The 72,089-nt window shown below is 37.0% G+C and overlaps 2 protein-coding genes across 3 annotated transcripts; one reads left to right on the top strand and one right to left on the bottom strand.

Annotated features, from left to right (window-relative positions):
- The first annotated feature begins 9,366 nt into the window (after positions 1 to 9,366).
- LOC129268548 (trace amine-associated receptor 1-like) lies at positions 9,367 to 10,857 on the top strand. The gene has a single exon (XM_054906089.2). It carries the CDS (start codon positions 9,413 to 9,415, stop codon positions 10,361 to 10,363), a length of 951 nt encoding a protein of 316 aa, XP_054762064.2. The 5' UTR covers positions 9,367 to 9,412; the 3' UTR covers positions 10,364 to 10,857.
- A 1,677-nt stretch (positions 10,858 to 12,534) lies between these two features.
- LOC129268655 (soluble guanylate cyclase gcy-31-like) lies at positions 12,535 to 44,713 on the bottom strand. Of its 2 annotated transcripts, none has more exons than XM_064104955.1 (11): positions 44,616 to 44,713; positions 35,531 to 35,756; positions 29,321 to 29,440; positions 23,259 to 23,358; positions 22,628 to 22,757; positions 21,531 to 21,677; positions 21,254 to 21,400; positions 20,503 to 20,662; positions 19,607 to 19,812; positions 18,823 to 18,965; positions 12,535 to 17,999 (listed from the first exon to the last, which is right to left on the bottom strand). In XM_064104955.1, the coding sequence occupies exons 1-11, from the start codon at positions 44,649 to 44,651 to the stop codon at positions 17,456 to 17,458; spliced, it is 1,959 nt and encodes a 652-aa protein (XP_063961025.1). In that variant the 5' UTR covers positions 44,652 to 44,713; the 3' UTR covers positions 12,535 to 17,455. The 2 variants fall into 2 exon arrangements, with proteins under 2 accessions (XP_063961025.1, XP_063961026.1); XM_064104956.1 differs by having other exon boundaries at positions 12,535 to 17,996.
- Positions 44,714 to 72,089: the final 27,376 nt, after the last annotated feature.

The raw sequence follows: 72,089 nt of genomic DNA, 5'->3' as shown, positions 1-72,089 counted from the left end.
GAAACTATGCGCAATCCGCGGCGCGTGCCAGCCTGTTGTCTTCCCATCGCTAACAATAGATGAGGAAAACCCAGTCGCGTGCTGTCAGTGATAGGGTAGTATTTTAACAAGCAGAGTGTGGCTAGTCTTCTCACTCAGACACCTTCACAATACTCCCAGTGTTCAAAACTTCTCAGTGGGTGAAAGGGAAACGAGAAAAGAGGTTACAGCGCTTAAATAGACTACGTAACTACATGGCTTTGTACCTGTTATGCATTTTATAATTTTACCGCTTACACTCGGAAGGATTAATGTCAAAATCTTATGAAAATACTGACCACATATTTAAAGGGGCTTTGGGCTTAGACTAGGAGGTCTGTAACGGAGTGCGAGGTACCCTTTTGAACAGGTGGTGTTAAATGATTTCAATTGAATTTAGTGTTATTGTACTGATCACAGCCACTGTATATGTCATTATTCTGAAATTATTACGTGCGTTTATTTCAAATTAGCGGAGAGGGACTATGCTTAGTGACTGTAATCAAAAGGGCTGTTTACATTTGGCATGGTAAATCAGCAGAAATGAAAACATAAAGAAAAGCTTTCTAGGTTCCAAAGACATTTGCTCCGGCGACAATTGATTCGCTGTGAATTCCACACACTAATGGAATAACCAACTTCAACCCTAGATTTAAAACTAATACTAAACCTAGAACGAAACCCTATTGCAACCTCAACCCCAACCCAATGTCTTTAACGAAATAAAGCCTGGAGCAATTGTCGCCGGAGCAAATGTCGTATCACTGGCTCTCTACTAACTGCTTTGATTTCAATAATCTGGGTCCCTTAACACAAAGGTTAGCGACTGATCGTACGCTTGATTTTTACGATTGAGTGTACATTGTAGTCAATGCAATCAATCGTAGAAACATGCATGCTCTACGATCATTGCTAAGTTTTGTGTTACGGGCCCCTGGCCTTGTTTTTTTTAATTATTTTTATTGACATGTTGTGAAAGAAATGGGGACAGTTTATTAATGACAAGCGTAGCTTGATGTAAGCTACGCCTGCCATTATTTCCTTTCGTCCATGACGTCACGAAATTTTGGAATATAGAAAATAATGACGCAACTAGGATAAACAACCTTTACAATCACGATGAATATTAAGTACAGATGACACACATGCTACACGAATGAAGTACATAAAACGTAAATGTTGAGGAAAGGTTCCTTATTTATGCGAAAGTCCACCCAATAAAAATGTTGATTTGAATAGAGAAGAATGAAACTAGCATAACGCTGAAAATGTCATCAAATTGGGCGTAAAATAAGAAAGTGATGACATTTTAAATTTTCGATTTTTTCACAAAACACTGATATGCACAATTTAGATACATGCAAATGAGACAGTCGATGATGTCTTTCACTCACTATTTCTTTTGTTTTTTATTGTCTGAATTATACAATATTTCATTTTTTGTGCATATTTGACAATTAGGACCAACTTGACATGCTAATTCCGCATGTTGAGGGAGGAATTAATCATTGTTTCACTTGACAATGCGGAAAAAATAGAATATTTCATATTTTACATATATAATAAATTACAAAAGAAATAGTGAGTGGATGCCGTCATCAGTCTTCTCATTTGCATACCGACAAGGTAGTGAATATAACTGTTTAGTGAAATTAAGCAAAATTTTAAAATGTCTTAACTATCTTATTTAACATCCGATTTTGACGGAATTTTCAGTGTTAGGCTTGAACGAACATGTGTGTGTTAGTGGGTGTGTGTGTGGGGGGATAAGTGTGACACACTGTTAGAAATTTTTTTCTTTGTGAAACACCCCCTGTTCTGTTGAATTGCAGAACAAATTCTGTTTTATGAATTTACAGAATGATTCTGATATTGTATTGCTTTTTGCAAAATCTTCTTTCTTTTTTTTCTGTAAAATCTCGTGTTTTTTTAACAGTACATATGGCTGTAAACTGGTAAATGAAACGGACATAATTTTCTAAGTAGATTTATGGGGAGTGTTCATTAGGGTGGGAGTATGTGGGTGAGGGTGTGCGGGGGTGGGGTCACAGATTCGGATCAAACCATTCATGTCTTCGGCTCTTCTAAGTCAACATGTTTAACCGCGCATGGTATAGTGTTTACACTGCCAATACACACTTGTGTACATAGATCAATGGCTTGATTGATCTGCCAATGATATATTCTCCATACCTATTGTTGGTCATGTCTTAGTTCATTAATTAAGCCTTTATCATCCCTCGTAAAGAGGATAGAAATTCCCAACTTTTATTGCCAATTGAAACCTGATGTACTGAACATGAATAATGATGATAATGAAACAAACATCGCACAATTTGGAACTCGAAAGTACTATATGAATATTATCTATATTTCTTTTAATGTATAGACAGACACATACGAGAGATTAATGAATAACGTTATTTAAAGATAGATGGCTGCGGGTGCAATGCAATTCAATTCTATAGCTACTCTGAACTAAAAGATACAGGAATGAAGTTGGTAAGTGTAAACATGGTAAACGTTCAAAGCAGGGAGCTCTTTTGGGGGTCCCGTCTTTCAAAGTCCATAATTGATTGGTGGTGATTTTTTTTTTGATTGCTAAGAAAGCATGAATGCTTGTAAGCAAGCAACCAGAGGGCCAACGGTTTAATGTCCTCTCCGAGGGACCTGGTAATGCGGATCAATGCCTTAACAGAGGGCTCTAGCGCACTAAGCATGCTAAGTGGGAATCGAACCCGGGTCACCGGAATCCGAAACCCCCGCTCTACCGACTGAGCTATCGCGCCTCCTCATAAAAATAGGTCCATGTCATAATTAAGCCGTGATTAAACTAAAGTCTCATGTGAATATAACGGAGGAATAAAATGACAGGGGTTAACATTGCAGAGGTAAAAAAAGAGGCAGAAAAATAATGTCAGGGGGTAAACCTCTAGGGGGTAAAAAACATAGGTTAAACTTTTCCAATACCTCCCCTCTTCTTCTTTTTTAGGGGGGGGGGGGCAATTACGTCCTGAAACGATGAGTTTTCACACCGTTTTTTAATTGTTTGCCACGTTAATATATATTGCTATTCTACCCCAAATTGAGAGTGATCAAGTTTGCTTTGATTTTAATCAACCCGTTCACACTTTAAATCTAAACCTGAATATGCCTATTAAAAAAGAAGAAGATAGTTCCAGTAGAATAGAGGGTTTATTTTAAGTTGGTCTAATGCCAATTCGTCCAATTACCAACTCGTCTAGTATCATTTGGTCTACTATCAGTTCATCCATTATCCACATGGTCTAATTGCCATTTTGTCCACTCACCAATTCGTCTAATAGTCAGTTGGTCCAATACCCTTTTTTAGTCCATACACCATTTGGTATAATTGGACTTAGTGTTAATTGGGCGAAATGAATGAAAATAAAATGGATATTACACCAACTGGTAATGGGACAAAATAGTCATAGACGAACTGGTGATTAAACGAAGTGATAACCAAATGGTTATTAGAACAAATGGTTGCTAGACGAAATGTTGATGGACTGAATGGCATTAAACTAAATGAAGGTCGACCATGAGTTGAGTGGACGAGTTGGCAGTAGACGAACTGGCAATTTACCGAAAAGAGTACACCGTGTAAATCTCATTGATGGATCATCGATTTATTATTCGAGATATTGAAGGATCAATAAATGACAAAGAAAAGGTAACACACCGATGAAAACTATAATCAAGAAACAGGTGAAAATTGGAGCGGTAAACCTTTTCAGGAAAACATCTCCATTCGAAGCAGAGAGTTGTATGAAACCTGTTCGTACATCATATATCGCATTCAAATAAGTGACCTATTATATCGTCAATAATATGATATAAGCCTTTGATAAGCTGTAGCTTACAGTCATCATCGTCATAATGACAAATAATTCATGGTCTTCCATTCACTCTTTAGGATATCCACACATGGAGTATCCTTAGAGATGGTTGCAATTTGTCTATACAGTGCGTATCAAAATAAAGTTTACACTTTGAAAAAGCCCTGGGAATTAAAAAATATACATTACGTGGATAATTTTTTTCACATATAATCTTGGGTTTGGGTCTCATCTATCCATGAAAGTAAAAGTTTTGACAGAATGTTATACCTGAGTGAGTGCTGTCCATTTTTGTAAAGCTCGCATAAATCTGTTTGCGCAGAAATGCTCGTTTTTCACGCTGTGTCAAGGGGAAAGGGCGAAATCAAACTTACCCTGCGAAACATTTCTCATACATTTCCCTTGCACTTTTAGTCAATTGAAATTAAACGAATACATTCAAGCATTTTGTAATAATTTTGCCACCCAAATTAAAATTTCAACACTTAGTAAGCTCACCCTTTACCCTTTTTGTGCCAGCTGGATCTGAGGACATAACTAAATCCGAACAAAAGTTTATATCAAACATATCCAGCATTTTTTCACTAAGTTTTTATCATTTAAAGTGGGTTTACATTTCAGTTTTCATTTAATACTTGTTTCACCACTCTTTTTTTCAAGCTTGACAATGATTAATAAAATGAAAATCAAGCCTAAGCCATTTCATGTAAATCAGCTCAGTGTAAAGCAAATATCGTCACGATAGCCTCGGTGTGTGTGGGAGTGGGATGGGGCGTAATACACTCTTCGAAGTGTTTTGGGCAAGGAAACAAGTTTAAAAAGGTAAAAGATGTCTTCAAATCAATTTTACTAGCTAAATTCCACGTGTTCTTCATGATTAAGGTCTACTTTCATTCGCAAAACTATTTCAAAGTTCTGCAAAAATCATTTTTCACTAACTTTTAAAAAGTAAGTGGTGCTCACTCAAGCGGAAACTTTTTTTGACAGTTATATCGTCATTTGCTTAAATGGATCTGTACCAATGTTAAAATCTGGAAAAATCTTCAGGAAATTACAAATGTATAATTTTACAGGATTTTTTCTAAGTGTAAACTTTTTTTTGATACGCACTGTATAGATACACGAAAGCTTCAAAGTGTCACCGACTCGTCGAAATGGCATGATAATTCATCTCGTCAAGTCGACATACAAAACATTCTATGCCAGCAGGGCGAGAAACGTAATTATCTCGCTATGCTGACATACAAACTTTTCCATTTGTCGACTTGGCGAGACAACGAATATCGCCATGTTGACATAATAGCGTTATTATGTCGACTTAGCAAGATAATATAACTCGCAACATCGACATACAAAACGTTGTATATGTCAACAGGACGAAAAACGTATACCTTGCTATATTGACGTACAATATCTTTTTTTTATTAGTCAACTTGTCGAGATAACGTATCCCGACACGTTGACATAATAACGTTATTATGTCGAATTTGCGAGATAATTTATCTCGCTAAGTCGACATATAAAACATTGTTTGTCATCATGCCTTGGCGAGATAACGTATCTCGCTATGCTGCCGTACAACTTTTTCAGTTGTCGACACCATGTCGACATAGAACTTTCATTAAGTCAACTTGGCGAGAAAACGGATCTAACCATGTTGACATAATAACGTTAATAGTCGATATCGCCACTAGTCCATGTCACTTTAAAGCTTCCTTATGTTACACACGTACGCGCTTGAAGGTCAATTATCCTTTTGAAGGTCAGTTATTATCCTTGCACAATTCGCACGCTCTGTATAAAAACGCGAGGTGATCTTTTCAACGGAACTTGAATTTGACCTGTAAGCAAGCACAACCTCCGATGGCGCACCTCTCTAAAATCAGTAGCAGCTCGAGGATGCTCCAATCCCAGAGGCGATAACCTCCGATTGAATAGCCAGTTCATATCCTAGGAATTTGTGATGATCATAAACACTTTCCGAACAAGTAAATCACCTGAAATATCCCCTGTCAGGTAATTTCCCCGCGGGCTAGATTTTGACCGCGTCCAAGTTTAATTCCTATGGCTGTCGTCAGCGCACAACAAAGAAAGTTCTATTTTATTAATAACCTTACAACGACATGGGAAAATAGGACACTCTTTTAACCATACCCTCACTTGCAACCATTCCACAAAGTGGGGTATTACCATATTTATTCAAGATCACTTTATTTGGGAATACATCAGTCAGTGTATGTTCGACCTACATCAATGAGTTTGGCGTATTGCAAATCATGGACCTATTGAGAAAATCAAACGGTTTTGTCGATGTCAATTATTTCACAGTGATATTATGTTCCTAACTAAACGGACGGATAGTGTTTCAGTAATACTGATCGGAGAATACGCTTGCTCAACGGATCTTTGACATTTGCGCTGCCAAGAGAGAACATGATCTCGAACTCGAAGCCACGATTTTAGTCAATAACGAATGGATGAATACATTCATACGGGCCTACATTTGTTTCCATTGTGTAACGCCATTGGAAAGCTGCCGCATTCAGCGGAAACATGAAAGTGATAACAAAACAATGATGATACAAGTTCACTTTTCTTGCTTTGTGCCGTGCCCTTCACACAAGGAGTTTGATATGCGGATAATTACCACTGATTTAGCGTCAGGGGTGGTGCTCTGAACACTCAGAAATGTGATGTTCTCCGAGGTTAGATTTTGACTTAATCAACCATATTTGTATTTTCTGATTCATCCCCATGCCATTGATAGATGTCTTTTTACTATAGGCTTACATGACTGTGAGGATAGCGCGTGCGATATAAAGCTATCGCAATAAGCATTATCTAAAATGTTTAGAACGCAGCTCTGTGATTAAACAATCTATGAGAACCTACTTTTGCTGGCACATATTGAACGAAATGGAAGAACCCCATCTCCTGGAAAAGCAGACATGACACTCAAAACAAATAAAAATATTATTGAGGTTTTACTAGTGGCAATGACCGCAATTTTTAATATTCGGAACATATGTCTAATGTCCGACGCTTTGACGATTAAACGTTACCACCGCGCAATTATGACCATGGAATACCGCATCTGGAACGCTGAACGCCGTACGCTGAACGCTTAACTGCAGCCCCTGGGTCGAGCGCGGCGAATGATCTGTGGATAGTGAGTCGTCCAAAAGCAAGTATGTGTTGATGTTTCAACGAACTTTGACATTCTATGATTCAGAGGAACATGGTCATTGAAACCAAACGTCTACCACAGAGTCGTAACTTCTTTGATAATAGTGTTGCGCACGGAATCACGCGATCTTTACTTAATTGACGTATAAGAGCATGATGGCAGAATGGAGTACTTGGAAAATTCACATTTTCGTGTGACGTTGTCATGGTTGTGGAAACGTCCCATGTTAAAATGACAAGCAGTCTTAATCATCGATCGTTAATGGACGAATGTTACATGCATCACATGCGATACTTCAATCACATATAATGTCCTGCCAATCATGCCAATGAATTGTTAGTCAAGTTCGTATAATCATGTCCACGGTCATACATGCGTACGAAGACTGAGTAACCTTGTAATTCCCCCCTTTTAGGACAGGAGATGGGTGCGAGACGTCAGAAAATAACTCCTTCCATGCCTGGTGAACAACAAGAGGCCTTAATGAAAAGATATTTGCATGGTTTCGGTCGCAATTATGACAATTGATATCTGATACTGTCATATTTAATTCATAATCGGAACATTGGTAACGTAATTGAATTCACATCACTTCGTCTCCTTTGCCGTGTTTTCGAAGGCCATTCCATTTTTCATAATAAAAACCCTAATTGAAATATTGTTATTCATTTGACTATAATGTGTGGAGTATATGCGATTTACATTATTCACCATTCTACTGGTGAATGTGCATCTTTTCACAGAAACAGTGAAAATCACAACTATCATCAACCCATTGCGTTCAAGGTAGGTTGATATGGACATGACATGATGAACGCGTCAATATGCTAATTAGCTCTAAATCATCGAGCACGCTTTACATACATATTTTGGTCATAATATTCCCAACCAATTTAATTCATTGTCTGAATAGAGAGACAACGTTTGGCATTTCAACAACTGCGGTTTTGGTTTCCATACTCATAACGCATAATCATGATAATGACATCACCAAATACCTGATATTGGTTGTATAGCAGCAAATGGCCAATCCGCAACAGGTATCGCTGTATTCTTTTATGACACCCAACAGGGAAGTCGGAAGAAGGCATGATCGAAAACAAATGCTGGTGCATACAAGTTCAGAAACTCTGGGAATCAAATAGAGGATTAATACGTCGTCCATTTTTTTTTCATCATGGACATAGGCAATTGTCGATGTTTCTTTTGGAAAATTCCATGAAAAAGATATTTTAGACACCAGTTGCAAATCGTATAACTTTTGTATTTCGCCAGTGATGAATCAATTGTATTAGCGTTATACAACCCTGTAAGACCTAACGAACGTTATTAGTTGAACAACTGAACCGTTGAATTGCTGCAACTCAAAATGGAACATGGGATATTAAAATGACGATTATTTGCGCACAGTTCTACAATAATAAGCACGACAAGACTTCCGAATTCAATGTAATATCAAATACTTCAGAGATGTGACAGATCAGCCTCAATTTAATTGGAGGACAATTGATACCTCCTTCAACACGGGGAGATCATGTTAACATCTCTCATACAGCCTTTTAATGAATGGTGCAAAATGAGATGATCATTCCGCTAATTTTCACAAGTGTTGGAAAGGATTACTTCTCGTATATACTGTTCGATTTTGACTCTTAATCCTCATATCTTGGAAGCTACTTTCGCACTGCTTGGCGATCGAAAGCCACTTTGAAATTGCAAGGAAATTCAGATATATAATTCCCGAGGCGAATGGTGAATGCTTCTTGAGTTGTCACGCTAATTAGATCGGAGCAAATAGGAGCCTTCATAGCTTGAAGTCCCGAATCTTAGAACAGGCGAGATTACTATTTCTTTTCATTTAATCACGTCAAATAATACATCTGGATGACCATTCCACGGGCAGATTTTTAAGAATTAAGAGGGCTGGTATGATATTACCATTATTTGCTACTTCATATCTTAACCACACAACCAATCGTGATATAACATGACTATCACCGTGGTCACTGTAATGTAATCACAAAAGTGGAATGTATCTCGATTTTTTTTCATGGTATCGCTATTGAATTCAGAAATTATCGGTATAAATGATGCAACTTCACCCGCCCATCATTATTGCCCTACTATATATTGTATAAATATTGTGAGGTCGTAGCGGCTATCGTTATTCGAAATTAAAACACTGTGATGAGATGTTTCTAAATATTTCTCCTCATCATTAACTAATATTATGGAAGAAAGCTGGATTATTAATTGAATTTTAACACAAGCTTTACTTTTCAAACATAAAACAGACACGACAGAGTCATATATCTTCTGGTTTGTATGTGCATCGGGTGTCCACGTCATGACGTCACTCACGATGAATGGCTCCCTTGAGATCGATTTATCGGCCAACTATCGGATATTGGCGATAACTGCTTGTTTTCTTGGTATCGTCCTCTCCGCCTGCTTCAATATCTTCATCTTAATCGTCTTACCACGAACGCCGAATAAATTCGGAGAAAATACTCGTCTGTGTTTGCTCTCTTTAGCGGTGATCGATATTCTTGGAGGAGTTATATGTTTTGGTACTCGCATCATCTTTGAATTCGACCGCCCCCTTGTTTTGAACCACCGTGTAGCATGCACCGTCGTCGCCGCGTCATGCACGACATTCGTATCGCAATCGAACGTTCTTCTTGCGGTTATCAGCATTGATCGCTATATCGCTATCATGAAACCCATGCGCTACTGGTCTATGGTATCGAGGACGCGTACTAAAAAAATGATAGCGATGGCGATCGGATATGGTTTGGTGCTGTCGATTGCAAGGTCATTTCACGAGGTTTTCACCGATAGCTGTGATTTTGATCCGGGAGGATCGCTTTACGTTGGAAACCCCTCCATGTTGTTTTACATAGCGAACGTTTTCCTTTTAGGTAGTGTTACAGGCTATCTCAACATCAAAGTCTTAATAACAGCCTACAAGCAACACAGGCGGATTTCAAACTTACCTTTAGCCTGCGAAAAGCGGAAGGACTCAACACCAAAAATTGGCGGGAAACTTAAGTCGGCTATTACCAACACTGTAATGTTTGGAGCCTACTATGTCGTATGGACACCTTACGTTGTTGTTGTAGCAATTGTGACGTATTATGACGAACCAGTACCAGAGTCGGTTCATTTTGCTGTACTGTATGTAGCATTTAGTAATCATTTTCTGAATGCAATGACACATTTCTGCCTTCAAAGAAATCTACGTTTGACCATGAAAAGGCTGTTGGGCAGAGACAAAAATTCGTTAGTGATCGACTGATGTTTTGTGATGTGTTGATTTGCAAACAATTATATACCATTTCAAGGCTTTCTTGTCATAATTGTTTCTATTGGTCAATATTTACCGCTACATGCATGATATGTTCACAGCATTTGTATAGCGCCATATATCTGTCAAAGACATTCAAAGGCGCATTTTTTTAAAGTTCAAGGTTAAGTGTAAATGCGCATTTTTCACTCTCTACATGCTTTATGGCGATAATGGTGATGAAGGTGATGATACGAAAAGGTCTATTGATAAAGATGATTGTCCTGATGGTGTCGAAAAGTAAAATGATTTTGTTTCAGTCACTGGCGTACCTAGGATTTTCCAGAAAGGGGGCAATTTTTTTGGAGGATATTTCGTCCGCAAAAAAATTTGACAAGCAAGCAAAAAAAAAAAAAAAAAAGGTCTTCAGGTTCAAAAGAGGGAGCACACGTCTGTTTTCATTGCATTTTTTGGATCAGTTGTGACTCGTCAGAGGGGGCAGGGATACGTCCCCTCTATGAGTTGTGACTCGTCAGGGGGGCAGTCTGCCCCCCTGCCCCCCCTTAGGTACGCTAGTGGTTTCAGTAGCAGCAGTGGAAGCAGTAGTAGAAGTAGTAATAATTTAACGACGACGATGACTAATACTAGTACTACCAGTACTACTACTACTTCTTCTATTACTACTACTACTTCTTCTACTACTACTACTACTACCACTACTACTACCACTACTACTACTACTACTACTTCTACTACTACTTCTACTACTACTACTACTACTACTACTACTACTACTACTACTACTACTACTACTACTACTACTACTACTTCTACTACGATTCCTCCTCCTCCTCCTACTCCTCTTCCCCCCTACTGCTGCTCCTACTCCTACTCCTACTACTACTACTACTACTACTACTACAACTACTACTACTCCTATATATCGTCATGATCCTGTTGTCAATATTATTTTTGCAACTCTAATTAATTTTATCATGATCTTTATTATTGATTACTATAATTATGGTCACTATCATCATCATTACATGCATTATCTTAATTATGATCATATTCCTCTTAACAATCTTCTCCATCGTCCTCGTCATCATCATCATAATCATCATCACCGTCATCATCGCCATCACCATTATTAAGAATATGACTTTTATTCATCTGTTTGAAAAATGCATATGTAAGTGCTTTCTCCGTCATGCCATATCGGTGTGAAGTAAAAAATGTTCTGCTTCTTTCCTTATCCAACGCCCGATACTTTGATACAGCCGCATAATAATAAAAAACGCAAACTATACCAATGTCACGTCTGTTTGTTTTTCTAATTCTTGCAATCGTGTCACTCGTTTGCAATTAATTTTCAACTTGCAGCAAACACGGCAAAGAGTGCGTCTGCTGAAATCAGATAGGGAATAATAGATAAACGCTACTGAACAGGATAAATAGACAAAAATGACCCCTTCAAAATGATTATATGATTTAATGAATAAGAAGTATTATTCGAAACCAATGTTTACAAAATATTATGTAAATATGTATTGCTGCCATTGATAAACATACTGAAAAAGGTGGAAGTTCGTCATTTAGCCTTTAACGTGCTGTTCAATTCTTTTTATCATATGAAATTAAGCATTCATTCTGAAAATCTCGTCAGTGTTAGTGTTTTAGTAATGAAGAGTCATACAACGACGTGCTCACACACACACACACACATACACGCACACACACACACAACATGCATGGTTAATACGGGTTGAATTCCTTTCAGTGACACGCATGAAGTAAACCATTTTATGGGTCATATTTTTTATAGATAAAATGGGTCGACTATTTCGCGACAGGCTCCCGGCCTAACAGCACATTGACGCGAGTCCGTAAATTATTCAATAGACTTTATGCATATGACGTCATAATCTCATAGCGCCCTCCCTCAGAGGATATAGGAATACGTGTAAATGGAGGTGTCAGAGATGCACCAGCTGGAGATGTCCAACGCAGCTCTAAGATAGCGGCGGGACGAAGCCAATGCATAAAGTCTATTTACGCCAATATACACGCGCGCACACACACTCTACCGCACTCACACATCCAAACAGTCTTTACTTGTACAGCACAAGGCATGGATGCAAACAGGTAATAAGTAGAGAGGGAGGAAAAAAAAAGACTAACTCAAACTGGTCTTTCTAGTTTATGCCAATCGACTCTCTCAGAAATTTATTACACTCATGAGGCACAAAAATGTAACAAAGGCAAGATAATTATGATCTCAACAACAAGAACATACATCTCTCTCTATACATAGAGGTTACAGTCACACTTACGAAACCGACTCCAGACCGATCAAAGCTATAACGTTATTTCCAATGTTATATTATCGGTCGGTTTGCAGTCGGTCTCATTAATGTGACTGAATATGGAAACTTGGCAGAATAAAAACCATCGACTAAACGTGGGTTTCAATTACCGAAGCATAATTCGTCATTACTTTGCTAAATATTTTTTTTATGAATGAATAATTATAAAGAATTAAAGACAAATACATTAACTATAATAGCAGATATCTCGAACATTCTGAATTACGAGGGGAAAGAAACATGATTTTATTTTTACTATTGTGAGTTCCTTGTTTTGATAATATATTAGATTTTTCCTATTTCCTTGATATCATTTCCGCACATATAACCTTCAAAAATAAAGATAAAATCACGTCACGGAAAATGACTGACATTAATATAAGTTCTTATTAATTCAATCAATGTCATTTCTCTCGATGTCATAATGTTGAACTGAAGTGAAAAACTTGGAGCTAAATATACTGAAAGTATCAAGGAAAAATGTTTTAAGGGCGTTAAAATATCATATAAAATGATTATAGTACACTTGGACACATGGATATAAATTAACAAATGATATTATTTACACATATTGACGCACTGTGAAACGTATAGTTGTACGTATAAGTAAGAATATACATATATAGTACATGACTTTATAAAATATTCAACATCATAAATCTCCATATACATATTTGTGCAAAGTATCTCGCGAGAGATTAGTTTCTGTACAAAGATATTTTTTAATAACACACCTCTTAAAAATAACGATTATTATAATATATAGATATACTTTATTTACACTGTATATTCTATACATCGTATGTTCTGCATAATGAAGGTTGGTCGTATCATACACACGTTCTGAAGATTTACGAAATATTTTATTGACAAAATACAACATCGCCTGCCCTGTCAAGTTCTGACAGATGAAATATTTCTTCAATCTCCTAGAAAGTAGAAGAATCTGAATCTTTATTTTTTAATGAACTTATTGAACATAACAATGCGACCTCTTTATTCTTCCTTAAAATGATTGCAGAATAAAGAACATAGAAAATGTATTGTCAAACGACCTTCATGACAATGAGCAACCAAAAAGTCTTTGTCGACAATTGGTGATTAAACACAGCAGTTTCGTCCTGGACTCAAGAAAAACGACCTATTTCCTTTATTTTCGTCAGCTCCGATACTTGTACGAAACTACTCTACCCGTTCATCAATTTTTCGACAAAGACCTGCCGGTGGGTCATTGTCATTGGACAGGCATTTTCAATACATTTGCTGTGTTTTTGAATTTGTTCTGCGTAGCGGTGCCCCAAAACCTGACAGTAACATGAGACGCAAACTAATCTTTAAATCTATTCGGAACATGAATTTATGATTAAAATGCAATTTTCAAATTCCCCTTCATTTGTTCATCCATGTTATACATTCATTTATCATGTACTAACAAGCTAACGGCACATTGATGATTATAGCGGACTCGTTTTCTATTACATTTATACAGGAAACAAATTGTGTCAACCCCATTTTGCAGAACCATTTTTCAGAGATATCTATCAGGGAACCATTTCAATGAAACATCTTGACTGACTTTAATTGACTGTTAGTGATAAGCTATTGAAATCCTTGTTTCTGATTGGCTGTGGGTGAAATTTCTAGTGGAAATCACGGACTATCTGTTTCATGAAATGATTCCCTGGTTATTCAGTAAACATGTATCATTTCCTAAAACGAAAATGTTCACCAAACTTTAAATTACATTCGCGGTCGTTTGTTAAATGTATAAATATGCATAACATTCGTCCTGATATGCTCAAAGAATATAATGTAGAATATTGAACAAGAAATAGTTGCCAGCAACTCTATTAGAATATCACATAGTTTTACCTCGAAATGGCAAGATGAGAGCGAACCTTTACAATCATGTATAATACCTCGCAAGAGGCTGCGGAGAACAGTAACTGTCTATAATCATCATTCTCTATTTTTATTCATTGACATGATTGACATATTTACCAAAAAACTCAGTCTGTCAAAAGTGTACACTAAATCATATGTTTTCTATTTCAGAAGAGCAAAAACGACACAGCTTGTAATCATTGCTCTTTCACTATCATGTCTTTTGTTGTTGAATATCTACTCTATTCAAACCCCCCGGCCAATGGAAAAACAAAACAAAAACACAAACAACCCTCCCTCAAAAACCAAGAACAAAAAGTAAAACGCATGGTGTTATGTATGGAAACCATTCCGAGGTATACTTGTGCTTCAGTAAATTTATAAATTTGTGGTGTTACCCAAACGAATTAGAATAAAATGAAACCAAGAATGTTATATCCTCCTTTAATTTATTAAAATTCAAATCGTGAAACAATAATAAAAAAATATGATTATAATGAAATGAAGAATTTTCCTTCCCCTTTCGGTACCTTTTATGACGTTCCTATGAAGATTCCATACTATAATAAAAAACAGAAAGGAAGTTAAAATACTACCAATAATCTATAAATATCTTACTCCTCAATATATAAAACTATAAAATATTTTGAAACGTCTTTTAAAAGTTCACACACAGTCAAATATTTGTACAATGCGTAAAATGAATATAGCAGTTCGTAACTTTAAATATTGATTTAGAATGTTTGCGTTTGCTAACGGCCACATCAATAATTCGAGCTGCTCGTTATTTTGCGAATTAGGCAGCTATTTTTTCTTTTTGCAAATGCACACGAATTGCATGTAAAAAGCCTTTTGTTTCTGTAAAGGTATTGAACCAATGACCCTGACTAATGGTTGCAAATCAAAGTTCACGAAACCCACTTTAAATGCAATAAAGTAGCACACAAAACGCACGCCCACAACAAAAATGAATATTTACAATCAAATAACAGAGCACTTGAGTTTTTAAAATTTAACATGTTTAGTAGGATTGCATTGATCCTAAATCATACGTTTACCAGAGTAAATAAATATGACATTTCTATCAAAATTTGTTGATTCTTGTTGTATGCGAAATCTTTGAATTTTGGTGGATTACGTCTAGGAATATTCCAGACCGTCTTTTGAATCAAGCCTTTATAAGCCAAAACCTTGTATATTACTGCATTTCACGACATGAAAACTTCGAAAATCAAAGCAAATTCACCAAACATACATGCTGAGTTGCCCATCGAACTGAAATTGTAGATTATTGTTTCGGAAGAAAAGATGATATTACGTCGAGTTTAGAGTTTGAATAAAAAAGGGCGGGAAAATACAATACATGCAATATGGATGAGGTAAGTATTCGCATCGATGGTGTAACTTGTACATTTCATTGCCGTATATCTTTACAAAGTTAGGCACTGGTACATTTAAATAGCGTCCTTCCCGGTCTGAAGGGATGATAGGTGTATCTTTATAAACTAGACTTGCTAGTTTTTACAGAAAACGTGTTGCTGAAGAGACATTTGTGCGATACAGTAACGTACGCATGATTTTTATAGGGGTGGGGGTTTAAGCTGATGAAATGTTGACAAGCAAAAAAAAAGATCTTTACCGCCAATTTCACGTCCGTTTGTACCTCAAAAAAATTTAACAAGCAAAACAACACAAAAAGAAACAACACCTGTAGCCAACCCCCTGCGTACGCTACTAGCGCGACATATTATTATTTTGCTTTAAATGTATTGTGAATTGTTCCTCAAGTGAATAAAATCAGATAAGTCTAATTTTGATTCAAACTTTGGATGATGGATTTTTATGCCATATTTGGTTCGATTAATACTTGGTCAGTGCAATCTAAAAGATTTTCTAAAGTTACTTTCAGAACTATGACTTGACACTGGTCGAAATAAGATTTCCTGACTCTGTTAATAACCTCTATAATATTTATGTTCAGACTTTTACTGTAAGATGCATGTCTAACAACAGTCCAGTTTAAGGACAGGGACCGCGGAACGGTTTTGAAAGTATGTGTGTGAGGGTGTGTGTGTTGGTGGTGGTGGGAGGAGGGAAGGACCGTCCAAAAATTGCAATTAGTTGATCATTGTTACGTTTTTGTACACGGTTTTGGAAAAAAAACCCATTAAGAAACATTTATTTTTGCGATATATCATTGAAGAGTATAAGAGATAAGAAACAGCTAACGTACGTGTTGAAAGGGTTTGATAATTTTGATGCTATCCTGTTTGAAACGTCATATTTTTAGATGTATCACAGATTACCAGCTGCACTGGTTACTGTCTACATGATGTGCTCCTTATTTAGGACACAATTCAGTGTTGACGGGGTAGATATCAGGGCACGTCTTTCAAAGAGTTCTGACATATTCAATTCAAACTCAAAGTGTTATTGATCTAAAATGTGTAGTTAAGAGATAGAAAAATTGAGATCAATCTCACTCTGAATTTGACTTGAATCTGTCGCAAAGTTTTGTAATAAAAGGCCACGCAAATTTAAATCCAATTTTTACGGAGTATTGACAAGACAACACAGTACAAGTCAGCAAAACCTTTATCCCTTAAGTAATCCTTCCGCTTCTGGTGAACATTTATATCAATCCCAGCAGGACCTTGTTTCTTTTGCAAACACCATCGAAACAAATTTATTCAAATGGGGACCAACTGCCACTGTAGCTGCAATGACACTGGCACACTCCTACATCAGACCCACTTAACATGCTTAAGAGCAATGGAAATTTGAGCAGTTTAACAGAGGGAGAAGCTTTGAGCGAAGCTTCTATTTGCGCGCGCTCAACGGATATTAGACAGTGCTAGAGAATACAACATGCAGAACTGTGGGCAACGTTGGCCTGTCCTTTAGTCCCATCCATTCCCCCAACAAATCTATCAGTCTCTGCTCCATTACCCTGCGGTCTCTTCTCGTCTAACCCATAAGAGTTCATCTCAGTTCCTTTGACAAAGTCATTAGCAATAGTCTCCACATCCTCAGTTTGAACCTCTTTATTGATGAGCGACAACTTCCGTTGACAGGTGCATACCGTCTTCGGAGCAGCCTCTGCAACTGAGTCACCGATAGAGGGCGTCACTGGGACGTATCCCATGAAGATGCTAGCTTTGCTGTCACGCCGGACTATGCTGAGGCAGTCGCCGCCGCTGCAGGGCTTGATGGTTTCGGTTGAAGAAAGACTGAGCCTGTCGGAGCTTTCGTTCGGTGCAAGGCTGGCTCGTAGTGCCTGTGGTGTTAAGGCACGGTCCAGAACTTCGGCGGTGATGACGGGGGAGTAGGTCCTCGATGTGGCCGATGCACTCCTTGGCTCACCATCCATTGCCATACGTGAACCAGCTATACTTCTACTAAAAGAAAAGGACAGAAATGGAGGGGGATTACACAAAGTTATATATCACTAAACATGTGTCAATACTCAGCTTCTGCAATACTTCGAGTTTGATAACGCATTCTGATTCTTGGAAATCAGAGGCGGATCCAGCCATCTTTGATAAAAAAATCACCACACAGGCCTTATACAAAAGCATGGGGCTATCCAAGATTGAACAGTCCCCATTGGAAAGCATGAGGTATGTTGTAATCAATATGAATACTGGACTCTGCTTGATGGTTGAGTATTAACCACTTTTAGATTTGTGTTTTGGATGGCAGGCGTCGATATGACCACGATATGAACAAGGATACATAAAAACTAAATATATGACAAGACTCTTTAACTGTATATTTAACATGGATGAGGGGTAAAATCTTTGTCATTCCCAAAGATCACACGATGGGTATTCTGAGGAATGTTGTTGCGTCACATTGACACTGACTACATGTTATGATAATAACATGAATAGGGAGTTTCCGCGCCCACGACACACGACGTATTCAAGAACACAGTAAAGAACAAAGTATTTAAATATCCGTCAAATGACAATGAACAGATGGGAAGTCTTTGTCAAATATTTGGTGAACCAGAATAGCAGTTTCGTCCTTAGTTTTGGAGATGACGAAAAATGCAAATATGTCGTTAGTCCAGAGTCCAGGACGAAACTGCTGTTTTGATTAACCAATTGTTCGACCCTGACTGCTTGGTTGTTCGTTGTCATGAAGGGCGTTAGACAAGCACAAATACAATCTGTGTAGCAGTGCAAAAGCCCCCTAATGAAAGATAAATCCCATTACCTTCGTAATACCGGTGACGAGTCGATGGAGGACTGTCTTGATCGCGACGTTCCATTCTCCTCTTTGACGAGACCCAGTGGTGAGTTCACATTGGCATCCGTGGTCTTACCATGCAACCAGTAGGTCTTCATCGCTCCTTTGCCCTGAAATGTGAGGTAATGCAAATGAAATAAATTAGACAGGCGGTTGATTATTGAATGATGGCGATAAAAGTGATGATGATGGTGATGATAGTGATGATGATGGCGATGACGATGATGGTAATGGTGATGATGACGATAATGATGACGATAATGATGACGACGATGATGATGGTGATGATTATTATAATGATGGTGATGATGAAGATAATGATGATAATGACAATAATGATGATGACGATTATGCCTTGGTGACAATGATGATGATGACGACGATGCTAGTTATGTACCGTACATAGTCCTAATTATTGCAGACTCCCACCAAACTCGTCTTCAAGTACGAATACACTTTTGCTTTTTTTTCTACACCCCATACAAGTACAAAGAGTCACCGCTAGAGAAAAGTTTCTTGATTCTTGTCTCAAAGTTTGGTATAAGAACCGAACATGCTAATGCCACTACACTCACATCGGAAAACCGACCCAAGCAAATCAAACGATATTATATTATTTCCAATGACATACCATCTGTCGGTATTTTCCTTGTTGCGACTGGAGCATCATTGGGAGATACCGGTCCCTATTCTGCCCTCTTGTAACCCACAACCACTTCCGGTAAAAAAAAATCCTGGAACTTTGACACACCTTGACAACCGTCGAACCCCTTTCCTCTATATCATAGTACCCTGGCCACTGATCTAGGTCCGCTTTCGTAGTCTCACTCATATGGATCTTCAGTGCTTCCCCAGTCGATTCCATTCTTGATGCTGTGTTGACAGTATCGCCGAAGAGACAGTATCGAGGCATCTTCAGTCCAACCACACCCGCCACGACCATACCTGTATGGATACCTACAAGGCAAGAATGATCATTCAAAAAATTTGTTATCATACTTTACTTTTTCGATTGAGCATATGGGAACTTATCGAGTCATTCTAATCTAATTTTGACGAAAACCATGACAACTCTATTACAGCATTGACCAACCAACGAAACTTAATTTGTATCTACAGTTTTCAAGCGTGAACCTGTAAACAAATCATGAACCCATATCAGGGCATTTACTCAGTGAAATTTGAACAGTGACATTGTGTAAAACAGTTTCAATTTGGAACCGATGGATTATGTTTCTCATAGAAATTTTTAGATAAGAAAGTATTCCATTATACAGTTATATAAAAATATCATGATCAAAGCCCAATGTCCTTTTGGAAAATATTTCAAGCACCTTTGGAACATTTTTAGTTGTGTGTGTTGAGAACCTGTGAATTGATCGCCAGGTTTTCTCCTTTGCCATGGTTCTAATTCTAAAACCTTTCTAGACACTGCCGACCTAAACTGTCACTTTAACCCTTCCTTCAGTGGACACCATACCACAAAGGTTAGCAATTAATCACTGGATGATAGGGCCTATCAAGACCATCGTTGCATGGGCATTTTGCTCATTAGACTGACAACGAACGAATCAAAATTTGTCTTTCAGAACTGCGTTTAATCGCGAAAATTCGTGTTACGGGGCCCAGGACAGACGGTCTTCTTACCGACTCTAATCTTGACGATATCACTATTACTTGAAGGGTCTCTGAGGTCGTTCATACTCTCTCTCATTCCCAGAGACATCTCTGCTATTCGTACAGCATGGTACTTCGTCGTCGTAGGGGCACCGGACACCACCATGTACGCATCTCCTATGGTTTCCACCTGAACAATGACGAAAGAAATGTAAGAACAATACTAATTACTGCCACAACTGCACTGATAATAAAACGGTTCTACAAGTGAAGCAATGACAACAATCTCTACCTTTACCTCGGCAAGGTGGTGCCACGAGGGGGAGGGGAGGGGGGGGGGAGGGACCAGTACCCTTTTCAACGTTTCTCTTCAAGAACTTTTCTAAATGCAGATCTTGTGATTGGCATAGTTTTTTTTCCACAAAGTTGAATATATTCAATGATTTTTCATGATTAATGACGTTGTTTGAATAGTTAAGGTAACAGATTAAATGGGGGTTGGCAAAGTTTTTCTCGTGAAAAAATATCTTCATTGACCACTTAAAATGAGTAGAGCAACTGAACGTAACAACAGAAGGTGTTTTGGACTTCATGAAAAATGTTTGTATAATTGACAAATGCTCTATTAATCTATATCAAACATCGAACATTAATCAATGTGATTTACGTATTCCCCTTATCCTATGTTCTCCATATTAGGTCTTAAAAGGTCCCTCTCCAACAAAGTGCTCCACGTAATTCAGTACATTACGCTACATTGCAATTCCTTAACGGGCATCACCTTGTAGACTTCGTACAGTTCGCTGAGGTTGTCAAACTTTGTGTACATGCCGTTCAGCATAGAGACGACTGCCATCGGTGGGATCCGCGAACAGATTGTCGTGAAGCCCACTACATCACTGAAGAGAATAGTTACAGCAGTAAATACCTGTAAGGGGTGGAGATAGAAAGGAAGTATGATTGTATATCTTCTTGGCCCCAATCTCGACAAAAACATAATTCAAAGGAATTCAGTTCTACCCTCAAAGTATTCCTGTTGATTGCTTCGCCGGTCTTACCTCACAGGTACTTGTCGCTGGTTCCCCTCTCCTGAGCTTCTCTGCTACTTGTCTTGGTATCATCTGGTAGAGCAGCGAATCGGTTCTCTTCATCTCCTGGTCGAGTTTCATCATGCTTTGTTCAAGTTGTGCGCTTTTCCGTTGCTCCTGATGAAATCCAGGTAAAGTTTCGTATGAGAAAGAGAGAGAGAGAGAGAGAATGAGAAAAGCCACCGGCATTAGCATGATAGGTTGGCAAAGAGCAATGTAGATGTAGACAAGGAGAGCTCGTTGGAACTTTCTGGCAACATACCCACTTACATAACACAGGCTAAGTGTAGATCATTTGAAACGAGAAACATATCGAAAAGATGAAGAGAGTGAGCGCGAGAGAAAAGGATGCCGTGGATGTTCTTTCCTTCTCCGAATAGCGTCTGATTTTTAAAGTACAAGCGTTAAAATACCTTGGTGTAATACAATTTCCCTACAGCTAAACTTTGCGAAATGAATAAAATATATTTAAAAACTGTTGGTGGATGAGTCGTCCGATCGATTGATAAACTTGAGCATAATGACTGGGTTGATGTACCTACATGTATATACGTTCAAGAGTAGACAATTGGGAGTCTTTCAATAAGGGATTTGTCGGCAATCTTCAACGACAGATGTTATGAGCTACATCAAATCATTCCATTTGATCGACTGAGAGCAACTCAGTGTTGTGGCCCAGTGGATTAATCTTCTGATTTGAAACAGAGGGTCGTGGGTTCGAATCCCAGCCATGGTGTAATTTCTTCAGCATGAAATGTATCCACATTGTGCTGCCCTCAACCCAGGTGAGGTGAATGGGTACCCGGTAGGAAGAAATTCCTTGAATGCTTGAGCGCCTAGGCAGCCCAGCTAAGGCCGGGATAATACAAATAGCAGGGCCCGCTGGGAGAACAGTTTTCAGAACTGAAGTGGCTTCCCTGGGTAAATATACCTATATTATTATTATTATTATTACTCAGTCATTGGAAATGACAGACAAATCTCTTCATGAAATGCTCCCCCTGATCGAAGGCTATCTCTTTCGAAATTCTTTATGAATTTCAGGAGGAGCTATTAAAGTTAAGTACCTGGTCTAAGGCAAGTTTTAGTTCTGCGGACTGCTGGGTACCGGCTAGTACCAGATCTCGGCTCGAATCGTGCATGCTGAGGTCGTTGATGTATAACCCTGTCTGGAACATAACCTGAAGGTCGGGTAGCCTTTATGGGGAAAACAATGAAGAGATTCTTGTGGTTATTGGTGAACATGATTAGCTGTATAAAGATAAATCATTTCATCTGGCTATTCCCATGGCTAGATGGTGGGCCTTCATGGACAAACCGTCACGTAAATTGTAATACGATAACGGCATTATTGTAAATCAACAACTGCAAGTTTCAAATTATTATTCAAATACCCACCCAATGCCAATATGAAGATCAGAGACAAGTTTCAGAAAGAGTTTCGGTGCATATTCAATCAGAATTAGATCCAAAATGCGCGCATCTGACTTGATAGAAATATATTTCCGTCTGATAGTTGGAATATCCCCATGGTTCGAATATCAACTACTCATAAGATCGCACGTACAGCAGATTTTGTTTGTGGTTTCGCCAGGGGTTAGCCTTGCTTTTGGTGACCCAATGAATCTTTCATGAATTGAGTTTCGGGGAAAGACATGCACACATTGGCTTGACCGTCTAGGAACCCGTAGTACTTACATCGGTGTTGCCAGGAATATGTACGCACGCCATTCTGGAACACACAGCATCTGACCTTTCAGTCTGATCTGTCTCGGGTGGTACACTTCTTCTAAAATCTCTGCAATTGTTTTGGAAAAGAAGTTATAGCAAATCATCATCAAGATTCTCTGGACAGAAATACAAGATAAATAGTATATACTCTGTCGCAAAACTGCACATTCTCTACAATTTTCCTTACTGTCTTTCGCCTTGGGTAGTTGATTTTTTTCTTCATTCGTCATTTACTCTGATCCACCATGGCTCAGTTCGGCAATGTTCAACGGTATTACTGACGTAAGTTTAGACTTAGCACACTTCATGCCACGCACAACAAGTTTACGGCTAGACGTTCCCATCCACAGAGAAATATGCCATTTCATTTACAGAAAAAGAGTGGGACAATCAAATGATCAATGTAACAAATACAACCGTACATCGTACAAAAGAGCAATACGGTAGTTGGGTATACGTCTTTTACTTGACATCATCGGTCAGGTCATCCGGGAAGCTTTGTTGGAGTGACATCCAGTGAACCGTCCTCACGATGTGTAATGGATATGACCAAGTGGTCAACACTGACTACCATCTTTAGATACCGGCATTGATCATGGAAATTCAGAGGGTGTGGTTAGTACTGACAGCATGTGCACGAGCCATAAAGTCACAGTGACAAATGTGACGGGATATCACCTAGTGGTCAACGATGCCTACCATCTTTAGGTACCGGCATTGTCCATCGAAATACAGAGGGTGTGGTAAGTGCTGACATGTGCAAAAGCAAGAAAGTCACAGTTGCGACAGCATTAGCGCATCTCTCCTCCTTACGTAAATCCCATATTTCCTTTCTTACGGTCAGGCAGATGAGATGCATCTCCAAGGACGACCACACAATGCCTGATTGTGTGTCCGCACACTGGAACACCCCTCACCTTAAGAGCTATTTCATATTACCTCATGCTGATTAAGGTATGCATACATCCGTTGTGACAAATTAAAACCCTTGGTAAGGAGAATACCATCTTGTCTGGTCCGATTCGAAAGAGGAAAAATCAACTCATGTGCGTCAGCAAAACATGACGTAATACATGACTTTATGGAGGAACGAAAATTACTCCAATTAAGGCTCTCCTCGGAAAAAAAATACATTATCTTCCCTTAGAGAGCAAAAGCACGAACAGGAAACTAGGAACGTAGCCTGAGGGAACTATGGATCATGAACAATATTTAATTCCATTAGGAACAGTGAACAACCAATAGCTTTAAAGTTGTGCTCATTGTTTGGAATTATAAGAATATTACTCACATGAAAAAAAAAGACACTAGATTTAGATACAACTGTTTCACTTGTCTATCAAAGATACATATCAAAGTTGAAATGTATGATTTCTTTTTATTTATTCATTTATTATTATTACTATTATCATTATTATTTTTTTAGGGGGGAGGGGGTAAATAGCTTAGTTTGAAAGGTATATGATCTACTTTATTGATTCGATAAATTATTATTCATTTTGCAAATTTAGTTCGTGAAATCTGAAGTTTCCAACGTATCTTTATAGATTTAATGCATCCCATATCATTTAATTCTTATTCTAATTCCGCACAAAATTCATGGCAGGCATACTTTGCTTGGTAAATTCATACCAGGGTAATAACGCAGATGCATGAAAACATTATGTAACTTCGTCCTGTCTTTTCTCTGTATACAAAATAAAAACACATCTTCGGATATTCGGATTAAATTTTAGGATATTGATTAAATGAAGAGTTAGTAAGCCATAAAACATCACTGCACTCTCAATACGATATAGAATCAATAGAATTGTTAGATAACCAAAGGTACATTACTTGTTTTTACCTGGAAAAGAAGGGGGTGATTCTTCAATAAGGATATAATAACAGGGTATACGTAGTAATGAAAACTTGGATTCATTTCCCGAAACACAGCACTCTGGCAAGATCAAACATTTAAAGAAACAATGCACTGCACAACCGATGGCCCTCTATCGTCTATGCAATGTAGGATGTGCACGAATCGGGATCCATAATGCAACCACGATGACGTAATTGATCAAATAATTTCTACACACACGCAGATACCAACCACCAAGTTTTAAAGGCTTTGCAGACAGAACAAATCACCGGAAACCACGAGAGAGGAGAAGAATAAATCAGCCAGGATTTGAAAAGAAACTGAAATCTTCGGTGATCTATCTCACCCTGCCGCGTTCCTTGTCTTTTCAACTTGGTCAAACCGTGTAAACTGATCGAAGACAGTGAAACAGTGGAACGTTGAGTCAAATCTGTAAGAGGAAGATACTAATGATATTTCATCAACTTCAAAGCAAAATTCGAATCCTTTAGATATCCATTCAATACGATCTTCGGCAATCTTTATAAAGATATATAACAATGCTTTTATTAGAAGATATAACAAGTGTATACAAGAGATCCATTGTGATTTAAGGCGTTGTCTGTTACATAATCATCCATTTGTTTTGCAAGTGCAGTTCTTTAAATTAAATGCATAAATATTCTTCAATGACAATACTTCCGTACAATTTAAGCACAACATTTTACATCATTAGGATGAAATTAGAAATAAAATCCACAATATTCATTCAGAGTCATAATTTTATGTGTGATATTTTCAAACATGATTTTTTAATTGCAAGAATAGAGTACCGAAGTTTAATACAACTAGCTTTCCTAAACGCTTCAAAAGTCATAGACAGCTTTCAAGACTATGGGCATGTTAACCATTTAATAGTCTGAAAATGTTATGTCAAACATCAGTACTCTATCATTGCAGATTATTGAATCTAAATGAGAAGTGGTGAAACTTGATGCAGAAGGTAATATTTGGACAGTTTCAGAAAATTGCAACCACTCCGTGGGATATGATATGATCACATCAACTGTTTATTTTTGATTAAACAGACCTGCCAATGAAACGAAAAAAAATTGTTTTATTAACCAACATTTTAGCAGGTTCGTTATCAACCACGATACGTTGGTAAAAAAACACGAGAGGGTGGGTATACAAAACACGATGGTCTGACTGAAAGCAAAATGTATCAGTCACTGATGTTGTTACTATGGTTACCGAACACCGAATATTATCGATACTTGATGAAGATGAAATAATATATTTAGAAATGTTTCCCTCTGCACCAAGTATCACCAACCCAAAAACATCTATGAATAATCCTATAGAGTGCATCTTAAACTAAGATAAGTGCAAATAGATTATCATTTTACATTATAGCAAAGATGTTTCTACAGAGCGTGTTAGGTGCAGCTGCGCATAACTAATGATTTGAAAAATTGTGACCCTCTTGCAAAAGCTAAGAAGAGGTAATGGAAAAGATGTGTCAAACATACACCCATCTATGATAATGTTTCGATTATATATAAATGAATGATGAAAAAGAAGCGCTGAGAAAATGATTTACTTTCTGTGATCATGAATAACATGCAAAAGATGAAAATGAGTATATTGGATGATTATATTTTATGTAAATTAGAAATATAAACGTAGGCACAACGAAATAAAGGAAACATACCAACAACACAAATGAATAAACATATAAAATAAAAAAAACATATAAGGTAAAAAAGGAATTGACAACAATGAAATAATATCCAACAAAATATTAATACCGCATCAAAATGAATAAATATGAAATATGGTGATTAAATACAACTCGGGATGTCGCACGGATCAAACACTGATTTAGATTTTAAAGTAATCTCCAAGATATTTGTACAAAAGTACAATACCCCGATAGAATTTCAATACAACGTCTTGTAAAAAAAAATAGTCTCACTACATTTTCTGATAGAATAGTCAATCAGAATCCTATTGTCTACACCAAAATATCAGATTCTACTCACAACTTCAGACTTATCTATTTCCTATTTGAATTAAAGGGGTATTCCGGTCTGAAAATATGTATATCTAAATAAATAAATTAAAATTCATAAAGCAAAGTGCTGAAAATTTTATCAAAATTGGATAACAAAGAACGAGGTTATTGGATTTTAAGTTTAGCAATATTTTGTGAAAATAGCTATATACACGTCATCATGAATATTCATTAGGTGGGCTGCTGATGTCACATCCCTACTTTCCTTTTCCTTATGTTATTATATGAAATAATAATTGTTTCATTTTTTCATACAGGTTGGAATAATGTGTCTCCGTTATAATGAAATATGTTGCAGCAATGAATATCTAATGCACTAAATCAGTTGTCAATCTATTTGTTTTCAGTTCTTGGTAGTACAAATTTGAATACACCTAATTTCATAAACTACAAAAGAACAAGTGGGGATATGACATTATAATTTCCTCATTGAATATTCATGAAGACACGCCGAGAACTGCTTCTCTGGAATAATGCAAATAACTTTGTTATTCCTTGTCCGATTATGATCAAATTTTCATTTATTTTTTGTGTGTGTGATTTTTCTTTATCTGTTTATATCATATTATTTTCAGCCCGGAGCATCCCTTTAAGTTCCCTATTTCCATCGAAACTGTAACTAAATATTACACAAAATGATATACAATCAATCGACATGAAAATAGAATTGTGAAATAATGTAAAATCCTAGATGAAATTGTATCATATTGAACGCAGACGAATGTTTTAATAATTCAATCCGCTAATTTGTATGTAAGAACATTTTCATTGCCTGTATGGGGTCACTTTATTGTATTGCTTTCGATAATCCCGACTTCGAAATGTATAAACATATTATACAATCAAGGGTAAAATATATAGATCATTGCCCCAATAATCAAACAACCTAAATGTAATCGAAGACAACCGATCTGGATATACATTAAACTCATATGTCCTTTCGTGGTTTGTAGTTTTAGGATTATGTAATTCTATACAGTTACTACAATTGTAAACGCTTCGAAAAACGCAATATAACTAATTATGATAACAATTAAATTGATATTTATGATAATGATAATTAAATAGAAAAAAAATATTATAAAGAATAATAATAATAATAATGATAAGTGTAAATGTAAAAATGTGTTTCGCGTCAAGAATGGTATGAAAGTTACAATGCTTATTTTATAATTTCATATTTCATTGGCTTCACTTTGCATGGAAACTGTCCCATTTAATTGATAAGGTCAATGTAAAAGTAAAAATACATACTTCCACCAGATGAGTAGAAAGCTAGTAATGAAATTGTTCATATTTGGATAAATATGTGCACTCAAACGTGTGATAAAATTTGCTTTTAAAAATGTGCAGGAGTGACAGTTTCTAAAAACGAGCAAACTACAAAATCAAAATATTTCATGCAAAAGAAAATAAAAGTGTTGTTTTTGTTACAGGCTTAATGCAACTCCAAGCTCATAATTACTGCTATTTTATTTTTATTTTCTAAGAGTATTCTCATCTCGCTTTATCTCTATATATATTTTTTACTAATACTTTGTCGGTTAAGTAAAACATAACCAAGAAGATGTTATACTCTAACATGTTACGAAGAGAACAGACTGCCTGTGATTGCCTCTCTTCAAATAATTTCATAACATGCCAAACAACCACAATAAGTTGCTAATGACTACCATAGGCGGCGGAAGCGGGGGGACATGTCCCCCCCTAAATTTGAGGTGGGGGGGGGGACGATCCCCCCCTAAAATGTTAGTTGATAACTTTTTTTTTTTTTTTTTGCTTGTCAAATTTTTTTGTTGGTCCCCCCTAAAATTTTGGTTGATAAACTTTTTTTTTGTTTTGCTTTTCTAAATTTTTTGCTGGTCCCTCCTTATTTTTTGGGCTTCCGCCGCCATTGATGACTACATCCAGTAATGATAATTTACTAAAGACAACCCTTACTACGCTCAAAACCTACTTGATTAATTTGCTTTAAACTTTGTAATAAAAAAAAAGCGAAAGAAACTGAAAAAGCGTCAGCCAGTGAATCAGATAATCGCAGCCAGTAGTGGAATCCGTGCGGTGGTAGCTATATCAGAAAAACAAGAATAGTAGAGGGTATAGTATGTATACCTGAGTACTTTAATGTCGATTTATTGATTTGCATACGGGTGTCACCGGGCGGTTTTATCAACCAGGGGTGTGCTGGTACCAAGCTTTTCTTCACTTCCTTTTGTCTTTGGCGGTGAGCTTCTAATTAGAGTAAAGTTTACAGATCGAAAATATTTTTTCTTTAGTATATCCGCCATGATCACTGATTTTTCCTTTCTTTCCAACTAAATTGTTCAATAAAAGTGCATGGAAAAAAGACACAGGCACAAATATTCCATGGTGCACGTTGATTTGGATAGAACTACAGCCTATTGCAAAATGTGTTATGTCAACCTTTTTACTACGGTGAATACGTCTCCCCTTGGCCTTGTTTTGCATAAAGGTATATCCTTTGGAACCGATACCTGAAGATACACATATCACAATGTTAATTTGATTTTAATTGTCTTATACTATTTAAACTACACAGACTACTCATTTCTCATCAAAATTGGATTTAACGCCTTTTGACAATTCTAATAGTGCTATGCTTAACGTTTTACCATTCTGCAACCCGGCCGTTGACCCTAAATCGTAACATGGATTTACCCCAGTAAAACGGTGCACATTACACATCTCTTTAAGTTGAATGAAATGGGTGTAACGTAACATTCTGTGAAATAAAAGCTTAATAAGGGTGGGTAAAATTCATACGAAATGTAACATGCACAGGAATCAATTCATGTTTATTGCCAGGAAGTCTTAAATTGGCCCTTAAAATACCACATCACAACTATGGGAACAGGGCCCCGTTTTACAAAGAGTTGTGATTGATCCAATCAATCGTAACTCTATGGAAATCCATCATATTTTTTTCGACAGGATATTTGCAAAATGTCCTTTGAAAACAAAAAGAAGCATACTGAATTGTCAAGAAAACAGTTAATGTATGAATATACATCACAAAAAGAAATATTTTGAACAAACATGCATAATAGATGTTGCCGTTGCTGGCCGTCCATAGTTGCGATTGATCGGATCATTCAAAACTCTTTGTAAGGCGGGGCCCAGGTCCATCGTATCTGTCACGACAACCCATCCACTGCTAGCACTTGATATTAATTTTATTTAGCTAAAACATATTTCCTTTTTTGTTAAATTTGAAAAAAGTGCGACATCCCATCATGCCCATGGTATATAAAACAAAAAAATACATCATTTTTTTTCACACATTGGGGTTAAGGACAATGGAGGAAATTAAAACAAAATAATCAGTTACTATACATAAACACACGAATATGATGTCGTATGCCATCCTACGTGCCGAAATGTTGACCTAATATTTCTGGTTAATTCTGTAGGCTTATTGCTGCGTTTACCAGAGAAATATTATATACGTTTTCAATAGCCCAGGGTAAATGACTGAAAAATAGCTTCGACGAGTACAACATTTTAGGGAATCATGTGATAGTGCTTTATGCAACTCTGTTTTATTGTTGATGTTTTTTTATTGAATATATCGTATATCGACCTTGCTTTAAGGACATTTTCAATCATTTGCAACATTCCAATTGTGAAGAAATCGCTGCATGGTTAACAGTAATATTGATGATAATAATAATCATAATAAAACCGTAATAACATTAATATAAATCACAATAAATGAAATAATATCAATAACAATAATAGTACTACTACAAATAATAAATTAATATATATATGACGATGACGGTGACAAGAATAAAAATGATGATAAAAACACCACCATAATCATAATGATAACATAATCAATTATACATATTTTTTTTCTATTTACCCTTAGAATGATAAACATTTAAAGTGATATTTGAATATTGAAAATCATTTTAACAATTTTTAAAATAATGGACTGATTGATGTATGTTATCTTGGCGAATGTTTATATTGAAGGTATTGTTTAACTTTGTGAGCAGCCGATTAAAAAAATTCTCAAACCAGGATGAAACATGTGTACAAGTGCATGTATTAGAACTAATAAACCCTGAAAACAACCATTATTGAGAATGAAGAGCTAAAACTAATAGGCAAACCCCATTTTGTAAATAGGCGTCTTATAGACGCCTAAATAGTACACATAAGTGTATGGGATGAAATTTAGATGGTGTTTTCGGTCACTTTATATTTCAATTTTTGAAGCACTAAATAATTATTTTCGAACGCAATTTTTTCTGGGCTTCATTTTTGTAACATATCACAGACACAGGTGACAAGTGTGACATTCTAGCTAAGATTTTTTTAAAGTCAAACCAATGTTAACCAATCACTTTAAGATAAAGGTGATCAAAGATTTGTCCTAATTTCGGACGTTTGGCTGGTATCAGTTAATATCAATAGCATGTACTAGCCCAGGATACAATCACATAAACGAATCCAACTCCACAACGATCATAGTTATTACGATATTTCGAATAATATATGGGTCGTATTGAAGTCGGTTTAATTATGAGTATGTAGGACATGCGGAGGATCCAAGAACAGGCTAATGTATAGTCAAATGCTCGCAAAGTGACGACGGAAGCCTCCGAAGATTTTTTTTTACCGAAAATTGAAAAACCAGAACATAAATATTGGCGTAAATTCCGCGCAAACTGAATATTTAATCAACAACAATAATACTCCGACTAATTAATCATCTTTTTATCTGAAAAAAAAAACAAACATCATATATATATATATATATATATGTATATAAATTGTGGTTTTTCGTCTGTTCTGAATACTTTAGTTCTGTTCTTGTATCGTAATGCAACAATCCCACCGATGTAAGTAACTCACGGCTATAACCAAGACTATAACGTTCCCGATTAAACAAAATTGAGAGACGGTTTCGTTGGCGTGACTACACCTTTGCATCGTAACAGAAAACATCCTAGTTACTCATCTGCTGCAGAAAAAAAAATGTTTGGCGTGATTTTCGTAAGAAAATTTTCTCTAGATCAATGGCTCAAACAATTATGATCAAATGATGACGACACTACTTTCTCAATGTAAAGGAACGAATTTGCTCAGTGCTCGTCCGACCCGCTGCAGGAGCTATGTATCCGGTGAGATGGCGCAACCAGGTCGCGCAGCGCAGATCCGCCAATACTTTGCACAATCGGACGTTTTTCAAACCCTCGTACCGCGGCGAGACCGATCGATTTTCTTGACATCTCCCCTCTTCAGACTGGGCATGCGCATAGATAAAATATTTTGACGCACGACTGTCCCAGTGTCTGTTGTAAAATGAACAACGCCATCAAATATATCAGCTGCGTGAATTATTAGTGTAATCCATGTCCACATTCCTTGGGACGATCACATTATCTGGACATTTCGAGGCCGTAAAATTTGTTACGCTGGATAAAACTACACATGTAATGGTTACTCTTTTCCACTAAAAAAACATCGTGAACTCGCACTTTATTAAGCATCCTTTCACTCCTGTACACAAAGAGAGTAGTTCATAGACAATCCTTTCATCGATGAACGATCTGCATTGTCTTTGAAACTTTTTTATGAACAAAAATGAACCTGGAACAAAACTAATTGAAGGGCATATTTGGGACTCGGGGGTGGGGTTCTGTACAATGACATTTTGTTTTAGCATGTCATGAGATGGATTGAAAATACGTGAGAGAGATCAAGAAAATTGAGAAAATTCAGATCGAGAGACAGAGAGAGAGAGAGAGAGAGAGAGAGAGGGAGGGGGGGGGGGTGATAAAAAAAGCCTAGCCAGAGGAAGGTCACGAACACAGAGAAAGAGAAAATGGGTGTCGAAGATTGGACATTTATTGACTTTGTGGGGCTGGGTGGGGGCTTTTTTATTTGCAGTATATAATTGGTCTGGGTTGTGCCACAAAATGAAATAGCACGGGTGATGGTGGGGGAGGGGAGGGGGCTGCAACAATGCTAAGGAGTATTTAGCGTGAAGGGAGGTGGCTGTACTCGAGTATACATTATAATATTAATACACAATCTTGTTGCTCCACGATCATTGACGATGTTAAACTATTCTAAATGAATGGTCAATTAATTTACATAATTATGAGTGTTAGTTTTGATAGGCAAAAGGGTGGGATGGTTTTCTACAAGATGAATGTTAGTAAACATTTAATGAAATGTAAAAATGGGGGCAAAATGACATTTTGTCATAAAAAGCACATTTTTAAGGCTTATCGATTTGAGACCGTGAACACGAAGATGCCACGAAATAAAAATGTTTTCTTTTTTCTTAAGAATTTAGATTTAAAGAACACAAATTGATGTGAAGAAGAACAACACTTGGGGGTGCAGTAATAATTCTTTAAGACATGCCTGGTATATACGGTGTTTGGAGATAGTGATAAAGGCCGTTTGTGGTGGTGTTAAAATTCGGTTCCTCTGCGAAGTATTTGTGATGGAATGAGAGAAAAAAAATATAACAAAAAGAACAAGGATGATGAGAAAAACTGTGTTAGTCTATAACGTTAGAAAGTGACGAAAACCAGTGAAATAATAAACAATAATTGAAGAGCTACTGACATCAGAATGTTAGTATTACACATAATCTAGTTAGTCCTGGTACATAATGGGTGTTGAATGTTGTTGGGAATGTGTAAAATCTAAACAGATAAAGGACTATTGTAGTACTACTTAAGAGCCATGAAATCATTGCGGGCATGGCGTACTGAGGAGGGAGGGGGATGTTATAAGAAGTACACATTGATTGTTTTAAAAAAGCTACGTTAGTATGACAATTAAGCATATTTAGGGGAAAATGACTTTTTGCACGTATTGGTTGCTTTGTGGGTATGGTTAAATAGAAAGGGATAATTATTTATTAACATTTTATGCAAGGGTTCCTATTATTAACCCATGTGAGTGAAATATTTTGTATAAGATATATAAACATGATTCAATAAACAATTGAATGTAGTAGGGTAATACTAATAGTACACCGTATATTTCTAAAACATAATAATACATCGTGTTTGTGAAATAATACATTATGTATGTACTGATATTGTTATATCCACACTGTAGTTACAATATTCAAATCAGAAATAAGACAAACGTGTGAAATTATGAATATGACTGAAGCCTTATTAAACAAATGTAACACACAACAGCCAAGGTGATAACAAAACAATAATAGCAACGGTAATTCCTAACAAAATGATAATGTACACCCCCTTGTATTACACTAACGCCATTCATTTCATTGAGCAAACAAGTTTATGAAACATCAAACTAAATGAATCGTTTGTCTCAGTCATATCGACAATGAAATGGAGGATGTGCCTACATACTTTTAAACAATGAATCTATATCGTGATTCGTGATCACTAAAATGTAATGGTGACAGCCCATGTGAGTAAAAAAAAAATCAACATTGTGTCCCAACATGCTCTCTGTTCATATCAAACAGCATTTGTAGGCTTTCTTGTAAAAGACGAAACATACAAATATTGATAAAAATATAATGGACATAAATAAGTGTAGATACTATATAAAAAGTGAATTAGTAATACCATCTATAATATTTTTGAGAATTCATGTGGGTGTCATGGTAGATAACGTTTATATCATATGGACTTGTTTTAGTGCATAGTGTTTGATTTACAATCTAAACAGAAGAAGATCAAAATGTGGCCAACAAACGAAAATTATAACTTCTTTAAGGCGTATATGTGTACAAAAAATGCTGAATCAATTAGTATTGAGCAAGGGGGGAAGCGGTTTGATAGGATTTATCTTTGAACTATAATATTTGAAGTCGATATAATGATTGGAAAATAGTATACGGCTTTTTCAGCGCATGGATTGGATTTTCTGCATTATGATGGAATGACTGTAGTCGTGGATCTCATAATATCATGACATTATGCTGCCGAGCGATATGTTATTGATTTGAAATGAATTGTTTAATGATTACTCCCATATATTTTTTAACCAACCTACAAGCTGGTTAAAATATGAATCTATCAGCTGTTTGTTAAAACAAAATTGTATCCAAGTTTCTTTTTCGAAATCTACAATCACACAGTTGGAAGTTTCATATTCTAACCAACTTATATAGATTGGTTAAACAAATTCGGAGGGTGTATAGGGGAGATGTTGCAATTTAGCAATTATGAGCAAATTATCTATTAAAGTATTCATCTTTGTTATGCTTGTATCGTCTGTTAGTAAAGCCATTAACGAAAATAATCAATCAAAAGAGGAAACAATTTTTTGTTAGTTTATAATTACCTCCCTCGCTGCTGTCGCCATCATCTTCAATTATCCCACTTCGCAGCGAGTGCTGTGTACCCTCTTTGTCGGGAGGGGGCGCTCTATCAACTGGACAAGAAAGGGTCTCGTCCTCGCTCGAGCTTTGGCGAGATTGGTACGCAAGAGGACATCCCATGGTCACCGAATCCCGGGCGATCAGGCTGGTGGAGCCCAGCTCGAATACACAATTTTCATGGTGGGTTATCTGGAGGAGATGCCATGGAATTAGAGAGAGGGGAAGAGAGAGGAGAGGGAAAGAGGAAGAGAGAGAGAGAGAGAGAGAGAGAGATAACAAAGGGAGAGAGGGATAGAGATAAAGATATGAGACAACGGTTGGATGGGAGGGTGAGGAGCAAATGGGAGAGAATAATATATTTTTAAATCCAATGATTCATTCAGATTCAGATTTATATATATATATATATATACATACATACACACATACATATTTTTTATCATTGATGTTTTTTTTTAAGACGGCCCTCATAAACTGCTAGTACCATATGCTGACATTGAGCGCACCGAGTTAAAAGTCTTTGACAATATTCACAAACATTTTCAAAAAATGGCACACAAATATCACAACATAAAACTACTATAACTGAAGAATGAAAATGTTAATCAGATGACGAAATTGGTTTACTTAACCACTGTCATTTCGTTTTGTTCCCAAAGCATTTGATGTACTAAATAAAAAAAGTAACACCCACACACGGGGGGGGGGGGGGACGGGGGTGGTACAAAATATTTGACCTAAATTAGGGGTGAAATACTAAAATTGAAAAGAAAGCACCCAACAACAAAAAAAAAAAAAAAAAAAAGGTAACAACAAATATATAATACCGATGCTAAATTTGTTTACTCTTTTGATTCAGCACAATCAGACAAATGTATAATATACCAGGGGCCGAAGAGTTGCAACTGTTGTAACTGTGCCATTACGGCCACTACCATGGAAACCTTGATTTTGATTGGCTGCTGAGCCCTGTTGCCATGGTAGTTGCCATAATGGCAAAGTTACAACAGTTGTAACTCTTTATGAAACAGGCCCCAGGACGAACTATAAACATTGTGAGCGGGATCAAACAAGTCTAAAATGCTTATATTTGGGGGATACGGGGATCAAATTTCCAGGCACCATTTGTCATACATGTCATAAGGAGATCTTCACAACCTTCGTCACCCATCCTTTTCAATCACAATGCACCCCAGCCTGCATAAACATAAAGGTGCCAAACACCTCGACCCATCGCATTTTCGGAAATACCCCCAGTGCATAAATTTGAGCCGTCCGTCATAATCTTTCCATTTCAATTTATAGCAAAACAACGGGGATTCCTGCCAGGGCATACGTGCAAAAGAAGGCGTAAAATTGATCCGTCGCTTCAGATGAGTTCAGATGGGTTCATCATAGTCTATATTTCTATCTGAAAATTAAACACACGCTTTGCTAAATGGTATCTTCGTGGCTCCATTGGCGCAATTTGAAGGAGGAATATGAGGAATGGGGTTAAGGGGACAGCAGTCCTACCCCCTCGTCAACGAAGAAGGCATCAATCCAAGTTTATTATTATTTTTATTATTATCATTATTATCATTATTATCATCATTATTATTATTATTATTTATTTTTTTATTATTTTTTTTGGGGGGGGTAAAAAAAGTCAGCAGTTTTTCGTAATTGTTTTCGCCCCGAAACACGAGGGCAAGTCAGGGTTCGAATTAAAGTGGAGATTCTAGGCAGGGGCAGCAAAATTTATTTTAAGTTGTGGTTTGGGGCGAGGCTGACCATGTAAAATAATAATAAAAAACAACACCCAATCAAGTGTCTTCTTAAAATACATATCTGCACGCGTTTATTGAAAAAAGTAAGGGCTGAAACACCCAGCCCCCTTCGATTCATGGTCCTTGCAAGAGCATTTTGAAACTTTCGTCTTTTCCCCCTTTCTCATTGTTCACATGGTGCAGTGGACCGGCTCGCCCATTCCGAATCAGATCACGCAATGCCACCAACTGTCTCAATCACTCTGTGATAAATATGACCCTTTCCTAATTCCAAACAAAAAAATGAACTTCACATCTAGATAAACATTATCTCCAAAACCCCGACTCATGCCACAGTTACACCCGCGAAACCGATTCCAGACCGACCAAGCTAATACGTTATTTCCCATGGCATATCATTGGTCGGTTTGGATTCGGGTTCGGTTACAGTCACACCAATGAAACCGACTCCAGACCTATCAAAGCTATTACGTTATTTCAAATATCACATCATCGGTCGGTTTGGAGTCGGTCTCGGTTACAGTCACACCAACGAAACCGACTCCAGACCCATCAAAGCTTTTACGTCATTACCAATGACATATACCATCGGTCGGTTTGGAGTCGGTCTCGGTTACAGTCACACCAACGAAACCGACTCCAGACCCATCAAAGCTATTACGTTATTACCAATGACATACCATCGGTCGGTTAGGAGTCGGTCTCGGTTACAGTCACACCAACGAAACCGACCCCAGACCGATCAAAGCTATTACGTTATTACCAATGACATACCATCGGTCGGTTTGGAGTCGGTCTCGGTTACAGTCACACCAACGAAACCGACTCCAGACCCATCAAAGCTATTACGTCATTACCAATGACATATACCATCGGTCGGTTTGGAGTCGGTCTCGGTTACAGTCACACCAACGAAACCGACTCCAGACCCATCAAAGCTATTACGTTATTACCAATGACATACCATCGGTCGGTTAGGAGTCGGTCTCGGTTACAGTCACACCAACGAAACCGACCCCAGACCGATCAAAGCTATTACGTTATTACCAATGACATACCATCGGTCGGTTTGGAGTAAGTTTTGTTGGTGTGACTGCGCATGACTAATGATAGAATGCCAGAGGTGAAATGGAAAAAATAACACACGTGTCAAACAAACGGTTTAAAATACCCCCAAAAGAAGTGTTCTGGGAATATGGATTTCCCCGCCTGAAGAGGGCGCGTTCCACGCTTCTCATTTCTTCTGGATCATGTGGATACCACGATAGACTGATATACTCAGTCAGACTGCAGGTCCCAAGAAAGTGGCTTCTTTCATCCAAGTGATATTCATGACTTGAGATGTTTTGCATATTTAATGAGCTTGATGCGGACCAAAACACCTCTTTTCATTCGGTCATTGCTGCTCTTATTGTGCATCGAATTTCATGAATTTGGTACCATTGTAAAGAAGAAGAATCATTCTTTCAGGTCATGTGTTTGGATTTATTCAAAGATTTTGTAATATAGGTTAAAATTTTGATCGAAAATATGCTACAAAAGAAATATTTTCACCCGACAAAAGCTGCTATTTTCACACTTTATTTTTGTTTGAGCCCAAATGATTTTTATATCATGATAAAGCTGAATATGTATGCTTTGAAATGATATAGGTTTCAAAATAAGAATTGGTTTAATCGGGTCAAGATCACACTTTTCATTTGCCAAGTACATGAAGCAGTTTGAAAACAAGAATACTGCACTCTGATTGGTCAAAGAGACCACACAATGGCAAATTCCAACGGTCCCAGTGCCTGGGTTAGTGGGAAGGTCACACTTCCCATGTGGTAATCTCCTCAAATACCCCGCGCCTGTTGTTCTGTGAACCTTATCCAGCCAATCAGAACTCTGGATTTCATGCAAGTACAAAATTTCAGAAATCTCGTCTTGTACCTTGTTGGGAAAAGTGTGATCTTGACCCGATTAAAAGGTGCCGCATATCAAGAGTGGTATTGTGAGAAAGTACAGAAATTCAGCTTTATGGTGATATAGATATCATTGAGGCTCAAAATAAAAAGTTTTGCACAATTTGCAAAAGAAAACAGAGGAAGAAAATTCAGTTTTGAGGCACATTTTCAGGCCAGAAATTTACTTATTGAACAAAATATTGTATACAAAATAAATGACCAATATGAAAGAGTAACTTTTACTCTATCTGATGGTGCAATAATATTTCATTTAACTTGAGGTTAAAACAGGTAAATTCTTAGAGAAAGAAAATCTCACGAATCACGAGATTTTGCAAGGAGGAGGATTCAGTCACGAGATGATTTGGATGAATCTGGCCATTTTGCTCATTAGCATAGGGACCTGCGGTCTGACTGTACTGGGAAATAATCGCTCAGTTTTTTCTTCATAAAATAATTCATAGAACGAAGTATTCTAATTTTCATGACACTAATCGAATTCGATTACTTGGTAACAGACGTTACACCTAATGTATATCAATAAAATTGTGAGTCTTAGGATGAAACAAAAATTCTGCATCAGAGAGAAAATTATATAGTTTAAAAAAAACATGCCACAATTTCTTTCAAAGGGTATTTGATAGCTCTACAAAGCCATACAAAATAAAGAACATCATTTTCAACTACGATGAAATAAAAAATGTCTAAGCGAAACAAATGTCGGATAAAGAAAAAGGAATGGTAAAGTCTCTCAAAAAGTCCTTTTTATAGGGCAATTCACATGAATATATGTCATTACAAGATGGTCGATTTTCTTTAGTGGCGCTCAAAGAAATATGGAAAAATAAAACTGTTCACATTTAGAAGGGGTTGGCAAGAAATGCATTGGTCATTGTTGTATGATGCTATAACGAAAAATAAATTAATTCGTTGGAAGAATATTATGGGAAAACAAGACGACCTAACAAAATGCATTACATGTAATATTTTTCATGAGCGCATGAGCGCCATCCACGATAAACACAACTCAAACACTTGGAGGAAAATAAAATACAAACATAAAAGTAGGTCATTCTATGTTGTTTTTTTGCAACGCTGAATAAGAAGATTGACACCCAATACTTCATAGGATTACTCCTTCTGCTTCGGGGAGACTCAGTTTGCATTATCGCATTTCAATCACTGCACTCAATTCTCTCTCTCCTCTTTTATTACTTCCAGGCTCCGTAACACAAATCTTAGCGATGAAAATCAAGTATGAAAGAACACTTGTGATTGGTTCCTTGTCAGTATTTTGAACCAAATGCGCATGTCAGTGCATTTAGCGAATGATCGCTAATCTTTGTGTTACGGAGTCTTGGTTCTAAACTTTATGTACTCTAGATTCCGAGTTTGAGGTTGCGATGAATTGGAAGAAAAGGAAAAATCGTCCCGACGTGCACACAATGGCATATACACTCATCACCTATCTCTACCCAAAACACACACACGCACACTCGCACACACATTTACTTTGGATATTGACATGATTGGGAACATAATTTCAGACTTATAACAAGGGTGCCAGTGACAACCGGTCAACCGATGATCAATGTTACTTGACACCAAAGCGAGGATGTCCTCGCTTCGCGTGTTGTTATCATTCTTAATGTGAAATACGTGTGTGTAAGTCCTCGGTTGCCGGTGTGGGTATGGTGAGGTTAATCCACATGCAATTATCTCCTTTTCCCCACTTTTACACACCTACCAACCAACCAACCAACATTATCTATAACTCCACTATTTAGTAAATTCTAGAAATATGTTGACCATTCTAGAGATATGAACTAAAAATTACCACTCTCCATGATTTTACAGAAGTGTTTTCTGAGGGTATGCAATACTGAGAGGAATCTATTTGCATGTCGTAGAAGCGGATAATAATGAAAACAAATCCAATCCTCCTACATATACCTAAGGTGGTGCTCAAATTAGCACTACTAAAACAAAAGGAAAGCTAATTATGAAAACTATCGATGAGGAGCAGAAATGGGAAAAGGACGTAAGGAAGAAAGCATTTTTGTCGCTTCGTCACCATGGAAAACTGACGCATACAGACGAATGTAGCTATCTTTATGGGATGTGTTTTCCCCTGTTGAATTTCTTTTGTATCGTAACGACAACGTAATTAATCTGCGTCGCTACCTAAAAAGGTTAATTGTCTAATGGAAGCTCCTTTCGGTTATCTTCATTTATATTCCTCTCTTACAGCAGGTTTCCAATATTCCTGGTTTTTTGTTTATATTAAATGGGACGAGGAAATTTCAAAAGAATGGTATGTGCACCGTATCGAGCCAATATATCACGGATGACAACTTAATCTCCCCATCTTCACTTCCAATATTGAATAACAAGCTCTAACGGGAGATGATTGCATTAGACAAAATATGGGATCATTCGGATTAACTAGATTGAAATTATGAAACCCGGCATTTGTGATGAGTATGAGGCCTACATTCCGTGAGAAGATTTTTGAAGCGTCGTCATTTTTTCCAGCTGTATGGACAAAAATGATAAAATGTTAAAACTGAGGCACAGAGGCGAGGAAGAAATAGATAGAAAAAAGGGCGAGGACAACCCAAGAACAATGAATTGATAGGGAACTTATAAGTACATCCAGCTGTTGTCTGCACAGAGACAGACAAAGACGGTGAGATGGGATTCAAAAGAAAAGGAAAATATATATAACAAAAGGGGAGATAAAGGTGTCAGCCTTATACCGATAAAATTATGTGTTAATGTCTAAACTTTGGGTTACTTTCTATTACGGCATACGCAACACTCGTAATCCCTTGTCCAGATACGTCTCAAGACGTTCTGGGCGATACATTTTTGCTATAAATTTAAATTTCACATACCTCCACATAACCATGACATTGATAACCTTTATTTTTTAGGAGTGCTTTAGTAAACCAGTTATTTCTTTGGTACATGAATAAGGGATTCTTTATGGTCAAATTTTAGGAGGTGGAGGCTTTCTCGCATGTTAATGCTAATAAAAATCCTGACCATCTGAAACCAAACCGAAGTCATGGTAGCTGATTTTTTTTTAAACTACCTAAAAGGTCCTATCCCTTCCTCACATTCACGGGGTTTAAAGAATACCCTACCCTTATTAACAAGCATCCAATAGCATGAAAAGTGACTTCTCTATGTCTGCATTATCAATAATCATAACTTACATTTTCAACTTCAAAATATGTCTGATCCACGTTACTACTTGAAGGAATACAACGTGAAGTGAAACACATATCTCGACCTTTATTCAAGATACCCTTAAGGGCAGGTGGCCGCCCCTACAACATAAATGGCGCAAAGAAATATAAACACAATAGGTGATATTTTGTGATTCTTTAGTGTGTTATGACAGATCCAGAAACCCAATTTAATCACAGAAGCGTTAAGTATGAGTCAACTGAGGTTCAAAATCGTTTATGTTCATATTCATTGTTTGGGATTGAAGACGGATTATTTGTGTCTTCATGAAATATGCTCGTCAGTCATTTTCTCAAACATCACACTTATTAGATGGGATATATTCTTTCCCCATGCAATTAAACAAAAAAATCAAATGAAGGATTTGGAAATTAATTTTTAAAGGACTGACGGATAGAATTTACACTTTCTCTTGAGTGACTTTGATTAAGTATGACCTCTTAATTACTACCTGATAGCTATGGACAAACAGGAAATGGGCTTAACAGCGGAGAACGGGGGGGGGGGGGGCGTTATGCGTTACCATATTTTCATTTGAAAGGGTGAACTTAATTGATAATGAGCATATTTATCATATAAATATAAATTTAATAAAGGCTAGACATCCCTGCTTGATTAATACAAGCACGGAATTCTATCATCGCCTCATTATTACTTGTGTTACAAAACACAGATGTCTCAACAGGACAGGACAGGACTCATTTTACGATGAAATCCAAATTTTTCATCGACATTCCCAGAGGGGCACCCAAATTGATACACGTACCGGAGTATCGTAAATCACTGCGTTTAAAAAGAGAAGAAAATGCGCATTTCGACACTATTTACATTTGGGAGTAGATTTATTTTCTCGTTATAAGGAGGTGTTGAGATATTTCCGTGACCGGCCTATATGAAATTGGATAATATTCGAAAAAACAACAAGCGACGATGGAGCAGCAATTATTATACAGCCGCGTGTGAGAAAGGCCTATAATTCTTTCCTCTTAACCATCGGTGAAAAGCATATACGGTTGCATAAGTTGTAACAACTTGAAAAAAAAAAAGACAAACCACCACTTACAATGGGGGAAAAACTGCATTCTGCTTATAAACGTATATGACTGTTACTAACGGAATACAACTCAACTATTTTTTCCCTATTTAAAAGCCAACGAATTGCCTGCAATGGCAAGGCAGTGCGGCTTTAAAAACATTAAACAAGATATAAAAAAGAATGAAAAGATAACAAAACCACAGAACGTCTTCCTCCAAAACCCAGAAATCAATAATTTTATACAAGCTACGTTTTATTGTATCTCTCACAATGCACATCCCTACAACATCCACCCACCCATCCACAGGGCAGAAATCCATGCTCACAAAACGCCTGCCAAACGGGTAAAGAACATAAATGGACGCACTACCACCCGAAGAAAAAAAAATCATAATTATAACTTATTGATTGGTATCATAATGGACCTACAAAATAGTAAAAGGTAAAAGTTATTCCCGAAGCAGTGAGAAAAAATGCAAATAACCTAGCTGTCCATTAAAGGGGAAGTTCACCCTTATGAAAACTTTGTTGTAAAAATAGCAGAAAAATATTGAGGAAAATCCATCAACGATTAAGAAAGTTATTATAATGTCATTTTTTTTTAATTTGTGACGTCATAAATGAGCAGCTGTCCCATGTGTTTTTTAATATAATGCATACATTTCATGTTTTAATGGTTTATGATGACTTTTTTTATTCTACTTTTTTAAACGGGCGTGAAATCGTTTGTGTATAGATATACTGAAGGTACAATAAAAACAATTTTCAATTTTCTGAGCAAATGACATTTCTTTGATTTTTTACCATACGATAGGTACAAAAAAGCTACACGTATATGACGTCACAAATCAAATAATTGAAATTCTTATAAATTTGTTATTCATTGATGGATTTTCCTCAAATTTTCGCCAATATATTTTTTCTGCTATTTTAAGAATAAATTTTTGTCAGGATGATTTTCACCTTTAAACATAATTGATAGGCCTATAACTGAATATCAATGAACCTAACTGTGAGAACTTAAATTGATTCAACTACTTACCGATTCCCATGTTAAAGGCAAATTTGGTCTCTTCATCTCAAAGGCGTCGCTGAGTATTTGACCCTCAAGGCCAGGCAGTACCGCCTTGAGACCACGCCCTGTATGACGAAGAAGAAAAGATGGAGATATATATAACATAAGAATGTAGATAGAAATATGGAATTTTGACTAGAGGAAACCTCTTAAATAGCCCTATGCCATTGCAATTATTTTGTTTAATAATCCACGGATTTATCTGACATGCCGTAATTATCAATTAATATGTCGTATTAATTCTTTTTTTCTAATATAATTCTGAAAGTGCATGATTTCATAAAATAGAAAATGCAGATAGAAAAAACCTTTGGAAAGAAAGCGTTAAATAGTGAAACAAATATTGATTAAAAAACTATGGGCGGTGTATAAACTATGTGCGTGAGAGTGTGGGTGGGGTGTATGTGTGTGTAAAGGTGCGTGTGTATTTGGGTAGCGTTCATGAGGCCGAGTGACATATATACATTTGTCTACAAATTCAGACGGTTTTCCGCTTAGCCTGACCATGATGATGTTCAATGTAAACTGAAAAATACGTAGAAGTCATTCATGCTCCTTCAGGGCAAACCGAAAGCAAGGTTTATAAGATTTAATAGACTAAGGCCCCCCCCCCAAAAAAAAAAAAAAGAAGAAATAAAATAAAATAAATAAATAAATAAGAAATAAGTAAAAATAAATAGATGAATATGTTGTAGACAAACAGTGACCATCGGCCTCGTAGATTCGGAAGCCCCGGATTATTTTATTTGTATGCTTAGTCGCCTTGATGACCACCACTGCACATGCCCATTAATCCCGTAAACATAGTAAATAATTCAGCCCAAAGTAACTAACCCCAACGTGCTGTTAATCATTCATTCACGCTCTCTCTGTCCAAGTCTTTCAGTGGAGCAATTCTGTATCGATCCCTAGATACTTATCCGCATCATTAAAGTAAGAGTGCTCTCCCTTTGGCATAATCTAAAACCAATCGATCACATTAAACGTTTATCAGTAACAGTTTCTGATGTTCTGATGATAGATGAATTCTATGAAAATGAAGGATCCCAACCAAATCCACGGCGATGTTATTGTATGCCATGTTCGGTGAAGAATGAATGTTTACAGTAATTTTCAATCTATAAATTACACGCGTAACGATATCATTTAATAATAGACCTAACCACTTTAAAGACATCGGTTAAACCCCGACTATAATCGTCCTTAAAGGTCAAGTCCACCCTATAAACATGTTGATTTGACTTAATAGAGACAAATCAAACAAGGACGACGCTGAAAATTTCATCAAAATCGGATGTAAAATAAGAAAGTTCTGACATTTAAAGTTTCGCCTTATTTTTCACAAAACATATAATTATGCACAACTCAATGACATGCAAATAAGAGAGACGATGATGTCCCTCACTCACTATTTCTTTTGTTTTTTTATTGTTTGAAATATAGAATATTTCAATTTTTACAGATTTGACAATAAGGACCAAATTGACTGAACCATAAAATGTTAAGGCGATGGTAATTCCACGTGTTCAGGGAGGAATGACACTTTGTTTCAAGGACAATGAGGAGAAAATGGCAATAAATCATATATCATATAATGAAATACAAAATGAATAGTGAGTGAGTGATGTCATCAATCCCCTCATTTGCATACCGAACAGGATGTGCATATAACTGTTTTGTGAAATTAAGCGAAACTTTAAAATGTCATAACTTTCTTATTTTACATCCGATTTTGATGAAATTTTCAGTGTTATACTCGTTGGATTTTTCTCTTTTTATTTAAGTCAACTCTTTTTTGGGGTGGACTTGTCCTTTAAAAGCTGGGAACCGTGTCTATGATCTATTATAAAAACAATGAAACACTGCAAAAACTGCATCTGAGAATCATAATTTCGGGTTCCAGAAAAGTGAAAATGCACAAGTGACCGAAAATACCATCCCGATTTTCATGATGGTACTTAATACATTACACGTAATACAATTATTTTTCACTGCAGAGAAAATAAATGATGATTTTTCATTTGCAGAAATCTGGAAAGAGTTTTCGATTTATATGCATATTTCCTTTAAAAAAACAGCCTTCCATTCGCAGGTCTTGGGCCTCAATATCCTGAAAGTCGATAAACAGAATGATATACATGTAGATTTTTTTTTCTCCCTGGGGCATATTAGAACTTCTTCCTCTTCTGTCATTTTTTCTTCCATTTACGATTCTCATTTTCTGGCTGTAACTACGGGACCCAATACCCTAAAGGCTTGTCAAATGCAATGTTGGCTTTGATGAACGGAGTCACCTGTGTACCCCTAACCCAATGAGAAGGCAAATATATTAAACATTTGCTGCCCAAATGTGCTATTGGCGTACCTGCACCGTCGTTATTTCTAAGCATTTCGCTATTAGGAAAAATCGAATTCTGATCGAATGTGTCTGTTTCCAGAGTGCCATTGAAATACTATAATATACAATAAACAGGCTTCGCAGCTATTATTTTCGCCTTTTTTGCATTCACCCTTTTCAAATATCTATGCCTTTATCCCCTGTTTATGTTATATTTTAATAAAATCATTTTAGATATAATAATATCGTTCATCTAGCATTATATCCCATCATATATATTAAAGCAACACGACCAAGGGCGTATCATGATCTTTTTCTCAAGGGGGGGGGGGGGAGAAGAACCCAGCGATATACATTCTTAAAAAAATACTGTAAAGTTACATGTGCAATTTTTACCCCCCCAAAAAAAAAAAAAAAATTCAACGGTCATTCGTTCTCCTATCTTGTGGGCGCGTCGTGGTCATGTGGTTCTGACTCTCGCCTTTCAGCAAGAAATTTATCCACAATGTGCTGCACTCGAACCAAGTGAGCGGAATGGGTTCCCGGCATGATTAATTCCTTGAATGCAAGAGCGCTGAAAGGCAGCTCGAGGTAAAGCTGGGGTAATAATAATAATACTATGCGCCTCGGAATAGATTGTTTCTCGAAAGATGGCGCTATACAAATGCCTATTATCATTATAATTATTATTATCTTTTCCCTCAATTTATCATCTATTTCTGCCTTCATATCCTAACTAAATCACAGGGATGATGTTGTACAACCCCTGTTAGGAGTACAGGGAGGCAACCAGGTGTGGGGTAACAATTATCATCCATATACATTTGCCTTCGTGTTGTGACTTAGCATGGGTCCACCGGCGGAAGGGGCCATCGCCCTCATGAAAATTAACCATATCGACGGGGCCTGGGGGTTGGAGTCAACTAGTCGAAGGGAGGTTAATGTCATGGCTTAAGGCGTGGGTGATGTGATGGTGTACCAAAAATGCCATACAAGAGCTAGAATATCTTTGCAGGCATGAAAAAATAGCCAATTAAAAAAAAAAACTCAACCAAATTGTGACCATTCATCATAAAGCAATGTTTCCTGATGTTTTTCAGAGATCGCCAATATTGGTTCATAAAAAGTTAATGAAACAGAAAGAGACTAAACATCTCTATTCCCGCTCTTTTATTTATTCAAGAAATATAAATATAATATGTCAGGGGTTCAATAATTCAGCGGTTTAGGGCGTGGCGCAATTTTCATTGTTCAGGGCTGATGATTTATTTATTTATTTCAAATCTTTATCCAGAGTAGCCTGTTCAGCTTCATACAAACACATATGCAAAATTACACAATATATACAATTAAAACGTTCATTAAAATCGCTGGTCTTCCACAGGGCTCTGCATTATTACCTAAAACATATAATTCATAACATAAAGAAAACATAAGTGAAGGAGACATATATACACATCAAAATAAGATTCAGAATGAGAAAGTAAAAGGACATGGTAAGAGAAGGAGAAAGAGAGAGGGAGAGAGAGGGAGGGAGAGAGAGAGAAGGAGAGAGTGAGAGTTCAGGAGCAAAGAAAATTATGATCCATTGTTCTTGCGTTTTTATTGAAAACTCTTCTCAATACCAACGCCCTCGTCTAATAATACCCCGAAACTCTTCTGGCTACGCCAATACACTGATGATACAGCCCCGCGCTGATACCCCACCACCCAGAATTCCAGTCTCGCCGTGCACGCAGCGGATGAGATATCAGACGAAAATTGAGTTACACCTAACTTATACTCATAAAAAGACAAATCAATAAGATATATATAAGGCCTGTTTGCGTCACATCTGTGCATTGAACTCTGCAAACTCTGGTCATAATTAACATGAGTATGATTTGTCAAAAAAAGATCCCCGAATTGATCGCAACAGAAGGGATAGTTCGGATTCCATGTAATGCATGTTCAACTTGAAACCCCGAAGCAGCTGCGCACGCGCAACATTACAATCCAAGTGATGAAATAGTTTGTACTATACCCAACATCATAACTTTGACGCTTTAGCAAACCTGGGAAGAAAATAATCAAATTTGATTGCTTTCGATGTAAGTGCTCAAAGTATTACCACCCGTAATTAGGGGTGGATGCCTACCCGTAAAATGATATTTGCTTGTAAGTGGATTAAGTGCTTAGCAAAGGTTTCAGAGTGATATTGGGTTGAAATATGTCTCAATATTTTCACGAAGAGGTCATCAAGTAAAGCATATCTAACAGTTCGGAGGAAGCAGTTTACATGAAAGTGCAATACTAATATGCTGCGCGTCAAATGTAATTTCCTGAGATCCCATCGAAAGTGATCATTTAGAAGTACCTGTTTAATTCTGTTCAAAGATAATTAAAACAAAAGTGGTGACCGCCTTGAACTATAAACCTATATATATCATGAACAATTTATCGTTGTTTGATAGGAAAATGGGGTTACATTAACACAAAGAACAGGTAAAACCGTTCTTAATATAAACCTATGGTTTATTTTTAAGTAGATACATTCAAAGCGTTACTAAAGTTGCCTAAAATTAAGTTTACAAATTATATTATATTATTTTATTTTTGTTCCTCCTTTTATGAGGGGGGGGGGGGGGGTGCAATACGACCCTCTCCTATGGGCCGCTATACAAAATTCGAAATTCGGGGGGGGGGTCCCCTGGTATTGGTTTGGTTTAATAGTTACTGACAATCTATCTTCAACCAAAATAATGAGGGTACAGAATGAGGTATCAAGGGAAAGGGGAAGAAGGGGGGGGGGGTAATACCACATAACAGATAAGTATGACAAATTGGTTTCTCGCGCAGGGATATAAGACAGTTAGCATGCTCCAATTTTCCTAATTGGATAGGACGTAAAATAATTGGGGCTGCAAGGGGCATGCATGTGTGGACATAGTTCACTATTACTTAAAGACCCGACATAGCAGAATGAACTTTTTTATATATTTATTTAAGATTTATAAAAAAAAGAAAATCCCGGCACAGTTGAAGCATTTGGATGCAAATACAATGTATAGAAAAATTCAAATGAATTATATAGTACGCTTGATATTAGGAGAAAAGATCTTGAGTATTAAGAAAGAAATAATTTTTTGGGTCTGTTGAAGAGAACCCATCGATTATAATCTTTGTTTCAAAGTAAATGTTATATTTTTTTTACAATAACAAAATTATTACTATGGTTACCATGGTGATAATAAAGATATTCAAATTGGTGGGCCTTTTTTAATCAAAAATCACATTGTTTAATCTTAAAAAAATAAATGTCAGTAAATATATTCTTTCTAAATCTTATATGGATCTAATTTTATATTCAAAGGTCAGGTCCACCCCAGATAAATGTTGATTTGAATAAATAGAGAAAAATAAAACTCGCATAAAGCTGAACATTTCATCAAAATCGGATGTAAATTAAGAAAGTTATGACATTAAAAATTTTTGCTTCTTTTCACAAAACAGTGATATGCACAACTCAGTGACATGCACATGAGACAGACAATGATGTCCCTCACTCACTATTTCTTGTGTTTTATCATTTGAATTATACAATATTTCATTTTTTACAGATTTGACAATAAGGACCAACTTGACTGAACCATATAGTATCACACATTGCTAATTCCACATGTTCAAGAAGGAATTAGTTGGTGTTTCACTTAACAATGAGGAGAAAATAAAAATGTTTCATATTTCATATAATAAAATCAGTGGGCGCGTCATGGTCTAGTGGTTCTGACTCTCACCTTTCAAACAGAAAGTCGTGAGTTCGAATCCTAGCCATGACATGTTTTCCTTCAGCAAGAAATTTATCCACACTGTGCTACACTCGACCCAGGTGAGGTAAATGGGTACCGGCAGGAAGTAATTCCTCAAAAAGCTGTGCGCACCAGAATCGGTAGACTAGCTTAGCCGGGGTAATGTACAATGTAGGAGCGCCTTGAGCACCTAGCAAGGTGGATACGTGCGCTATACAAATCCTATATTATTATTATTATATTACCAAAGGATTAGTGACATGACGACGTCATCGGTCTCCTCATTTGCATACCGACCAGAATGTGCATATAATTGTTTTGTGAAATTAAGCGAAACTTTAAAATGTCATAACTTTCTTTATTTATTTTTTATCCGATTTTGGTGAAATCTTTAGTGTTATTCTTGCTGGATTTTTTTTTTATTCACATCAACTTTTTGTTGGAGTGGAATTGATTGATTGATTGATTTTATTCGTCAAGAATATCACAGGAAATTACAATTAAATCGAAGAATACCTTGACAGAATAGCCCATGAAAGCCGAAAGGCTAATTTCCAATGGGATCCTATAGTTAGTATACATGTAAAAAATTAATATATATATTGTAACAAAAAGTATAAACGACAACCAGTACTGGAATATGGTATAAAAAAATACATATCCTTTAGTAAAATAAATTGCTAACATCTGAAGCAAACAATAGTCTTCCCAATATATGAAACAAGATTATATTTTAACATACCCTACACTATCTACAATACTAGAAACCAACTGTACAAAATGTGTGATTTTTACTGGTAATACTGTTCTCGAGTAGCTTCCAGTGTTAGGTGCTTCTTTAATTGCCCTTTAACAATAAATTTAAACGAAACGAAAAATGATGATAGTGATGATTTTGATGAAAAAAGAAGAGTATAATATTAATACATGCGCCGATATGTTGTTGTTTTTTTTTTTTTTTAGGGGGGGGTCAAATAATACAAATACTACAAACGAGGCGAGAGCAAGTGTGCTTCATTTATTTGTATGAATCCAATTTCATTGCCTATCTTGTCGCAGTCCCTATGCAACCTATTAGGAACAGGAGTGAAGGACTTGATTACGTTACAATCAAATTTCAAAGTGAACATGTCAGTTAGAACCCTACCGAATGAAAATACTCGTCTCTTGCGATTCTTCGATCTTCTTGTTTCTAACCAATATCAGCTGAATTGGATACCCCAAGGGATGTTACATTATGTTATATTATTATAAGGGTGACTCGTCACAAACAACTTCACGTAGTATTCGGAATATAGAATGCGCGCTGGAATTATATTTTTGTATTTATTTAGACAAGTTAAACATACAAAAAAAAAGATTGAAAAAACCCCAAACAGGTTTGTTTCCCAATAAAAATATGAATTGCAATAAAAAAGCATCAAGAAAGAAAAATATAAGTTAAAAAATCGAAAAATAAAACAATGTAAATTACCAGTAGAAAAGGAAATAAATAAAATTACAGATTTATGTAGCAACTAAAGAAAAAAAAAGTGAAATAGGAGCATAATGATAGAACAGGCGTTGGATAACATTATATCAAAAAGTATATTGAATTAATAATGACAAATCTTTCTGAGCTATACGGATAAATGGCCTTCTTGGAAACCCTAACCCTAATAGGGCATTTCTAACCCCATTATGGTAATTTTAATTGAATAAGTAGGAAGCTTGTATGTACATGGTAGAAGAGGTAGCACTGGTAAAATGATGTTGATAAACATGCGGCTATTATCATTAATGACAATAACAACGGCAAAAAAAAAACAGCAATAATAAGGGGGGGGGGCAATTATGTTCAACAAATTTTCAAGGGTTTGTAATGTACATGCTTCCGTAATTGAATTAATTGATGTCGGTAACTTCTAACCATCATTGGAACGCATAGTTTTTATGAAAAGGAGCTGAGAAATTGCGATTAAACATAAATTCCCCCCAAAAAGGAAGTAACAGAAAAAAAATTAACGATCTCCCCCCCCAAAAAAAAAAATCAATTTACTAAGGAAGTGACTAATTTTATTAAAGAAAATGTGGCGGGGAATCAATTTATTATTCTATCCGAAATATGATTCGATAGATTCTGTCGAAACAAACTAATTTCCAAAACAAACCACGGCCTTATCGAAAAATAAAACAATGTAAATTACCAGTAGAAAAGGAAATAAATAAAATTACAGATTTATGTAGCAACTAAAGAAAAAAAAAGTGAAATAGGAGCATAATGATAGAACAGGCGTTAGATAACATTATATCAAAAAGTATATTGAATTAATAATGACAAATCTTTCTGAGCTATACGGATAAATGGCCTTCTTGGAAACCCTAACCCTAATAGGGCATTTCTAACCCCATTATGGTAATTTTAATTGAATAAGTAGGAAGCTTGTATGTACATGATAGAAGAGGTAGCACTGGTAAAATGATGTTGATAAACATGCGGCTATTATCATTAATGACAATAACAACGGCAAAAAAAAAAACAGCAATAATAAGGGGGGGGGGGGCAATTATGTTCAACAAATTTTCAAGGGTTTGTAATGTACATGCTTCCGTAATTGAATTAATTGATGTCGGTAACTTCTAACCATCATTGGAACGCATAGTTTTTATGAAAAGGAGCTGAGAAATTGCGATTAAACATAAATTCCCCCCAAAAAGGAAGTAACAGAAAAAAAATTAACGATCTCCCCCCCCCCAAAAAAAAATCAATTTACTAAGGAAGTGACTAATTTTATTAAAGAAAATGTGGCGGGGAATCAATTTATTATTCTATCCGAAATATGATTCGATAGATTCTGTCGAAACAAACTAATTTCCAAAACAAACCACGGCCTTATCGAAAAATAAAACAATGTAAATTACCAGTAGAAAAGGAAATAAATAAAATTACAGATTTATGTAGCAACTAAAGAAAAAAAAAGTGAAATAGGAGCATAATGATAGAACAGGCGTTAGATAACATTATATCAAAAAGTATATTGAATTAATAATGACAAATCTTTCTGAGCTATACGGATAAATGGCCTTCTTGGAAACCCTAACCCTAATAGGGCATTTCTAACCCCATTATGGTAATTTTAATTGAATAAGTAGGAAGCTTGTATGTACATGATAGAAGAGGTAGCACTGGTAAAATGATGTTGATAAACATGCGGCTATTATCATTAATGACAATAACAACGGCAAAAAAAAAAACAGCAATAATAAGGGGGGGGGGCAATTATGTTCAACAAATTTTCAAGGGTTTGTAATGTACATGCTTCCGTAATTGAATTAATTGATGTCGGTAACTTCTAACCATCATTGGAACGCATAGTTTTTATGAAAAGGAGCTGAGAAATTGCGATTAAACATAAATTCCCCCCAAAAAGGAAGTAACAGAAAAAAAATTAACGATCTCCCCCCCCAAAAAAAAAAAATCAATTTACTAAGGAAGTGACTAATTTTATTAAAGAAAATGTGGCGGGGAATCAATTTATTATTCTATCCGAAATATGATTCGATAGATTCTGTCGAAACAAACTAATTTCCAAAACAAACCACGGCCTGACGCACGCGATGAATCCCTTATCATTTCCCTCATTATTGAGATGAATTTAATTATGGACTCCTTGCTACGGTAATACTCGACCAGAAAATGCCCACGATGTCCCTCTCGTCGCGGTAATAAGGAATGAAATTACGGATTTGCGTATTTCTTGTGGTTCATGTTTATACCTGATCAGAAGGATTTTCATATTTTCTGCAGGTTACTGTGGTTTGTAATCATGCACCATTACAAGTCTAATGAAAACATAATGGGGAGATAAAGGGAGGGGGAGGGATGCTTCTGATTTGGAAAATCAAATGACTTTCTGTAGCTGGTGTTTGGGTAGTATTCATCGGTTAACAAAACGCGATAGTGATTTTCCAAATGAGCGGCTAACTTGGCCGTGTGTAGGATATTGTTTTAGTTTTCCCAAAAGGGCTATAAAAGGGCAAAATTTTGAGAATATACGCAAGTGAGGAATAAAAGCGTCTGAGCTTGTCAATCATGAATCGAATGATCTTAAAGCGATATGAACAAAATATTTCAACAATTTTGAATTGAATTCAGAATTTGAAAATTATAAGGAGGAGAACTGCTCTTCCTTGGCCTCCTCTACAAACGGTCACATACTCTAACCTTTGAAGTTGTTAATAATGCAATTATCGACTGTGGAATTACGAGTTAAATCCATGCTACACCGACTAACACACCACTTAAATAGTCCAAGGATTTGAAAAACAGTAAACGTTTTGAAGAGTAAAAAAAAATCGTCACAGGAAAGCCGCCGAACCATCCTGATTTATACAATAAGTAGCTTTAAGCCCTCCACATTGCACCATGTAAAGAACGCCCATAATACCCTTCACCTAATGGTGCGACTAGTATATGGGGCTTGATTTATGCGACTTACAGCGATTGTTTGCAGTTAAAGTCACGCGTTATGGCTAAAATGTTAAACAAATCAAATTGTTTTCCGTCTGTGTTCATCCAAAAGGGCACGGCGATACTGCCGGGAGAAGAGTCGTTAGCAATTTGTCACCAATAATTACCTTACTCGGATCTCTAAAACAATAGCGGGGACACCGAAATGTATGGAGGTTGTAACGTGTAAAATTATTTGCTCTATAGCTTAATATATCACTGCCTTCTATCATGGGGTGGTAAATATCCGAAAAGAATGTCCATATCTTTAAGGCAACTAAAGCTCAGACACACGAAAGAGGCATTGTAGAACTCAGAATGATAAAACATCAAATTTTAATCCAGTCATGATAAACAATTACTCGTTAGCATGATCAAAAAGGATAAACGAGAAAGAGCACGAAGATTAGATATCGTGATATTTAACAGTAACAAGATAGGTAACAAATGCAACCACACAGTCACGGAAGGTGCGAATATTGACCCCTAAAGTTGTTTGCCGGCTCGGACATTTTAAAGTTGCAAAACAGATGTACAAATCTAAACAAATGAAATCAAATTACTGATACACTGTAAAAAACGAAGTGCTATTTTAGCACTTAAAGTGCTCGTATAGTGACTGCACTACGAGTGCTGATTTTCTAGTTTAAATTTGAACTAAAAAATCAGCACTCGTAGTGCAGTCACTATACAAGCACTGTAAGTGCTAAATTAGCACTTCATTTTTTACAGTGTACTAAACACAAACAATGTCCGAAAATATGACTGTGCGAAAAAAATTACGTGTCACTTTACATTTTTACTTTCACTTACTAAGCTGTATCAAATACTGCTACGTTGGGCAATCACACAACCCAGAATACGCATTGCGATAGTCTGAGACAATGTCCAAGGTGACCATGCGAGGGTCATGGCTTTCATTACGACCGCCCTCACCGGCAAGACTTCGCAAGCGAACAACTGGCTTTACGGTCGCAGTTACACCAAAAACAGACCCCAAACCGATCAAAGCTATTAACGTTTTTCTAATGACCATGGGCGGAAATCTCTACTTGGAGGTAGGGGGGGACACAATTGAGTTTTCCGTTTTTATGTTCTACAGAATTACTTACTCAAACACACACACATACATACATATATCTACATATTTCGAAGAGGTGAGGTATTCCTAATGCGAGCGCGAAGCGCGAGCCCAAATATGTTGATATTTCATAAATTGTGACCTGGAAATTGAACATTCTGAACATTTTTATTGTAATCATAACTAGATTTGAACCTACCTAAACCATTAATGCGAGCGCGAAGTGCGAGCTGAATTTTTTTTGATTTTCCAACCCAAATACTGGACATTCTTAATACTTGAAGGATTAATCATAACTCATGAAAACTATTATTTATACTGAGTACGCGAACAATGAAAATATTCTTATATTCCAAGTAAATTTGGAATAAAGGGAAAATGAATTGGTTTAACAAGGTATGATTTTACTGGGTATGGATCATTCTCGTCTAACCGTCTATGCACTAAATTTACTTATAAGTATCCAGAGGCGATTTTCTTTTTTCGTCATTTTTATTAGTTATGAAATTGACAATGGCCATTGATGTCATCAATGTCATCACTCTTTGGCTGGCATATAGGGCTAGATGCCAGTTCGAGAATAGTTGGGCCGGTATGCCTTTTCTTTTCCTAACCAAGTTAACAAAAACTATCTGTTTTTATATATTTCGAAATTCGAGGATACATGTGTATAATTTCGATTTTGAATTATGTATTTTTTCCATAATAAAATATCACAAATAGTAGGGGGGACATTTTATACTATGTCCCCCCTTTCCCAAATGGTAGGGGGGACGCGTCCCCCCTGGGATTTCCGCCCATGCTAATGACGCACCATCGGTCGGATTGGAGTAAATATCGTGGGTGTGACTGCATCATATGAGTTCAATAGATCACCAGGCAAGGATCCCAAATTATATTTGACACTCATATTTCATGCTTGGAAATACCCCTCTGATCAGGTTCATTTGTTTATACTTGAAAGAAAATGAATTTGTTGTCTGTGACCCATCATTGACCCTTAATATATTTGTACTACAATGTTTGAAGTCTAGTAACTGTGTCATTTGGAACATAGATAGGCGGCTTGAGGAATGGATAGGATAATATTATTGTGTCGCTGCAATGACATTTGGTCACTGGTAATTTAGCTCCCGGAGCAATTTATGCGACCATTGGCTGTTACCTGTCACCCTTAGATCAACACGAGTTGAAACATTTATCGAGCTGTAGAGGATTATGGGCGAAGGGGGGGGGGGGGGTATACATTGCGAACAAGTTCATCTGTTACTGCAGCATGGGCAGACAAATGACTGTTGAAGCAACGTTGGATGAATTATATCGTCTTTGTGGAGGGTATAACCATTTAAATAATAATTATATCCGCGATATAACCTTATCTTTAGCTGTCAATGAGAAATTTTAATCACCTCTTAAAGATTGTGATTGCAAAAAAAAAAAAATCCGAAATAATGATGAAGAGTAAATGTGGGAAGGAGCGGGTGGGAGAGAGAGTTTGTGTGTGCGCACATGCGGGTGGAAGAGTGAGGGTGCGGGTGTGTGTATGTGTGTGTGAGAAAGAGAGAGAGAGAGAGAGAGAGGGAGCAGAAGGGGATAGTTTGGAAGTTATCCCTGATTTATATTTCTACGAACAATATGTATATATTTTTTAATGAAAACAAAACAAAACAAAATCGCGACGTGGTATACCTTCAAACACACTTGAACCGCAAGCCAATATTTGCAATTTACGATGTGCGGTCAGTGGTGAGTTGTCTGTATACAAATATTATTTTATCCACGCGCCATAGTAAACAGTCATTATATCTAATTACGTCTGTGTTTCTTCGTAAACAGACTTAGTCTGTCTGGAATACTTGGCAATGTTTATTTATCTATAATATTGTCGATCAGTGTATTCAGAAACCCGAACCAAATCATAAATATGGAAATATGGGAAGAGGTGAATTTGAGAAATTACTACCCCATTGGACCCCTTAACAGAATAGAGTATTCTTTTCAGGTATTCATATTCATGTAAGTCTTCCATTTATATTTCAGTTGTGTATCACCTTACGAATACTAAAGCAAATCATTTAAAAATCATTCCTCACCTCATCTTGATTTTTTTCGACACACACATGCTTTTGTTTAGAACGAAAGCAGCTTTTGAAAATACAGGCTCATTTGCCATTGACCTATTACAAATGCGAATGAAACTGTACCGATCTTTACATGATTACAATACAAATGAATTTCGGACCCACTTCTCTCTCATCAGCTCATGAAGGGACGAGGCGATACGCCTCTGGTGATTCAGGACATAAAAAAATCAAGAGAGAGAGGGAGAGAGAGAGAAGGGGGGGGGGCATAACGTGTTAACTAACTTTTAGGGAACTAGGTATGAGTTTGGACCCTCGTCGATAAATGCGGCAAGATCGGTGTAAAATAAGTTTTAATGGGGGAGGGGGGGGGTGGGCAACAGGAGAAGTAGGAGGAGGAGAAGGAGGAAATAGAGAGAGAGAGAGGGGGGGGGGTGGGAGAAAGGGGAGGGGACCTAACGACACAAATTGAAATATGCATGTTTCATGCTCGCCGTGGCAGGTGACGTATTAATAGTCCAAGATTCATGGCTCAATGACGGGGGAAGGAAATGATAAAGAACTCAAAACCAGCGTCGGGAACTTAAGACGTGCTCAATATGATCCACCATAATATGTTATTTATGAGCAGTCATTTCAAGTCTGCGACACGGGCGGTGCAACGGGGAGGGCCTCTATGATTCTTCAAGAGAAAAGAAAGAGGTCAGAAAAGAGACAGCAGCGGAAAAAACGTAAGAAGGAATGAAAATGAGAGGTCTGCGTCACGTAACTTTATTACCCCCTCTATTGATCAGAGAAAATATGTCTCCTTTCGATCGTCTAGCCCCCCCCCCCCTAGCCTGCAGTCACAGACCCTGATTGGAACTTTGATCAACAAGTGTGCCTCCACGCAAAGACTAGCACATGTAAAACTTGCTGTTCCAATACAGCGAGAGAGCCTTCAGTACACAAGGCATGAGTAGGCTGCACATTCAGACCCTTAACTCGAGTGAAGGGTTTGCCCAGCAGACTACCCTCCTTCTCATATCAATATACCCAGCCGCCCCAGCCCTGGAGTTCGATGCTGTCTACCATATGTTTGTCTGGTCACCGGTAATCTGACTGCTATCTTGGTTCAGACGGCGGGGGTCGGTCGTGAAAGGAAGGGATAAAATCCGAATCATCCAGTAGTATCTTCCTAAGTATAGCTTCATACGTACTAATGGCTTCATTTTTCAGGTTCAACTCCGTTTCTCTTGCACTATTATGACCTCTTCAGGGTGAAAATATTGTGTGCATGGGGGGGGGGGGGGGGGCTGAGGTCAAACCCTATAATCTCCACCCCTCCAGAAGACTGCATAATCTTCCTCATATCCTCGTCATCATAAGCATGTCCTGAACTAAGCTGATGCATCTCTAGACCTATGTACTATCCATTTCTTGACGTGAGCAGATGAGTTCTATCATCATCTCAACGTGTAGTCCCGTTACATAGATAAACATGGTTCAAGCAACATTTCAGTACAAAGTGTCTTCATACAATAACTCCAGAAAGTCAGAAAGATGATTACAGTCTCTTAAACTGATTACATTTTTGAAATTGTATTTTTTCCCCAACAATCTTAATAGAAAACATGATTCAAGTAAATGATGTCGGTGTAGAATTACAATCAATAGCAAGTCTAGATTTACAAATACAAAACAATTCGACGTTAATGCATTTCTTCATCATCATTTGACGGTCTCCCCAATCTTGATATCCTCGCAACTTTGTACATCTTACCAAGGAGTTACCAGCACTCCTTGATCTTACTTCCTCCATTACTCTGGATTTTACTGTTTTTCTCATATCATTTAATTTTACTGCTATTAACACGATTCTCCTTTTTAACAATAACAATACCTTACTGCATGTGCTGTGAAGTGACTGCTTTTGTTGACATGTCACCTTAGAAAGATCGACACAATTAGATTATAGCCTTTCCAATCACAATTCCCTTCCTTTGAACTTGAAGGCCAAGGACTCTTGAAGTATTCATGAATGCAATAAAGTCAATCGAATTTGGTAAAACTTGGTGTCGTTTGACGGGAAATCCTATTAAACGACCCTGTATTTTTTAAGGGTGAAATCCGCTCACTGGAAGTAGTCCGTTTCGTGTTTACAGCCGAACTGCAGTAATAACCAATATACTTATTTAAAGTGATAATTTATGTTAAAGACCTGAGTCATAGAAGTGATAAATGAAAATAGGGCATTGTTAAGCACGTGAAAAGTAGCAAATGATGTGCGGATAATTCAATTCAATTCAATTCAACTTCAACTTATTTCATTTTCAAAATTAAAAACAATTACAAGGTAAAAATATATATACAATAAAATAGAATGTGGAGACAGCCTGGAAGAACATTGAAGTCTTATGAAATGCTGCCACCAATGACACAAACAATTTAAACCAAGTAATAAACAAAAACAAATGAAAAGAGAGCATATTTCAAATGAATAACAAGATGATACATATAAAATAAGTAAAGCGATTAACAAAAACTTACAAACCCTAAACAGACATAACAAAATACACATAAAAATAAAAATGAGCCTGATAATTTACATTTTGTAATTTTTGTAACAGTAGTTTCTTATAATTCTTTTTAAAAACGTCTAATGAAGGACTTGATTTCATTTCTTCTGACAGAGCATTCCAAATTTTTTGGTCCTTTATAAAAAATTGAATTTACGCCAACATTTCTTTTAAAAAGAGGTAAATAAAATTTAACTGGTTTCGCATGTCATAAGATGTTATTTCAGAAATCAGAGTGAACTTATGCATGAGACATATAGGTAAAACATTTTTAGATATTAAATACATTAAAATAGCTGTATTGAAAACATTCAAATCATTTATATTCAACAATTTTAATTCATAAATTATAGATGATGTATGGGCAAGAAAATGATGGAGGTGACGCAAAAATGAATATAAACTACAATGATAAATCCGCATTATAATAATTAGCATACTCATATTATGCAGGATCGCATAGTGTGTTCATAGTTTGTTCACACAGGGGACTTTATAAAGATGAAGTTGTATTCACACGGTTACAATCATCATATATAACAATGTGAGGTCAATTTTACACTATGGATACTTCTGCAGAGTGTGTGTTCACAATGTGTTCACATAGTAAATTATGTGAAAATGTGATAGGCACACACACACACACACACACACACACACACACCCTTAAAATGCTCACACCTTAAAGTGTGAACACAATTGAACGTTGTGAACAATTTCAGTGTGATACCAGTGTTTTATCATAGTTGACTGCGTGAAGATGTGATAAGTCTCCACACTGACATGACTGTTGAAATGCTCAATCATCATATACAGTCGTGACAGTGTGGAAACAATTTCACCATATAGTGCGAGTGATTACAACATGTCCACACAGTTGACTAACGCTAAACATTAAAAGTGTGAATTAGTTTACGTTTTGTTAACACTGTGAATACACTGTGGGACGTTGTTAACTTTATTGCAGGGTCAGACGCACAATGTAAATATATATATATATATATATATATATATATATATATATTGGGTAAAATTTCACCACCACGAGAGTAATTATGTGTCCAACCAACTTGGGGCAGTATTTAACCCAATGCGGAAAGCATATTGTTCAGTAAGGTTAAAATCAAGCTGCAATACAATACTTTAGAATTGGCAAACTATTCATCACAGTGGATATATAAAAATGCCCAATGTTGGTTGGACGCATAATTACCCTCATTGAGCACTTTTACCCAATATTTTTAGAGTGTATCGTTATCAGTTACGCCATGGACATCAGAAATTTACATGCACAACATAGCCAATATGCTTTTAAGTTTTGGATAATCAAAATGAATATTTTGAAGGAAATAGCTATTTTGTCTTAGGTAACACATTTAATTTCAACGCAACAAGGTCCAGATATGTCCATTTAAAATACAAGCCTGTGAAGAAAATATGTCATTTTCTTTATTTCGTGTTCATATCAGATGTTACTAATACATTCTAACTTTGTATATGTCCTCCTTGCACCAAAACGTATACGTTCACTTTAAATATTTGATGCATCGCGGTGAAGCTTATAAGAAATGCGAGATGATGGAAAACAAAGTTCAATTTTCCACCCGGGATAATTTGATGATGCCGAGTATTTTTTTCCATGAGTTTAAATCAAAGTAGTGGGATTTCGAATTTACGCCAAATGGCTACAGTTGCGCCTTTGTTGCTAGGCACTCCCGTTGCATGGTAACCGAAATGGGATAATAATCATCATTATTAGGGTAGAAAATTGTGTGATGGAAATTGAAATGATGTGAGATATTCATTTGGTTGGTAACGCCGTGCGTTACCTGTATTTATTTCATCTAATGTGACGATCCTGATTTTCTCAAGCAAACATAATGCACTACTTACTGCACGTAAATCTACGATATCTGTGAGAGTATATGCTAACAGGTAATCGAGATTTTTAAAGACTTTCTGTTGAAATTATTGCTCACTGAATCTAAATGCGTTAGGCTTTAATGGAGTTTAGCGTTAGAATGGCCGTTTTCTAATGCACAATAATAATGATAATAGTAATAAGTTGGCCAGGAATGTTATGTGTATGGCATTTGTATTTCCTCTCGCATTTGTTTCACTTATATATCATGGGGGCGTCGTGGTCTAGTGGTTATGACTCTCGTCTTTCAATTAGAGGGACATGGGTTCGAATACCAGCCATGACGTGTTTTCCTTCAGCAATAAATTTACCCACATTGTGCTGCACTCGACCCAGGTGAGGTAAATAGGTACCCGGTAGGATTTATTACTTGAATGCTTTAGCGCCTATATGGCGGCTCAGCTATACAGCCAGGGTCATAATATGATCAATTATAGTAGCTGCCTATATGAATGGACCATAATATTATTATTATTATTATCATTATTATTACTAAACAAACAAACAAAAAAACCCTGGAAATGAAGGTATACGCCAAATCAAAGCCTGACAAAAAGCACCCCATGCACGGACATGTTACCAATGGGAGCAAACACACCAAGAGCAGAAATTTGCTCCCCTTTTTTGAGAGGCATATATTGCGTGAGATAACAGACTGTTTTATTATGATAATGTTTCAAGAATTTTCTAAGACGAAACAAAAAAGGACATCTTTTCACAGACTAACAGGTCGTAAACACAATATTTTTTCTTAGGAAAGAGAAAGAGAGAGAGAGAGTGAGAGAGGGGTGGGGGAAGCTGTGGAGGGAGAGATAATGTGCGCGCGAGTGTGCGTGCGGATGGTATCCGCAGACTAAAAAGACAAAGACCATTGAGGAATAGACTTGACAAGACATCATCTTTCTTATCAAACCATGATTGCACACACACACATAAAGTGACGTTGATGTAGTATAATCTTGACCTTGAAGGTCGTTTGACGGTTCTCCCTTTGTTGTTCCTTCCAAACCAGTAAATGTCAACGGCTTCATATTACTTTGAGAGCAAAAACCGTTGTGTAGTGTAAATACAGCATTTACACATATTTACACGAATTATATATTCGGTATAATCGATACATTCAGCTAAAATGGTCAATACTAAGCATTCATTCCTTCTACATAATTTTATCATGCCCTAAAGATGAGTTAGACAGAAAATCCGTTCTTTAATCCAAGTAAGTTGTAGATTCACGGGAACATCTTCAAAGCCTCTGTGTACGACGTTGGAAAGAAGTTCGAGCCGTGCCAGATCTGGGTGTAATGATTATTCATAACCAGTGGCAAACATGATGCTAAAGAAATTAATACATTCTTATATCCTGTTTAAGAAAGGCTAAGCGTTTTCATTAGAACCTTTAACAACAATACCAAACTTGGAGCATCGTTTAAAGTTGCAAAGTTTAACAGTCCTACAAAGGGTAATTTCGATGGAGATGTACACGGTCTATGTCATGAATGATGCAGTAACCTCAAGCGGCGACCCACAAGGATCATACACACATTTGCCCCCCTTCTTGCTACAACATTAATTGCACATGAAACAGTGTCAATATAACAATACGGTAACTATAATATCATCATTTGTCGAAAAAAGTATATATGTAACAATGGCAACGAGACTAATCGCTACGAAATGGGTCTATCATGTCTATGGACTTACTGCATGATCTGAGAGGACTTTCCCTTCACACGCCACTAGAAAACCCTGTGAATTGTCAACTTAGAGATTTAACTTGTTAGGATGAGAGGGATCATAGCCCTTGGTCAGCATGCCTAATGGCCTGTCATACTGATGTTAAACATGGCGGTCCTTTTTTAAATCATGCAAGTACGTTTTTCGTCTGAAATCGATTAAATTGACTCTACAGTGAGTGGAATGCACGGTTTTGAATAGTTGGAAATTACGTTGTGTTTAGTTTTAAGGATTTTTTTTTATTGAAAAGGGTACATGATCATCCTTGCCATTTATTCAACCATTTCTTGACAGGTTGGTGGTGCGCAATCGTCACCTTTACGTCCTCCAATGAAGCGATTTAAAGGCAGCATGGACGTGCGACCATCCGAATAATGCCAGAAGTTCTTTGCACTTGATATCTCTAAATAAGTAATGATTTCGGCAAACACAGTTTGTCAGGGCAAGGATGTTTTGTCTCTAGAGCATTTCATGATAACTTTTGTCGGTGATTCTCAGTGGATAATTTGCTTTTAACCAATCAGATACCAAGATTTCACTAGTTTATAACAAACACTTGTTGTTTGATTGTGAAAGAACAAAAGAACAAGGCGTTGTTTTAAATGATTTGTAGGGGTGTCTTTTGCCACAGTTTATAGAAAAGGGAAGTGTTTCATGAAGAACAATGTTCTGACAGGTGTCACACGCTACTTGAAATCCTTACATCTGATTGGCTGAGAGAAAGTTTGTCGAAGTAACGCACTGGCACGACTCCCCATGAATGCTCAAATGTTTAAATGACTGACTACGCTGACATAGGATTATTTTGTTCATGCGCGAAATATAAATATGTTCTTTCAATGACCTTAAGTTTTAATTCAAGTTAGAAAATCTTCGGTGCATAATACGGTTTATTTTCAATTTGTGAATGCCAATTCGTCCTATTACCGACTCGTCTATTATCAGTTGGTCTACCATCAGTTCATCAACCACCCACAGGGTCTAATCGCCTTTGGTCACCTCAGCATTTCATCCAATACCCAGTGGGTCCAATATCCATTTAGTCCATATACCATTTGGTCTACTTGGACAAAGTGTTAATTGGGCGAAATGAATGAAAAGAAAATTGGTATTAGACCCACTGGTTATGAAACGAAATGGTCATAGATGAACTGGTGATTAGAAAAGAAAGAGATTATTACACCAAATGGTAATTTGACCAAGGGGTTGATAGACGGAATTACATTCGACTGAATGAAGGTAGACCATGGGATGAGTGGACGAGTTGGCAATTTACCTTCATGATACAGGGTTAGTCAGGTATACTTCCCAACTTTGGCAAAAGGAAGCAAGTGACACATCAGTCGAATTTGAGTTATTGTTGTTTCTGAAACACCCTTTGTATGTTGCACGTTCGGGCAAAATTTGGGGAAGAAATTATCGTTATATGGACAGATATTGAAAAAAATATGCTGTTTAATTGCACTGACGCCTATGTAAATGACGAACACACATTGATCATTTACAGCAAAATCGATACTTTTGTAACTTGCTTACTTTTGCCAAACTGCTAGAGTACGGCAGTATACGTTGAGAAATGTTAACACATGAACAACACTGACTTAAATCAACACAACACATGCGCGAATTTATCACGTACCAACATACGATACAGCTATTTGTGATTAGAAAGCGAGTATTACACTCGGAACAGCTTGTAAAATATTATATTTCCTTGTAACATGCATCGTATATGCCATATTAAATAGGTAGTCTGATAAGCAGAGAGGCTTAAGTGTGCCCATGGGGGCGCGAGACAGATTCAAAATGACGTCAATATTTCAAGCAATAACTAATCGGGCGTATCGGTGTACACATGGGACTCCTGTTAAATGCATGCAACATGGTAAGGTGACGGATCTACGTGAGTTCCGGGGGCATCTGGGCCGTCGAGGGGGCCTGGGTAGGGGGTGTTTACCCTTGAAATATTAACTCTTTACACGTCGACTAGATACATAACCTTTCTGCTCCACTAAGTTTGTATGTCGGGTAATTTACATTGGGCTTGTTGATTGCGAATACAAGGGCTATTGGGCGTGTGTATCGGGGTGAGTGCATGTCCCTTACATATAAACTTCACCTTACCACCATCCCATGAAAAAAAAAAGAAATTGAGCGGATGATAAAAAATGGTCTGTTACAAACTTTTAACTTACCGACAAGAAAAAAAATGTTTTATTAACATTCTGTCATGTGTGTGTGAGTAGGGGAAGGTGGGTAAAGTGCCCCTCTCATGTGCTAGTGACTATTTAAGAACCATTGGTCATTAATAAATCCTAAAGTTTATTTTAAAAGACATTTTATTCTCCCATTCTTGGAGCATCACATCGTACGAATCAGCAAATACATGAAATATAAAGTTCATCTTGAAAGTTGAAGGAGCCCTCCGTCTCATCTCACCCACCGTGTCTATACAGACCCCTTGGGAAATAGCAGAACCCCTGCTTAGGGTACACGCGCGAAGTTTTCCAGTTTCATGCACTTCGTGGCTCGGTAGGATGGGCTTCCGAGACGCTTGGGGACAGTCCGTCAGTGCCCCTATCGGATATGCTTCATTATTTTCCCTACAACCACGAGCTAGGTTGATAAATGCGGTATGGGAAATGGATAACAGAGCGTCACCCAGTTCCGATTTGTGCTTACATAAATGAATATGGCAAACATGGCAAAATAGGGAAAATGAAGTGAACAAATTTCTGCTGCACGCCATCCTATATAATTATGGTTACACGTTGCACAGCGAGTAAATCCATTCTTTGTTTAGAATCACACCGACATTGCATTCGGTTGTTTGATATTTGACGACCGTTTACTTGTTCTTATCGCAATGTTTTAAGAGGTATAAGTGAGAAATAGAGTACGAAAATAAGAATGGAAAAATACATTCAAATTCATTTGTTTTTCCATTTCGAGATTGTAGTACGAAATCACACAATGTACTTATATCATGATGCAAATCTTAACTTATACCAGCCTTGGAACCGTTGGATAAACCAAATTACCTTGACCAAATAGGTCGACTACTTTTATGATGCAGATTTCCCTGCTTTCTTATATATGAATCAAAATTGCAATGTAAAAGAAAATTATTCTGTGACTTCCGATGAAGTGATTGTGTATGAATGTGAGTGATTTTTTTTTGCCTAATAAACAAATAAATAAGTGGATATTATCTAACATTCTTTGAATGATCCTGGTCAGATTTTGAGAGGGAGAGCCAAAAAAAAAAACATCCTCCAGCCTTGTTTAATCCAATCGTCCTAGCACTACTCGATTCACCATCCCGTTCCTGACATTTGCAACTCCTTTCTACCTTCGGATACACCATAGATACAAGGTGAATCAAGAATGCATAGAAAGGGGACCGGGATCTAATTCAATATTGAGCGGTCAGCTGGGTAGAGATAACAATGACCCCGAACTGATACGGAAGATGTTTTGCCAGTTTTGTCTGTCTTCGGGGCCCCCTGTCTCAATTTCATCGTCGATGCTCGCGGCCCCCCTTTAAACCTCATCCCATTTCCGAGTTCATTTCTGGAGGCGACGAGCAAGAATACACGCAATCTGAGATAACGTTCAGATGGGAATGCTCGCTACGATTGGAGTTCCATTCAGTCTCTTTTATTACACAACCAATGCACCTAAGCACTGGCCAACGTAGACATTTAAGGCAGTGTCGTTATGAGGTAAAAAAAATGGGGGAGGGGGTAGACAAGGCTTGTGGTGGAAGAAATCTCTTAAAACATGCGATTAAGCGAATCGAGCGAGCAACAAAAATTAAGACCTTAATTTAGATCTTAATACAAATTTCCAATATTTTAGGAAGATTATGGCACAATATTCACAAAATTTTATTATATTTTAACCTTTTCCCTTTCATTTTCATTTTTCCTCCTTCATTTCTTAGTCATGTTAGTCCTGAAAGAATTTTGGGGTCCTTGCAACCGAGCCCCCCTCCCCTATCTGTACGCATGTGATGTGAGGTCTATATAAAAAAAAATGAATCGATTCAAGATCATTTCCATATGTGTTCATTGACGTACATGCACACCAAGGAAAAAAAAAAGAAGAAAAATTCATTTTTCCTTATCTATGTAATAAAACCCTGAGTGTTTCAACCACAATTACCATAATTACAATCTCTATGTGGTTAGAGTAAATTGCTTTTCAGTGAAACCTAATTTGAAAGAAAATATAATTTGTTTAGAAATCGACTTCAGACGAAGAGACAATTCGATTGGGTCAACTGATTTCTGGGGGAGAGTTGTGGTTTTGGTCTGCAATGTCTTGTCAAAAGACCTTTTTTTCTTTAAAAACTGCCAACGCCTCTTGTAAATTAGTAAGGTATGGATATCCTGTTTCAAGAAACATAAATATTAGTAAGCAATTGTAAACGAAAAACATTTGGAAAGGTTATGCCATGTCGGAAACAGGAGGAATGTGCGACATGTCTAACAGTTGATCGGGGAGGGGGGGGGGGGGTTAGAATTTATAATCAACAGTTGAGGTTATGTTATTGAATTGTTCTTACAATGATAAGTCGTCTACTCAATCAATTTCTCGAACTTGGCACTAACCGGAAGAATGGTTTCTTATATCGGCAGTAGTTTTAGATCTACCGTAGATAGCCAGCACGGGTTATGTACATGATCTAGCCACGTAAACTAAAAAGAAGTGTTAAAAAAGACTTTCTGAACTCCAAAAAGTGGCCAAAAACTGTTCTCATCATACTCATAAAATGTCCGTACCCCTATTGGCGCCAAATGTGAAATGTATGTGTTCTGAATCTATTCCTCATGTAATCGTAATAATTTACATCGTGTGGCAGAAGAACTGCGCTGGGCAGTAACACCGGTATGGGTAGCTTGTGCCTACTTTTGCATGAATACCTCAGCTGAGGATAACAAGAATTGCGATACAATTCACACGTGTAAACTATTCATGCGTGATATATGATATGCGATGAAGCGTTCAACCACCTGGAGTATACATGAAATCTTAATTGCGGTTTATTTGCAATTTACAACCCAAGAATTCATCTGTGAAATATAAAATATTATTGTACCCACAGTTCCATCGCGAAAAATCCAATTAAGCATGGTACTGAGTTAACGATGTAGAACTGATATAGAGAGGTTGTGAAAACCGCATTATTGCAGATTTGTTGTCCACTGGTAATGTCGTCTATATATTTAAAGTATGTGGGTCATTATGAGATCTTATACAGAATAATAATGTGCAAAGTCAAGCAGTAAATACCTAACAACATTTAACAGGGTACAGGTTGAGGGAGGGAGATGAATTTGGTGCTGTTGGCAGTTTTTTATCATTTAATCGTTCATTTACGTGTTATTTCTGCGTGTATTTTGGCCTATCCATTATACCTATCCAAAGTTACCATCACCAGTAGCATAATAGCCATTTCGGTAGTTTACGACTGTAAAGTGAACGTTAGAAGAAATAACTAGCCGCCCTTTCACACGGTACCAAAATCGTAATTTGAATGACGATTCCAGCGAGAAATATATCTAATGACGATTTTTTAGCACGTGTGAAACCAAACTAAAATCACGTACGCTAATCCCAAACACGAATTCAAATTCTACCCCAGAGGTTAATTCCAGTTAAATTTCACTCAAATTACGGTAAGAATTTTACGTCTGAAAGGCTTGACCTCCAAAACACCTTTTTTTTGTTGGGGGGGGGGGGGGGGGGGGGAGCTTACATGACCTTTCAAGCGCTGCCGGAGACAATACAATTGTCTCGCACTCATCGTATTGCGATGCAGTGTTTTGATTGACAAGTCACCGAGGACAATACCGCCTTCGCTCAGGAATTCGAATTCAAATCAAAGTTTTCGAGTGAAAGGATGAATTGTCAGATGATTCTTAAGACGAATTGCAATCATCACTACTATGATGATTCCAGATTCTCGTGTGAAAAGGCCCTAAGTCTATCACGTAACATTTTTAGCTGGATTCTAGCTTCATGGCAGGAAAACGGCCGAAGAAAATCTTATCAGTCGGAATTTCTTTAATCTATATTTTACCAGTCGTCACGTGTGATCCAATATTAAAATATCTATTTGGAAATTATAAAACTCTCAATCCCCTTTCAAATGATTTTCCTGAGCTTGGCCATACCTTACATGCCATTAAAAAGTCCCACCCCCTCCTCCACCTATAAGAACATCGGTACACCACTGTGTCCGTTTCATGCGATCGACCAAACTCCCTTGAAAGAAATCGGTTTCTACCCCATCCCCCGTCGATAACACTTTTTTACGCCACTGTATCCGGTTCATTGCAATTAACCGAACTCCCTTGAAAGAAATCAGTTTCTGCCCCATCCCCCGTCGATGACAACATTGTTACGCCGCTGTCACTGATTCATTACAATTAACCGAACTCCCTTGATAGAAATCGGTTTCTACCCCATCCCCCGTCGATAATGCCATTGCTACGCCGCTGTGACCGGTTCATTGTAGTTAACCGAACTCCCTTGATAGAAATCGGTTTATCTAGGTTATAGCCCTTCCGAGATTACCCTTCTCCTTCTAATTAAAGTGTCATGATAAGAGTGCTCATAGACACCTATGCAGTCTCACATGTTTCACGCGTGTGAAACGGTACGGAGGTGCATGTACCACACTGGTGGGAAAATTATGTAATGTGTATTTTTTTTGCGGTAAACCTTGGAAAGATATAAAATTATATACAGATTGAGGGAGCGCTCTGTGCCACAATTGTTCAACAAGATTTAGGGCCTTTTCACCCGTGAATCTTGAACCGTCATTGTAATGATGATTGCAATTCGTCTTTAGAATCATCGGACCTTTCACACGCTCACTCGAAACTGTAATTTTAATTTGAATTCTCGAGCGAAGGCGTATGTGTCCTTGGTGACTTGTCAATCAAAGCACTGCATCGATCCGATGAGTGCATGACAATTGTATTATCTACAAATTCAAAGTGCTTAAAAACGACAGGTAAGCTCCACCCCCAAAAGGTGTTTTGGAGGTCAAGCCTTTCACACGTAAAATTCGTACTGTAATTTGAGTGAAACTTAAATGGAATTCACCTCCAGAGCAGAATTTGAATTTGTGATTGTGATTGGCGTTCATGATTCTAGTTTGGTTTCACACGTGCTAAAAATTCGTCATTATCCTCTTTTTTTTTCTCACTGGAATCATCCTTCAAATTGCGATTTTTTTTTTTACCGTGTGAAAGGGCGGCTATTAACTTCGAGTAAAAATCATGCAACATGTTTTGTCTTAATGTCATCAATAGACCTACCTTCGAATGGTCGTAAAGAAATACAATAGAATTCGATGATCTTTAAAAGAAAATTGGACTATAATTGGTGACAGTGGGCCTTTTCACACGTGAATCTTGAATCATCATTGTAATGAT

Source organism: Lytechinus pictus, chromosome 9, assembly GCF_037042905.1.
Source record: "Lytechinus pictus isolate F3 Inbred chromosome 9, Lp3.0, whole genome shotgun sequence".
Classification (NCBI taxonomy): domain Eukaryota; kingdom Metazoa; phylum Echinodermata; class Echinoidea; order Temnopleuroida; family Toxopneustidae; genus Lytechinus; species Lytechinus pictus.
The sequence above is the reverse complement of the archived record's forward strand: the minus strand, read 5'-3'. Positions and strand labels throughout refer to the sequence as shown.

Excerpts from the sequence above, each read along its gene's own strand:
- LOC129268655 (XM_064104955.1), bottom strand. The coding sequence starts at position 44,651 with ATGAAGAGACCAAATTTGCCTTTAACATGGGAATCG. Across the intron at positions 23,359-29,320 it reads ATCGACATTAAAGTACTCAG|AGATTTTAGAAGAAGTGTAC; the intron begins GTATACATACTA and ends AAACAATTGCAG. Across the intron at positions 20,663-21,253 it reads AACTGTACGAAGTCTACAAG|GTGGAAACCATAGGAGATGC; the intron begins GTGATGCCCGTT and ends GTCATTGTTCAG.
- LOC129268548 (XM_054906089.2), top strand. The coding sequence starts at position 9,413 with ATGACGTCACTCACGATGAATGGCTCCCTTGAGATCGATTTATCGGCC.